We start from the raw sequence: 72,089 nt of genomic DNA on the forward strand, positions 1-72,089 counted from the left end.
CAGGATGAGGGTGAAGGTTCGTTCTCCGACCTCGTGGTTGGTTTCCAAATGTTTTGTTACCAGGCTAGGTAACATCTTCAGCTGAGATGAGCACTGACACTGACATCCCCTAAACTCTGCTGAAGATGTTACCCAGCCTGGCAACAAAACGTTCAGAAACCAACCCACAAGCTCAGAGAACGAACCTTCACCCTCATAAATAAGTTTGTTAATGATAGTCTGGAGAAAATCGAATGTGTCTTTCATTAAAAAAAAATGGGGGATACAACTAACCACATTTGGTTATTTTGTGGAACAAAACCAATTAAATGAGAGATTATATTATATGTAACTGTTGAGAAAAGGAAGTGGATTTCTCTTTACTGTATAGACTTCACTGCCCATGTGGAGAAGTGCAGGGAATCTTCGGTCTGCAACCCCAACTGGAACCAGAATTTCTGTTGATAAGCGAGGCAGTTGTTAACTAAGCTGTACCTGATTCTGTGGCCTTTTTTATGATTTTATAGTTGAGCAGGTCGCTGCAGTCGTTAAGTGAATCACATGATTGTTAAGCAAATCTAGCTTTCCCCGTTGGTTTTGCTTATCTGAGGTGGGAAGATCACAAACAGCGATCACGCATGACCCCAGGATACTGCAGCCATTGTAAATACCTGCTGGTTGCCAAGTGCCCGGATTTTGATCCCACGGCCGTGGGGATGGTGCGACAGTCTTAAGTGTGAGGACGATCGTCAGTCACTTGTTTTTCAGTGCTATCGTAAAGTCAGATGTTCACTAAATGAATGGTTTTACAGGACTACCTGTAAAATGAAGAAACAGCCCAGATTTTTTTTTGCCCAGCCGCCAAGTTTTGCCCTAAATAAATTTGCTTCCCCTCTCTGATTTCCATTTTCAGCTTCTGACAGTGAATCCTGAGCATCGTTTTTCTAGTCTAGCCAACATTCAGACATCCTCCTTCTTATCTAGCGTGGACTGGGATGAAATTTGCGAAAAGAAAGTAGAGCCTGGCTTCGTTCCTAATGTGAGTCAAAGTGATGAGTACGTTTGCTTCTCTTGTTGGCCTCTGCTACTCGTGAAGGAGGTAGTAATATGAAGCCAAGGGTTGTATTTCCCCCCTCCCTCCCCATGGGCAACAAATTTGGGCTCAGAATATTGCTCGCATTATCCGTTTGCTATTCACATGACCGTCTCTCTTTCTGATTTTTCACAGAAAGGTCGTCTGCATTGCGACCCCACTTTCGAGCTGGAAGAGATGATTTTGGAGTCAAGGCCCCTGCACAAGAAAAAGAAGAGGCTTGCAAAGAACAAATCCAGGGACAACAGCAAGGATAGCTCACAGTCTGTAAGTGCTCACTTGCAGTCGCCAAAGTAAAATGAAATAGTTGAGTGTCCTCTGATTGTAGGAGCTGGCATTTTGCTTTCAAATGCCTCCGGTGGGGCTCTGCAAACTCCGCTCTGCTCTTGTCCAAGCTGCAACTTGAAGGAGGGTTCTGCTTTGCTCCACAAAGCAACAGGGATCCTTCTGAGAGTGAAAATAAGTGAGCCCCGTTGCTTCATTTTTATTTTCTGACGTCACTACAATACAGGCAGTCCTCGATTTACAATCATGATTGAGCCCCAAATTCATGTTGCTAAGTGAGACATTTGTTAAGTGAGTTTTGCCTCCTTTTACCACTTTTCTTGCCACAGTTGTAAAGTGAATCATTGCAGTTGTTAAGTGAATCTGGCTTCCCCATGGACTTTGCTTGTCAGAAGGTCACCAAAGGTGTTCACATGCTCTTGGGGACACCACAACCATCATAAATATGAAGCCGTTGCCAAGCCTCCAAATCTTGGTCACACAACCATGAGGATGCTGCAATGGTCCTAAGTATGAAAAACGGTCATAAGTCACTTTTTTCAGTGACGTTAACTACGAAGGTCACTAAATGAATTGTAAGTCGAGGACTACCTGTACCAGCACAGAAACCTCTTCTTGCTTTGGTCTTCTCCAGTACTGCTTAACCGGCAGGGAAAACAGACACGGGGAAGCTTCAAAACAGTGAGGTGTGCTTCATTAAAGCAAACTGTGTTGTTTCTTTGCTTTGATGAAGAGATGCCCGTTGCCCTTGCAGCACCAATCTAAATCACCTCGTACTTTCTTACATTATGTCCCTCCAATTAGGTGAGACTAAAGTTGCTAGAATTTCAACTTCTGTTATTATACTGGGATGTGGGAATAATCCTGGAAGACAGGAGGAAGAGCCACAGACCTGACAACCATCATGCAAAAGAGATCTCGGTCCTCAGAAGTGGGATGTGGGTTGGGGAATGGCAAGTGTTTCAGAAGAGGCCTCCTTAGTTTTTCGGAGACTATTGGAAAGGAGGGGACAAAAGCTTTCAAACTAGCAAGGCTCTGTTAACGTAACCTTGCGATAAAGACAGAGCTAGTACTCACTGTTGTCCTTATCTGGGCTACTTTGAAAGCCTATTATTTTATTCTGTCATATTGGTCTATCAAGCAAACACTGGTTCTTATGGCAAAGGACCAACCTCTTGCCAACTACTGCTTATAAGTGACACCATTGTTGCTCTTGTTGTTGTTTTCCTTGAATACCAACAGTATGCAAGGCATTTAATGCAAGAACTCAGAGCAATGTATTTAGACAACCATTATGAAAAAAATATTTGAAGAATGAGTGCAAATTTTATCTGCATTTCTTAACAATGAAAACAGATTAAAAGCAGAAATGAGGGCAACTAAGCAGCCCAACAAATGCTAGAAACTGACTGATCTGTTCATTATGGTTAATCTGTCTGATTAACTGACTGATCTGTCCATGATGGTTAATTAGAGGAACAATTGTTGGGAGTCAGTACATTACTTAAACTTATTATATATATATATAGATAGATAGATAGATAGATAGATAGATAGATAGATAGATAGATAGATAGATAGAGATAGAGATAGATAGATAGATAGATAGATAGATAGAAAAAGAAAGAAAGAAAAAGAAAGAAAGAAAGAAAGAAAGAGAAAGAAAGAAAGAAAGAAAGAAGTTATTTCTTTGAAGTCAGAGGTAAGCAAAATCTAGCAGAAGTTGGTAAGAAGAAAGTGTGTATATAAGCAGTGGCATATGGATTTCTAATGACCAGGTTTGCCAAGCAACATATTCTAATTGGAATTAGGTCAAAACTAGTTAGAATTCTCACTTTTAATGCCTTTCAAAAAACACCTGTTCTTAGTATTAAGAGGTGTAAAAAAGCCTTCCATAGATGTTGTTGAGAGTGTATTCAGTCCCAGTAAATTCATTACAGGCTGAAAGCTAGCAAAAAAATGATGTTATATTGTCAGTTATCTAGCTTCAGTTAAGTCTGACACGCTTTTGAGAATGTAGGGCTTTTTCTTTTTCCACAGCAATTCACTTTTTGAAAGTAAATAACCCCAACTGCTATATTCCTAAATAAGTTAGCAAATTTATGTCCGGCTGTTTCATTAAAAAGAAATGAAGCCTCAATCCGCTAAATTGGAAATCGATTTTGTGAAGCAAAAAATAAAGCAGATGAGAGTTGTACCAGTCCTGATGTCCCTGTTGAGTGCTAGAGCTGTGCAGCGCATTGAATTTGATTTCAAAAAATGCTTCATAGCGTGCAGTAGCACAATTGTAGCCTCTGCTTGCAACCTCATAAAGCAGCTGCAATATATCCTGGGATTGGCTGGTTGATTACAGTGCTTATGTTCAATCACAGTTAGACAACATCGGGCAATTCACAATAAACATCCATAAAACATTCACATCGGCCTCCCCCACAATCAGTCCCATAAAACAACCAGTAAATATCCCGTAAAACCAACGGTACAACTAGAACAACCCCCCTTAACAGGGAAAATCAGTGTACAATCAAAAGCACTTAAGCTCCAGCAGCCCAGAAGAATAATGCTATTTTAGGCACCTTGTTGAAACAATACAACATGTGGATTGCCTAAAGTTGTTTGTAAGAAGGCCTGACCCTGACCCTACTTTCTAACTTCTCTACTTCTTGGAGTGAAGTTCCTGAAGTATCCTCTCTATGATGGAGCTTACAAGATGGCCAAACTCCTTTTGAAGGAGTTGGTGCCTAAGAGGTCACCTCTCTGTAGGTCATCTGCATCTCCATCTCTTTTATGTGTGACATATAAACTGCCATTTAAGGGTAAGCAGACAATTTGGTGAGATTCTTATGAACTGGAGATCAACAATAAAGCTATTTGACCAGATCTTGGAGCTGTTCTGGTTGCCTACACCCGACAAAAAGATAGGGTAGGTGGATCGGTGATTGGTTTACTTTTATTTAATGAACTATGACTGACCATGGATTTTAACTCATCGCCTAATTTCTCACCTGATATGTTTATAATTATATCATATTGGACCATTAATTAAGCAAAATAAGGTTCCAGAATAGCTAACAGGAAACAAATAAAAGCATACAGTGATCAATTCTGGGTGACTGAAAGATGATGATGTTGCTATTGTTTTTAGGTGCAAAACTTACTTCTGCTTTTAATTCATGGCAGTTTAGACAGGAAAGTACAAATAATATTTCTCTTTTTATAGGAAAATGACTACTTGCAGGAATGTCTTGAAGCAATTCAGCAAGATTTTGTCATTTTTAACAGAGAAAAGTGAGTCTGAAACTTGTTTTAAAAAGGGAGGTGGGGTGGAAAGACGTTTGGGTTGGCTGGATATTAATTACAATTACAATTCATGGAGAAAAATTCTCATATTTTCAGTTCTTTTATGTATCACCAAAAACCTACCATATATCTAATGTTGGAGAGAGCCTTCTGATCATTGAGTGATAAGAGAATGTAGGTTATAATCTGGGACATCTGAGAATGTGTGAACTTCAAGCTGCCAAGGTTGAGAAATATTGCATATAAGATATACATTCATTAGAAGATAACAATAAATCTCAGTTGGCAACAAAAGAGTAATAAAGTTGGCACCAGATAAACTTCTTAGACATTTTTGCACAATAACAGGAAGGTTATTTAGATGTTCCGTCTCTTAACATTCACTTGTCCTATTTCATTTGAACGTATGGGGAATGAAGGGAGAAGGCACCTTCGATGCAGTTCTACAAGCCTACCTGAACCCTAATCTCCATTAAATGTCTCACTTCAGAACAATGCTTTCATGACTACTTACTTTCACCACATACATAACTGCTTGGTCTTTGCAGGTTGAAGAAGAGCCAGGATCAGATGAATGAGTCCCTTTCTCCTCCTGAAACCACCGATGAAACAGAGACTGAAACAGAATCTGAACATTCCAACCTAAACATGTGTAGCTCAGTATGCTCATCTACAGGCAGCAGCTAGGACAAGAGGGCAAAGGGGCTAGAAGCTTGTGTGCCTCTTAAATAAAACATTCTCAGGTTGCAATGACAAGCAGATGACAGTACAGCAGGTACTTTTGTGGATGGGGGGGAAAAAAGAAGAAGAATCACACAAACCAACACTGTAGAGCCACAGAAAAAGCAAATAGTCCTTACAGAACTCATGGATTCAAAAAGATCTCCTGTTACCAGAGACTTTGCTACTATGCAACACCTCAACACCACTGTTCGATTTCTTTCTTTGTCCTTTTCTTTTGATAGGCGACAGATAGCATCTGAAGTGTATTTCAGGGACAAGAATGTAACATAGATCCAAGAATATGCAGAATGAAAGTGTGCAAGGTGGGAGGGCTAGAAAAGATTGCCAAGGCAATTGAAAATGCCCCATCACTATTGTCCTTACAGTCAGACAAAAGTTAACGGCATGCAAAATTGTCTCTTGATATTTCAAGAGCATCTGGGGATTCTTACAGAGCATGGCACTTACAGAGTTACCTGTTGGGACAGGGTTCAACTGATACCTTTGACTTCATGTGGTTTTTAATAAGTTTAATCTCTGATTTAACAGGTGCTTTGGAATCCACCCATCTAGGACCAAATGCTCTGACTTTTACAGCTAGTTTTTTAAAATGGTGTAGTGCAAGGTAATTTTATTTTTGTCAAACCACTGCATCTTTTTCACAAAGCTGTCCTTGACTTCCAAGGAATGTTGTATGCTTACAAGCACCTGAACTGAGGTTAGCATTTTCTTCACTCCTGTAAAGGAGCAGGATATTAGCGTGGCTTGATTGAGATGCCCTAACGATCCAGGAAGTAACACTTCTTTATGCTGTTCAAAGTGTGATTTAAATATATCAATCATTGGCACCTGTTTTAACTTCTTACAAAAACTGGAAATTTTTGATGCTGTTTCCTGCTGTGGATACTGCCTGTTTCTTTGTTTCAGAAGTCACTTCTCCCTCTTTCTTATACCAAGGCTGCTATCCTACACATATTTACCACGGAATAACGTCCACTGAATGTAGTGGATTTACCCCAGGTAAAAATAGTTAGGATTGCCTTGAGGCTTTTTCTTACTATATTGTGGCTTTATTCTTAAAACTCCAGGAATCCTTGACATTAGGGTATATGTTGTACATAAATCTTGTAACTCTTTTCACTCCAGTTTTGTTAAAACCTGGAAAAGATTGTCCTGTTTGTATCTTAGTTGTGTTTCCTTGAAAGAACGTGAACTTTGCATGCTTTTAATGTCGATACATTTCCCACCCACCTGCCTTGTCTTATTGAAACCAATTTGCTAGCATTGGACTAGAGTCTTTTGGAAACAGGAATCCTTACAGCCTTACTTCTGAAGCTACAATTTTCTCTGCAACAAGTTTTTTTTTTGTAAATTTCTCTGCCATTAAGATGGAATTCTGACCAACTCATTATCCAGTCAGTTCAACTAATGACGCAACAGAGGTATAATCCCTTTTATATGGACTACAGTGAACACATGGTTAACTTTCCACAGTTTTATGTGGCAGTTAGTAAGAAACAAAGATTGTACCCAACTGATATTTTGTAAGAATCATTAGAAAGGAAAGAAGAATCAAGTTTGCTTGTGCAGATATACAAAGAAACCAAAGCTTTATTCTCAGTGCCACTATTTGTAGATTATAGCCAGGTAAATGACACGTCCAATTTACAGTTGAATGGTAAATGTTATTAAGTTGTGTTAGTACTATGATTAAAACTTCACTTGATTTCAAGGGAGAAACTCTCAAAGATATTTAGATTATGCTATTCCACCAGCTGTTTTATCATAGTGTCGTAACCTCTGATGTTACAAGCAGAGCTGCAAGTATGCCAATAGGAATATTCAAAGTCAAAAGCCTTTTACGTGTTGGGAAAAAGAACACCACCACTTCTCTGCATTCATCAGTAAGGTCTGGTAGTGAGTACAGAACCACATTCAGCCCAATGTAGTTATTGTCCCCATGGGATACAGAATCCTAACACTAAGGATTCATAGTTTCATATAGGATTATAACCATGTTAAGACAAGCCTGGATCCAGTCTTTTTTCAGATCATCCACACGTTTTTCCTAATGTCTAAAGAAAGCTAAAGTGCCAATAGGGTTTGCCACTGATCGCCGTTCAGTTGCATCATAGCACAATAGATTCTACAGAGTTAAAACTCCAAATTGAATTCAAGACCTCAGTGTGGGTGACATGTGCATGTTCTAGTAATCAATCATAGACTTAAAATGTTGCATTTTTAAAAAAAGAATACTTGCCTCTGACTACTTTGTTTAGGAAGTGTTTAGTCTAATTAGCCTTGTGTTGAATGTTCTATGTGAATCTAAGACAAAAATGGCTTTCTTGTTAAAATGTTTGCATTGATGTAAGCCAGTAAGTGTGGTTATTGGCTAATGAATTCATAGGAAGTCCATTGTTTTTTTAAAGGTACAAAATAAAAGATAATTTCTTTAAAAGGTTTACAATCATGATTTAATAAAACGCAGAGCCAGAAAAGCATGTTGTATTGATTTTTATGGGGAGTTGTGCTTCTGTTTAAGGAGATGGAACAATGGTTAAATTTGGTGGAGTTATCCTCAAAACGTTCCCCTTCTTATTTTTCTCTTTCTTTTTTTGTCTTCAGAAACCAACTGTGCCATGCAGACATATTTTCATTTACTTCTTTACTTTACTTTACTTTACTTTTTTACTTTACTTTACTTTACTTTACTTTACTTTACTTTACTTTACTTTACTTTACTTTACTTTTTTACTTTTTTACTTTTTTACTTTTTTACTTTACTTTACTTTACTTTACTTTACTTTACTTTTTACTTTACTTTACTTTACTTTACTTTACTTTTTACTTTACTTTACTTTACTTTACTCTTTACTTTACTTTACTCTTTACTTTACTTTACTTTACTTTACTTTACTTTACTACTTTACTTTACTTTACTTTACTTTACTTTACTTTACTTTACTTTACTTTACTTTTTACTTTACTTTTTACTTTACTTTACTTTACTTTACTTACAGAGTGGACCATGTCACAGCAGGCTTAGACAGAGTCCAACAAAATGCTTGAGGGAAGGGACCCAGAGCATGCCTCCCTGCTGGACCTAGTGGGGTGGACAGGAAAAAGAGGGGGCAGGCAGTTGGGCAGATAGCCTGGTTCTGTGCCATGAAGGGCTTCATAAGTAGTAACCAGCTACAGGTCACCTCTTATCTTCATTTTCTTTAGAGGGACTGCAGATGTGAAGAGGCTTTGCTTAACAATATTTACTTTTCCCTTCAGGATGGTTGTCTGCAAGCTCAGTCAGCCAAGGGATTCTATTCTTTCCTTTTCCAGAGGAAAGGAATGAACATGCTTCTGAACTGTTTTTGAGATGATAGGCTTGTAGACTGATAATCACAAGTCTCCTGGCACCTGCTTAAAAGCATATTTGAAAGTACTTAACAACCATGTGGGAAGCTAACGTCTACAGAACCTGTGTTTCTTAACTCAGTACTATCACTGCTGCAGTATCAGGAAAACAGTTAGATGGTGATAGTGAATGCAGCAATATCCTTCTGAAGTATAGGCTGGTTGTTTTTTTTTAACCTAAATACATTTATTGGAAGTCAGCCTTCAACATTTGAGGCCAACATGGCCATTGATCATACTGGATGTGTGTGTTGGGAATTGTAGCCCCCACATCTTGACATTTATTGGGATTAAGAAATCTTATTCAGTAGGGAGTATTAAGCTCGTTCAGGCTGAATTCAGTTTCCTTTAGCTTAGCTCAGTATTTCTCAATCTTGACAACTTGAAGGTGTGTGAACTTCAACTTCCAGAATTCTCTAGTCATCATGCTGGTCCGGGAATGTTGGGAGTTGAAGTCCACACACTTTCAAGTTGCCAAAATTGAAAAGCAGTGGCTTAGGTGGTAACTGGACAAGTGCCTGGAGCATTTCAGTTATGTGCAAAATGTTTCCTCCCCTTCATATATATTCATTTATTTTGCCAGGATTATACTGCTTGTGTTCAATAGCAAAGAAACATTGAGGAAAGGTTTAAAACACATGCTTTCAATAATTTGCTTATTTTTTAAAGCATGTTCCTTTATATTTTACATATATTAAACTCTGTGTTTTAGTTTCACTTAGTGTATTAAATTTGTGGGAAGTAATCTGAGACTTATGGTTTCTAGGCATAATTCTAGAATAAATACACTGAGCCCAAATTATACAACATCAGTTCTCTGCCGACTATTTTCTGCAATTACAATTGACTCTGCTTGCCTGCATACATCTCATTTCCACGTAATGTGCTTGTTTTTTTCACTGAAATGTCATGGAAGGAAAAGATATATTTTATATTTTTTACTAAATGCACTGCTAAGGACGATGGATCTGTAATTCAGCAATATCTGAAGGACTACAGCTTGTTGATCTCAGATTAGACTTCTCGTGTATAACCTCAGCCTGCTATCAGTGACTTCCTACCACAAAAATACTTTCCATTGGACCAGCACTCACACAAAAAAAATTAAATTACCCAACTTCACAAACATAATGCTGAGATACTATAGAATATCGGTGCATGGAGAAAGACTGCTATTTTCTAGTTACCTCAGCATAACTGCAGTTGGTAAAATATCCCTATCAAGGTTCATGTTTTTCTGAAAATTGTACTGCATGCTAATGAACATTATTTCCTACGGGGGAATTTCTATGATATTCATGTCACGCGGTACAAAAAGGTCATTGCATATGTACTGTGAAAGTAAATATGGTAGGTGGTTAGTGTGCAACAGTTCGGTCATAGCCATGGGGAAGCCATATTGGGAGACCATGGGCCTCATTTTCCTACTCAGGTGAGAATTGCAGGACAAAATAGAGGAAGAGTAACATTTAGCTCAGGAACATATCTATTAAATGGTAATCCTATTGAATTGGAAAATTGCCGAGAGCCATAGCAATGTGGAGGAGAATTCCCAAAGCCCCTTGCATTGTATTGCATGTAAAAAAACAAAAAGGCAGAGTTTCAGTCTTGTACTCTCTCCCCACTAGAGGGGGCTAAAGGCCATGTTTGGTACAGAGTTTGAAATGAAATCTGGAACATGTTTGAAAAGCATAACTGGTCATTATTGTATCGTGTGAATTATCAGCAATTGGGCTAGCCACAACAACTTGAAATAATACCACAAAATTTTCTAATAAGCAAGAAAAGAAGATAGGAAGTAAATAGCCAGTATGTAACCTTAAAATCAATTCAAGTGTGCCTGCTTCTAATAGGACCATCTGCTTTTTAACATTTTTCCAAGAAATCTGGAGATTTTGAAAATGTGCATACTTTTTTTGATTTCTGTGTTGATCTAATAAATACAATATTTCCTCCAATCAAGATTTTGAAGAAATGGTGATAGAATGGAAGATTAGCGTTATGGCACATATTAAGAAATTATTGTTTATTTAATTACAAACCTTTACTAAGCATTAATTTTATCCCCACTTATTCATCAATTCTTTTGAGTGCAAAAGAATTTTCACTTCAGCAAACCTAATTGGAGATCACTATAAAACTAGACCTGTGCTGTAATGAATCAGTTGTCTGCTACACACAATAAACACCCAAAAGATTGTGCACCACTGATTTGGAATATTTCTCTATTACCTTTACGAATTGTTTCAAAGTGTCTTTAAAAAAATTAAAGGCAGCACATAATCATAAAAGCTAACAAGTGGGACCAACTTGCATTAAAAACCTTGAGGTGTGGCAATGCACTATTAGAGCTTTCATTACATTTCATTCCTGTCTCCTTCCTAACCAAATCCTTCTCCTTGGCTGAAACAGTTGGAAGAAAACAGCCTTTGAGGCATAGCTGTCAAGGTCTGCTTTTAAAAAGAGGATGGAAGAACTGGATAACAATCCAGTTGGGAATATCAGGAGAGAGACATAGGTTTTCTCCTTTATTGGTAGATACAGGTTTAGTGGGGACTGGCAACTCGTTGTTAAGCAAAACCACAATTGTGTTTATGGTCTTACTTCAGCTTTCCTAATACAAGAAATAATCGTTTTCACTACTTTTTTATTACCTTCTAAACTGGATGGTCGCTAAACAACGCATTCATTAAACAAGGACTATATATAATTTGAAGGGAGAGAGACAGAGTCAGAATTTTTGCAGGGTAATGTATGAAAATGTAGAGATTTCATTTTGGCCACATTGTAAAACCTTACACGAGATTTCCAGGAGTATTAAATTATATAATATCCACCTGAGCCTATTAAGATAGACATTCCCTGCTATAAAGCTTCTTTAGTATCTATTCCTAAAGTTCAGCTTTTGTTTTTGAACACTCATCTGACTGGAAATGCCAAGACTTGACATTCATTTGTATAACAGTTGGGAACTACTGATTTGCCAAGATATAAATATCCCAATTGGATATTTATTTACCTGGACCAATTAAACAAATAGATGCTGAGCTTATTGATTTTTGTCTATCAGAAGTGGAGCCTCAGAGGTGCTACATCAATGGAAGAGACAGACATGTACAGTCAATAAACCATGGACTCTTTCAGAAGGTTGCCTGTGTGCATGCAGGTTCTTCATTATGGCTAAAGAGTATTTGCAGAGCACCTGACTATCATAATAAGTAAAAATGACTTTTTATTCCTTTGAACAAATGCAAAGGTGGCTTTTCACTTAAACATAGAATCAGTTCTGTCAGCTTTGTCTTAACTGTTTCAAATAAATCTCAACAAATGCCTGATTTTTTTTAAGCTGAAACTCTTTAGGGCTTTAAAGGCAATTTCATTGGCTTTGAGTAGAGTTATATAGAGTATTGTAAGCGCTTAACAGTCTTGAGTTATTTTATTTATTTTTTTGCCTGAATATGGACAAATCATTTTTGTTTCATTTGATCTAAGGTCCAAGTATGAAATACAGCAACCTCCTGGTCTGGAAGCTGTTTTTATTACTACTGTTCTTCAAACTTATTATTATGTGGTATTATGTGGGCTACTGTGTATTCTTGTGTCAGTGAATCCAATAGATTTTGAGCTTTAATGTGCATAAGGAGGAACACATTGCCATAAATAAGATAAAGAAATGTAGCTTTGTAGAGCACTGCAGCTGCTAACATTATTTCATTTGAGAACTACCCTTGGTGTATTAGGATGTATTGCAAGAAAAATTCTTTTCTTGCAATATTTTTAGATTTATATTTCATCATTTTGGTACTATCTTAAGGCATCACACAAAAGCCAATGAAATTAAAATCTATGACCAACAGCAAATAAAGCTAGCAGTGGTGGCAAGATAAAAAGCCGAGAGAAGAAGAATAACAAGCTGTTTTTTAAAAATCAATCTTTCAAGTAATTTAAATGTAAGACCTGATAAAGTTAAAAGCCAAAGTGAGGCTTAGTCTAATATCTGAAAGTTAGCAATAAAGGCATTAGAAAAAAAAATGATTATTTTACAAAGTCAGTTCCAGAGTTTGAATAATAATATCAAGATTTTCAGGTTAACATTAGAAAGCAAACAAACCATCTGATGAAGTCTTTCAGATCAGTAGATCAGTCGGCCGGCATGCTGACTTTCAGATTCCAAAGGCCCAGATCAAGAATTTAAAGACTAAACACTAATTTGAAGATTGGGCATCTGTGCAGGCCTAAGCAAATTCTTAAATCGGAGTAGAATACATTATCATAATAACTACTAGTTAATACTGCTGTTTCTGAGGACAAGGGTGTGTCAAACAGAGAAAAACTGGATCACCAAAGAAAAAATAGCTCACTTTTTTGTTTGCTTCCATCTGACTTGCCGGGTGGGGTGGGTGGGTGGGTGGGTGGGGGGAGTGATTTGAGAATTTGCAATATTTATCATGAAAAAGTAATCCCAGAAGTGTTCTTTACTTCCCACAGCAATTCCATCAGCAGCTCTTGCCCCAATTATCATTCACATCTTCTATTACATTTATATGCCTTGCGATGAATTATGTCTTGTATCACCTACTTGGTTTATGCTTCTTCTGCCCATTTGGTCTAGTCTTCAGGAGTTAAACTGAAGTGGTCCACTTGTTGTGTGAAGTTGTACCAGATGGGCTGAGTATGGCAAATTCATGCAAATGTATTTTAATTTCCTTTGCATGCGTTCTTCAGAGAGGCCTGTGTGATGACTCACAAAGGTTATGCATTTGGCCCAGCCCAATTTGGAATGTTCTAGAGTAGAGGTGTCCAATCCTGGCAAATTTAAGACCTGTGGACTTGAACTCTCAGAATTCCCAGAACTGTCCAGAGTCATGTATATGAGAGGGGCACAGGTGTAAAGCCAAGAAATCCTTAAAATTTGCTGCCAGTACTTCTGCCACTGTAGGCTCTCCAATTCATATGTCCTCTTCAGGCATTAGATCTGATCTTGGAAAGGAAGATTCAAAACAAATTACTTTAGAAATCTGGATTGCCCTCTTATCCACCGGCATGGTTGAAATCAAGATGTCATCAGACATTTCAGGATATCAGCAAGATCTGTGAATATGTATGCAGTATATTGTCGTCCTATCTTGTTGGATCTAACATGACTTCACTGTTTGTTCTGTCAGCCTTAGAAGTTACAAGAAATTAATGGGAGCTGCACTAATATGGGCAGAGCAGAGCTCCTACCAAATTATTTGGTAAGTTCTGGAATGTTCCAAATAGGGACCTATGCACCAGGGCATCTGCTGCAAACTGTGATTCTGTCAAAATGTGTTAGCCGTGAACAATGTGTCAAGCGTGAACAACCAGATCCACACATGAAAAATTCAATTAAGTACTTTATTGCTCATGCCTATTTCACAGGAATCTTCCCAGACTGGCAGTCTGCTCTTGGGCCAGATTAAATAAGGCATTCAAGGGGGTTGGATTTTGTCTTTTTTTTTTTGTAAAGATTCTGGATTAATTCCCTGCTTGACTACTCCCCCTGGCTACTGCCAGTCTCTCTCCAACTAAATGGACATCATAACAACATGTCACAGGCTCTTCTCCTTACTGATTTGCTTGCAATATTGTGACACAAATATAAACATGTTTGCATAATTACATCATGACTGTCTACCTGTCATTTGCCCTCCTTTGTCATGGCTGCTGGGAAATTCTGGGACTTAAAGCTAAGGCTGAAAGTTACCGAGGTTGTAAAACCTTGGACTAGGCCAGGGGTTGGCAACCTCGGCTCTTTTATGACTCGTGGACTTCAACTCCCAGAATTCCTGAGCCAGCCAAGCTGGCTCAGGAATTCTGGGAGTTGAAGTCCACGAGTCATAAAAGAGCCGAGGTTGCCTACCCCTGGACTAGGCATTTACCCAATACACTGTGGCAGGGCTTTTTTTCTCATAGAACGCCCAGAACGGAGTTCCGGCACCTTTTTTGGATAGAACCTTGTAGGGTAGGCAAGGCGGGTTGTATGACATGTGTGAGTTCCGGCACCTTTTTTTTTTTTTTTTTTTTACAAAAAAAGCACTGCACTGTGGAGCTGAAACCTCACCAACAGCATGTTTTCTCACTGCGACATCATTACGTATGTTTTATTCTCTCAACAGCTATCCCCAGTGTTCTTGCCTAAACATAAGGATCTCTGGGACTGGTAGTTTTTGAGATGACTTTTTTTCCAATATTACCACCACACTGCCATCCTCATGATGATATATACAACTTGCCTGCAACAATGATATATTATTACAGCAATGGCTTCAGCATGCTATAAATTGTTAGTGCAGGAAAGCCTCGGTCTGTCGCCTAGAAAAGACAAATGTTTCTGGCTCTTAAGCTACTGCAGTCAGCAACCATACAGCCTGATGTAATGGTTTGCCTCAAATTATCAAAGGTGATAAGACTCCAGCAATTCATCCCAGAGCTTTGGCAGGCTTTGGAGATTTAGATCATTTTAAAAGTTAAAAATGATTTATTTTACAATCTATTTGTGACACACTTTAAGTGCAAAAAGGAAGGAGAGGTTTAGCAGGCATTGAAGCTGGCTGTTTGGAAAATTGGCTGGGCTACTAGGGATGCTGAAGGCTATGGGGGATCCCTTTGTGGAGAGGGAGAAAAGGACAGGAGGGGGAACTGGCATGGGAGCCAAACACAAGGCAGGTGCACATCAGAAAATAAAGATATGGTTGAGAAATGAGGGCAAAAAGTAAAAAACGAGGACCTCTGTTAGATGGTTTCAAAGAAAAAAAGCACAAACCCTCTTTAGTGAGAACAACCTTGGCAAGGATTCCAAAAGCTTCATAGCGTTATCTTAGTTACTAACACAGGAACAATAAATTTTGTATTGCAACAAACACTAAGTCAGGTAGTAAAAAAAAAAACCACATTAATTTTGTGAATGCTTTCTTCTTCCCAGTACCAGCGGTGAATAATATATTACTTTTCCAATATTCTACTTTGGTGCTTGGCTTCAAAGTTAGCTATGAGCAATTCTATTAGTGAGAGGTAAGGAGATCCAAATCTCTGCTGAATTCATGCTGCTATTGTGGAAGGGAAGGAGGGAAATGTTCTTCTCAAACTTTGATGAGAATTTGAGGTAGAAAAAAAACCCTACAAGGCATTAAGAACACTATGGGATGTTTACGTTCATTTTCTGAATTAAGAAATGAATCTGAATGTAGGAGTCCAATAAAGAAAGCAACAGAATTATTATTTTGGGATGTATAGTATAGCATACATTATAGTATAGTATACATTATTTTGGGATTTATAGTATAGTATAAATCATTATGTCAAGCAAAATGTCTGGATATTGCCCTTTGGGGCCATAATAGTTTCAGGAAGGAAAGACACTGTAATACCCATCTAGACATCTATTGAAAAACCATTTCACTCTGCACAGACCCCAAAATTCCTCAGTAGCTTTGCTGATTTTAATTTTCTAGAAGGTTGACAGGGTCTTCCTGATTGGACCCTAACCAATAGGGAAGATTTGAATGAAGACATAAAAACACTGGGAGGGACTGCCCATGCCATTTTGCAGTTCAAGATACTATCAGTAGACAATCTGGAGTGCAGTTATGCATGCACACTTGATTACAGGATTGCCAGATTCAACAAATTTAGAAATATATCTGGGAGGTGGGGATGGCATGGATAAGTTTAAAGCGAAAGAGCAGACATGTCAAATTCATGACGTCACGTGATGTCGCGCAACGTATCGGGACGGTTTTGCCATTGCCGGCAATGGGGTGGGCGCAGCTTCCGGATGTTGCATCCGGCCCGTGGGCTGGCAGTTTGACACCCCTGCTAAAGAAGGTTAGGAATTTTTCAAAAATAGGATACTAGAAATACAAATGCATTCCTAAATGGTAGATGTCAGAAGAGATTCTCAGTCATCCAGGTCATGGTTGTCCCAAAGGTGCTGTTCAGGGTTTTTTTCCTTGAAAATGTTTCACTTCTCATCCAAGAAGCTTCTTCAGTTCTGGCTGAATGATGGGGAAGTGAAACGTTTTCAAGGAAAAATAAAACACAAAGTCCAGTTGCCTTTTGAACAGCATCTTTGAGTCCTAAATGGTAGCCACAGAACTACAATAGCAAGAAGTCATTGTTTCTCCATATTGCATCCAGTTTTGGATACCACTTTGTAGGAAGGCCATTGATAAAGGGCTTGGAAAGAAAAATGTGTAAGGAATGGTTGGAAGGTTTCAGTATGTTTAGCCTGGAGAAAAGTAGACTGAAGGTGGATTGTCTTCCAAGTATTCTGAAGGGTTGTCCTGAACAAGGAGACAGAAGTATTGAGTTATTCCAGAGACCAGGACAAGAAAGAATGGGTTTAAATTGCAAGAAATCAGGTTTCAATTGGACCCCAAGAAAAGTTTCCTAATGGTAAAAATGGTTCGACAAAGAGATATCCTTGGAAAGTAGGACTCTGCTGGATATTTTCAACCAGAGGCTGGATAGCATTTGTCGGGAATGCTGTAGCAATGGATTCCAGCACTGGGTGGAAGGTTGAACTAGATGAATCTCAAGATCCTTTCCAGCCCTTACATTCTATGATTCTCTATAAAAACAAATACCAGCCCAAGTATTCATTTAGCAGCAAATGGTATTCAAAGGTATTGAAAAAAGAAATCCATGACTGGTCCTTCCATTTATGACTATTGCAGCATCCCTGTGGTCACCCTATCACCATTTGCAACTATTGAAAGAAAAATCTTCATCAGGGTCCAGTCCAAGCCGGGAATAAACAAAATGGAGACTGCTTTAGAAAGAAGGTTGTATTGAAGAGGAGAGCCAGACAGAAAGATGGCTCTGGGAAAACTGACCACATGTAGCAGGGAGTGGTGGGTTTTTATACCTTCTGGGGCTCTTGAGGTTGTTTCCTGTTCTTGTTTGAGGCTTTGTATTTCCTGTGTCATGTGCTTTGATCGGAGTCTGAGGGTGTCCTATTGGTATTGGTGGTGGTGGGTTAATCCTATTATGTTCCAAAGGTCAGATTCTGCTTCCCTGTCGCTGTGGCTGATGACTGTTGGATTTTTTTTGGTGTGAGAGATTATTGATTCTAGGGATCTTTCTTTCTAATCCAAGCTTCCTGGCTCCAATATTTTTGACAAGATTATCACATCTGCACTTTTTCACATCTGCACTGGTTTCTGTTTGGGGCAGAGAGACTTGGGTTGGTGGTGGTTGGTTTTTGCCTTTAAAATGCTTTGGGGAAATATATTCTGCCTTTTTAATATTTCTCAAAATATTTCTTTCTCTGGATTCTTCCCACACAACCTTGCCAGCTGATTTCTGATGAGTGAAGTTAATGGAGAAGCCAGACAGAGGTCCCAAGTCAGTCACACGATATCTCACTTACTGCAACAACCTTGGGCGATTTAATTGACAAATGCAACAAAAATGTCACGAAATTGGGTGCTTAACTCTTAACAATGAATTTTTCCACCCCTTGTTGCTGTGGTCATAAGTTGAGGACATAGTATTCTGACTGGTGTTTTTCTTTCAAGATTCCCTTCTCTACTCAAAGGTTTTCTGTCCCTATTTCTTTCTCCTTTAGAACTCTGATACAATAGGGAATCACAGACACTAAGTAAGAGCTGCACTAAAATATTAAAAATGGAAGAAAATTATTATGTTTTCCTTCCAGTGTCATGTTATTGAGCATCAAGAAAAAAAATGGGGAAAGGATTTTTTTAAATTTCCCCTAGGGCTAACAAAATATCTTGAGTTGGGCTTGTTTTGAAATGGGAACAATGAACCTCATTCTCAAGGGATATGCAAATACTGAAATGAAAAGCAGTATTTCTGCTTGTGAAGTCCACGTATGCCGTATAGTCTACAAGTCAAATTATGGATTACCATAAACCTTCAAAATTGTCTGCCAAAACCAATCAGCGCCTCTTTCTTGCATATATGACATGCAAGCCCAGCGCAGGAGCCTTATTTCTAGATGTAGTAAAGTCACCTGTTATTATGAGACTGAGTATTTTATGAGACTAAGAAATTGTAGAAAAATTAACAAGCTAAATAGGTGAATGCCACACAAAAAGCAGAATCAGAATGTTTCTTTGAGTACCAGGATGAGTGATGCTCATTCTTGATTGCCGTCAAGGTGCTCATCATTAAAAATGATACCATTTCTAAAATTAACATTTATTCTACAACTAGGGGAGTATCTCTTTATTCTTTGAAACAATACAGTGAAATACAACAGGGTTCACCCATCCAGAGCCTGCAATATTTTAGTCACTGAGGACTTAGCTTCCTCCCTCTGTAAATTTAATTATTAGCCTTCAAAAACATATTTTGTAAGAGCAGGTCGAGACTGGTTGCCGCTGCTGGAAATCTCTTTTGAATCAGACTGTGCAAACTGGAAACACCCATGCATGCATCTTTTGACCTATTTTTAGACTTCAATTCTAGATGCCATTTCAAATCAGAAAATTAATGTTTTGAGAGAATCCCTGCAAGCAACATTTCTGTCTCATTTAAGTAGCAACTTGCGCTGAGCTGTAGCAATGGTGAGCTAGATGAATGTGCAAATAATTGGCAGCATGTCCTTTGCAAAGTCCCATCTTATATTATTTATTAATTTGATACTATCTTTATGTTACTAATTCATGCTCTACTATTATGCTACGGTACTTGCAAGATTCGATGATACAGGTGGTAAGAATAAAAAAACATTTTCCCACTTTTTCAAACACAAAGAATTACTTCATATTATTTGGCACTGAGGCCATTTGCAGGCTAAATATATAGCTAGTGCAGGAAATCTAAATCATATGGACTATTAACCTGCCAAGCTTATTGTGTAAAGAATCAAGTTTGAAATATGTATCAAAACAGAAATACTTGAAGGGAGAAGTGGAAAGGAAGTAGTCTTGTCTTTGAAAATTAATGTTAGAGGTGTATGATTTCTTTTAATGTACAGTAATTTATCTGAATAATTTTTGGGATCCAGAATAGCAACCTACATACTGTGTAAGTCAATCTTACAAGTAAAATTGATTCTCCCTATCAGCTTCCTCAGATGGTAAAGATGACCTAAATTCCATTTTATTATTTCCTAGCTTTTCAGTGTTCTTTTTCTATGTGATGAGATGGTTGGATTAATAAATTTCCAATTTACTTAAATTCTACAGTTAATTGGGCCAATTCATTTAAACGTGATTGCTTCAGGCAGTATTTATAGATACAGAACATCCATATATATGATGGAAATAAAGCTCTGTGATATGTACAGAATATTTAGGGCCAAAGAGTGTTATCTTCACAAATTAAGCTATTCGTAGGATTTTACAGTTAAGAAGAAAAGACAAAGGACTGCATAGAACCAAATCAAGATGGAGACTTTTTTAAAAAATAGTTTGATCTAGTATCACATAGATATACTACTATTCACAGATCTTCCACTTAGGCCCTCCCCGTGTTTCCCAAAAGTGAACCCGAAATCTACTCTAGGTCTCACAATTCTCCAATTGGAGGATGTACAGTAAGGGAGTCTTCATTAGGAGATGAAAAATGGATTCCACCAGCTGCATTAATTTTTGTTAGGGAAAACCTTTAATTGCCTATGGACATCTCAACCATCCAGGTCATGTTTGCCCCAAAGGTGCTTTTTCCAAAAGGATAAATTGAAGAAGCTTCTTGGATGAGAAGCAAAATGTTTTCAAAGCAAAAAAACAAAAAACAAACAAAAACCCACAAGGAAGTCCATCTGGGTTTTGAAAAGGCACTTGTGGTATAACTTTTTGTTATATTGATTGTTCTGAAAGAGCTATATATGGCTTCTTTTTTTAATGTAGGTGCTACCTGACTCCAAATTGATTCTGGGCAGTTCACAATAAAAATACAATTCAGAATAAAACAAAAACAAAATTTATTTCTAGCTGGCATTTCTTAATAACATGATTAGCAAACAACATTCAAGGACCCAAGGTTGAAGATTGTTTTTCCTTCCAATATTTGTTATACACTAGTTTATTTTTGACAATATGGTTTTTGTGGGTTCTCTTGTGCTGAAGTCAAATTTGACTCATGCAATTGCCTGGATAGTCCCTGCAGTTTTCTTGGCAAGACTTTCAGAAGTGGTTTGCCATTGCATCCTTCCTAGGGCTGAGAAAGCAACAGGCACAGGTCACCCAGCTGACTTTGTGCTTCAGGAAAGATTAGAAGGCAAATTTGTTTGCTCTCTTGGCACAATTATATTGTATTTGCATAAATATTTAGGTCGTTCCCGAGCAATGGGATTTAGTTCCTCAGAAGTTACGCTCAATGCTCTTTTTACATTTTAAAAATCTGTACAGCACAGCCCTTCTTTTACTTAATTAATTCTAGTAGCATTTTTAATTTCATTCTTTAACTGTTTATAGTTCATTTGAACTCTTTCTGGTATTTGCATTCTTGCTAGCCACACCGGGCACCTTTGAGTAAAAGAATGGGAAACAATTCAATTACATACATATTTAATGTACCCTTAAGTCAATAAAAAGCTTAACATCTAAATTATGCTATTTTGCTGGAATATGGTATCTCACCATTAGATGGAAGAAAATCTGAGAAAATGACCTATAAACTCCCACTGAGAAAAGAAGAGAGGAATGGGACTTGGGTTTCCAAACTTGTATTGTTTTATTTCCCTTTATAAAGAGCAGAAATGCACCCCATTTAACATGAAGAAAATCCCTCCCCAAAACCAGTCAGGAGAGGAAGGTCGTAAATCACTTTTTTCAGTGCCGTTGTAACTTCGGCCACTAAATGAATTGTTGTAGTTTCTCTGAATGGGGCCAAATTCTGCTATGCTGTATGTAAGATTAGGCAAACTTTAACTGCCCACTGTTAATCCACAACCAATCACAATATATTACTATCTCTTATTTTTTTTTACTATTATTGTTGTTTTAATGCTTTTATTTGCTGGTCTGTTACTGTAATAAAATTGACAATACTTTTTACAACACCACTCCATGCCATAAGCTATGTTCATATTATCAACACTACTTATGCCACTGCAGGGTTCCTGCGGTCGGGAATAACAGCATCAAAATAGCAGGAATGAATGCCTCTTTTTAATAAGTCTTGCAAGCACTGCACATGAGAAAAAAGGATTGGGGCTACCTCTGGCCGATAACATCCATCAGATTCATGCTGTTGACACCTCATGGACATTTCTGCTTCATTGTCTACTGAAACACATATTGTGTTTGGGGTGGCTTAGACAGCCATGGGGTGGCTTAGCTCGCTGCTTTTGGTGTTAAATAAATAAATACATTTCAGAGAATATAGTATTGCCAAAGTTTTTGTAAGCAGTAACCATCAAATTGGTATCATGCATATGTTAAAACAGAGATCAGGAACTGACTTTGAAATTTTGCTAATTTTCAAGAATTTTATTGAATGTAAATAACAAAGGCAAAATGAGTCACAGCCATCATTTTATGGGATAATATGGAATATATAAGATCATATTTGCTGTACAGTGTTTTAAATATAATAAACCTGTCTTTAAGTCTTATAAAAAGTTAACTGTATGTAGCTGACCTCCATAAACATGTTTTTTTTATTTATAAGGTCTACACTTGATACTTGGAAAAAAGTATATAAATAATTTGCTTTAAAAATTCAAAGACTAACCAAAGACTAAAAACACACTGGCACCTCCACAATTGTGTTAAAAAATTCTGCTATCTTTAAAGACTAGATGCATTTATATACCAGCTCTAAAGAGACACTATGACACCTACTTCCATCAATATTCAGATCACATTTGTATTTAATATATCCATGCTGCCACAATACTGAGTGACAATGTTTCCTAACAATATGTTCAAGAATCTCCTACTGATTTATAGATATACTAAATCATAAGCCCTTTCTGGCTTGATAAATGCTTACTGGTAAATTGGAACAATCAACTTCAGGGCAATAATTTTGATACACTCTATTTGGTGAAGTAGCTCTTCATCATCTGGCAGGATCAAAAAAATATTGGGAACGACTTTGAGACCTTACATGTAACCATGATTGGTTCCAGCCATAGTTCATAGCCTTAACCTTGATGAAGATTCCAAATATACAACAAAACCATAGCTGTCCTAAGCACACTCAAGGCAAAAGCAGAAATATAACTGAATGAAATCTACCTGTCACATTATAAGCAAGACTGGTAGAAGAGGAAGAATGTTTTATTCATGGTTTGTTTGGGATTAAATTATTACCTGTTTATGGTAAATTTAAACTAACCTTGTAAACCTATTGTAATTATGCTCTCCTCATTTTGATATCAATCATTAGCCATGATCTAGGTCAGAAGTATACCTTGTTAGGCCCACATGTACTTTCCACACCCACATACAATGTCAATGACAATATGTGCAGCACACGGTCTGCACTTTTGCAATTGCACTGCAACATTGGATGCATGTTTCATCTCTTGTCTTTTTCCCTAGCAAATGTCTATGGCTTCCATCGATACAAAACTCCATAAAAGTTTTTAGGGCAGCTATCGGAGAATTTCTCAGTTACCAGCAATCATAATATTTATGATTATAATCAATTAAATGAAAGTGCAAATGAAATGAAATCAGTTGTAGTTTTTGCCATGGCTTCACAATTTTGGGGGACTGTGGCACCTGACATGCTGTTCTGAAAAAAAAAAAAAACCCAAACTATTCCACTTCTTTAGGTATTCAAATGTAATACTTCACCATGGTAAAAAACAATTTAAGGCTTACCATTATGCATACAGAGGAACAAGATAGGTAAGCATTTGGCCTTATGTGTGTAGGTTGTTTTCAGTAAAAAAAAGGGCGGGGGAATAGAAATAAGTTGTATTAAAATAGTACAGGAGTCATTCCCAGACAAAAGGCATAAATTATTGGCAGAAAATCAAAAACACGTATTCAGGTATTTTTTTTGGATATAACCTAATCTCCAGCTAGCATTTCACAAAGTTTTTCATTAGAAATCTGTACAATTGCAGGCATATTTATGAAGATTTAGGGGAAAACAGGGAATGCATTTACTATATGTAATTAAATCTATACATTGGGAAAGGGTATATTTATTGTTTTGACTTAGAAAAGAAAAAGTGGGAAATTTTATCCTGAGTTAGAAGGTAAATCATTTTCATATTTCTTTTGTTATAGACTCCCATTCAAGCCCTTTAATTTGGCAGTGTAAAATAATCTATTTTCCAAATACTTCCAGTAAAAAGAGCTGCTTGGGGAGTGTAGACAAGGCAGATTCTTTTCATAATTGTAAGTAACTTAAAAAGAATGTTAAATGCACCTGCATAATTCATCTACCCTAATGGAAATCAAGGCCATAGAGAAGTTGTTTTAAGATCCATTGATACCAGTGGGAAATTTAGGCCATGGGTTTTAATAGCGGCTGGGCATGGGCAGTTATAATTAAGGTTATATGCAGGTATTTTCAGTTGGAAATTATTAAGACAGAGATGTAATATTGGAGCGTCCACCTGGGGGTGCGATAATTTTCTGTGCAGTACGTCTTGCAATATGGTCATCTGCTTGAGATCCTAGAAGAGATATAAAATATACTTTCTATATATAAGTAAATGAAAACATGTATTTGATCATACAGTATATATAGTTGCATGGGTGATAATTAAAAGTCAATTGGGTCTGCAATTTTATTCTCTCTCTCTCTCTCTCTCTCTCTCTCTCTCTCTCTCTCTCTCTCTGTGTGTGTGTGTGTGTGTGTGTGTGTGTGTAAAACTATATCTACTATAACTATATGATATATAATTTCCCCAAAAGTAAGCCCTATTTAGCCAGATGTAATTTTTTTCTGATTAGACTTCGTAGAATTATTCTACCAAACGTATTTATGCTGACAAAGGAAACTGAATAAATTAAGGCTGAAATTTGCCAAATTCATGTGAAAAGATATTTTGGAAACTAGGTCTTCATATTCACATGTAAAGGAATGCTAAAAAAAAAGAGCCTTCAACTTCCAGTCTTTTAATCAAATATGAGGAACTAAAATGGAGGAATTTTCTATTCATTAATTTCATAGAAGGGATTTATGATTGTGCTTAACTTCCATAATTGAAATTAATAAAAAATTAAAATGAAAAATGCTTAGCTAGCTGGAATAGACCCTAAGGGATTCTCAAATGCTTAGCAGCTAAACATTTAAGTATTTAGTATCAAAAAATGAAACTACTGGCATATTACATGTGACTTGACAGTAAAGTAACTATAGCCTATCATCATCTTTATCATCACTACATTCTTGGCTGTCCATGGTATTCTCATGAGTCTTCTCCAGCACCATTGTTCAAAAGCATCAATACTCTTTGTATCTAGGCTCTTTAAAGTCCAACTTTAACTTCTATAACATAGAGAATATTATGGCTTGCACTATTTGTAGATATAGACTCATCATGGCATTTGAATAACTCACCAAGGCTTTCATGGCTGCTCTACTAGGTGTTATAGTCTGTAGTATTTTTCTCAACTGCTTGTTCCTTGCAATAATGTTGATGGTTGTTACTAAAAGGCAGAAGCTATCTTTTTTTTTCTTTTAATGACCCTATAATCCATTGCATCGGAGTGGAGTTGGGGCAACTGAATGGAGCCGAGTATTTACTGGCTGGATGCCCTTCCTGATGTCTCTGTGAAGCTCACAGCAGATATTTTTCCTTTGTGTCCAGAGAGAAAAATATCTGCCGCTACGTAGGATCGAACTCACAGCCTCCTGATTATGAGGCAAAAACTCCACCTCTGTGCCACCACACTGCTCAAAAGGTGGAAGCTATCTACCGCTTTGGTATTTTTATTTCAATTTTTTTGCACCTGTTGTGATTAGTTTGGTCCTCTTTATATTTAATTTCACTCCTCCAATTTTAAAACCATGCTCATCTTCCAATCCAGCTTCCCTTAATATATATTCAGCATATATTATCACCACATATAAAGTGCTGAAAAGTTCCTAAGAGCTGTATAATGGTTAAGTCAGGCACTGCTTACCAATTGATGATCTAAAAGGTAATAGTAAGCTTTCATTTTGATAATTCTGTTATCACCTCAATTTTTTTTTCTTTACAACTTGACTTACCAGACAGACTGAAGCCTGACTGATGAAGGTTGCGGATTGATGGAACCTGTATTTTGCCTGAGCAAGTAGCTATCCTTGAGGTAGGAGCTGGAGCAACAGCTTTAGCGGTTACTATGACATCATGAACAGGTCCATCATAAAGTCCACGAGGTACCCCATGGATTTCAGCCAGCTATAAACATACAATAAAAGGGAGAATTATTATAGAAGAGGGTTTTGCCAGAATTCCATGGACAACTTTATGAGTAAACAATTTAGGATTAAAAATCAAGCTTGATTTAATTTTCCTGGCTACAATATAGAAGTGATCTGTCACTATCTTCTGGGATGCTGTGCAAATGCATAAACACTCTCACATACTATTAATCAAGTATATTGTACATATGCACAGGTCATATTCTGCAGATTCAGATTTCTACTTAATACAAAATTAAAAACTGAATATATAATTGTGAGGATGCATGAGCTCAAGACTGGTAATGACAAACATGGAAAGAGAACCCTACATTCAAATATTTGCTTAACTGTGAAGCTCAATGACCTTTAACCAGCTGTCAGCTTGGTTCTCTTAGCTTTCATTATATACTAAATGATAATGTACCTGCTTCATTTTGTCTTAATGTGTTGCAGAGTGATGGCAAATTACAGAATGTCTTAGGTTCATACTGTATGAACCTGGCCACAATTTCTTTGCCTAACCTACTTCACAATGTAAACATGACTTCTTTTTCAAAAAATAGAAAATCTAGACGTATGTGAAGGAAAGCCAATTATTCTTAAAACCTTAATTGAACACCATGTTTCTGATTTTCCATTTTGTTCTCAGCCGTTGTCCTGCACTTTTGATGTTGCAACAATGAAGTAGATTTCACATACAGAAAAAAAATCTCACCCTATTCCGGGCTTTTATTCTTTTGTAAACAAAATCAGGAAATGTCTTTCGAGGAACGAAACGGCCAACACCTGGAGTGACACAGAGGTTTCCATCTTCCAATACAACCTTCCCTTGACTTATAACCACTGTAGGGACACCATGACACTCGGTTCCTTCAAATATGTTGTATTCCACATTCTGGCAAAACAAAATATTACAGACTCAGCTTAATATTCAAGCAAAATCCCAGGACTCAATGAACCAATGTCCATGCACATCGTTCAAACAAAAGTAGGAAAACTATACACTCAGGGATGGAAAGGTACATATAACCTTGTAATATGATATTCGCCAAGTAATATTATGAATATGTGTCATTTTAAGCTGTATGTAGAACTTACACATTAGCCAGTCTTTTATATCTGTCGGCCGTGACCAGGGGGGCGTTTTATCAGGTTCGCCTGATTTACCAGTTGCGACCTTTTCTGGACCGGGACGCCTTGCGCACAGTCACTCATGCTCTCGTCACCTCTCGCCTGGACTACTGTAATGCTCTCTACATGGGGCTCCCTTTGAGGAGCACCCGGAGACTTCAACTGGTCCAGAATGCGGCCGCGCGNGTTTTTTAAAAAGTAATTTTAATGGGAACACAGCAATCAATATTTGGCTTTTAATTAGGTTTTAGTGGGGTTATTTTGTGTATTTTTGTATGATTTTCTTTGTATCCTGTATATTGTATTTGTGTTTTTAATATGCTGTGAACCGCCCTGAGTCCTACGGGAGAAGGGCGGTATACAAATTAAATTAACCTTAACCTTATGCATGATGCTGGACCAATATGAGAGAATTAGTCTGTAGATATATGATGCAACAAAATTCATGTATCATTCATATAATTCAAGGATGATGTATATTAATTGCTCAGTTTATGCATTTCCCAACAAAGTATTTGTTTGTAAAAGCTCTTTTATATAGCTTTTGAAAACATGAGAAACTTGATAGAACAAAGAAAATGACTGAAAGCCCCAATTCAGATACAGAATTTATAACCACAGATGAATGTAAACATCTCAACATCAAATATTATCTCCCTTGACAAGGCAGGGTTCCCAATCACAGAAAAGGGGACTCAGATGAATTAATATATATTATAATCCAGATGAAGATCCTTTTAAGCCATCAAATATATGAGAAATCACATTCAATGCCACATTCCCTTCAAATAATGGCAATCTGACTCATGAACAGGCCACAGCTTGGTTTATTTATCTTTACTTTCTAACCTATTAGAACTGAATTTATATTAATATCCTCACAGAGATAGAATTTTTAATAAATGTTGAATCAAGTCTCCCAGTAGCCTAAAGTTGCCCTCCCAGAATGTCCTGCTGCAGCTTTGTACTTCTTTTGATGATAATGATAAAGTTGGAAGGGACCTTGGAGGTCATCTAGTCCAACCCCCTGCTCAGGCAGGAAACCCTATACCATTTTGGACAAATGGCTGTCCAGTCTCTTCTTAAAAACATCCAGTGTTGGAGCATTCACCGCTTCTGGAAGCAGGTTGTTCCACTGGTTAATTGTTCTAACTGTCAGGAAGTTTCTCCTTAGTCCTAGGTTGCTTCTCTCCTTCATTAGTTTCCATCCGTTGCTTCTTGTCCTGCCTTCAGGTGCTTTGGAAAATAGCCTGACTCCCTCTTCTTTGTGGTAGCCCCTGAGATATTGGAACACTGCTATCATGTCCCCCCTCGTCCTTCTCTTTGTTAAACTAGACATACCCAATTCCAGCAGCCATTCTTTATATGTTTTAGCCTCCAGTCCCCTAATCATCTTTTGGCCAAACCCTAGTCAGATGCTCCTTTGAGAAGCCTGATGCTCAGTGGAAGAGCAGTGGGGAAGGGTTGTGACTGTGTAAAAGGACCAGGTTCTGACACACAAAGATTAAATCCTTGCACTACAAAGGAAATCCCGAGAACTTCCAGTTAATTGAGACAGGACTGAGCTAGATGGATCATTGTGCTATATCTGGATTATGTACCTTCTGAAATTCAACAATGAGATTGAAACTATAATTTCTACCATTTCTACCCAACCTTTCCCAAACTGAAATACTCAAGTAACAAAATATTAAGAAGCGGGCACACAGCTATGAATAAAAAAAAAACCCTCTCTCATGAACAGGTATAATGCAATTAAAGTTAAAGATGCTCATTTCAACTGTAGATTAAGATTGTAATTCATACCCTGTAATTTGTACATAGTATCAACACTGTCAAAGCTAACGGATGCAGAAAATGTTAGGAAAACTAACAAGCTCAGTTAGATCACAATAATGACTAATATAAGGTATGGAACGTCTAATTCAGGGGTAGGCAACGTTGGCTCTTTTATGACTCATGGACTTCAACTCCCAGAATTCCTGAGCCAGCTATGCTGGCTCAGGAATTCTGGGAGTTGAAGTCCATGAGTCATAAAAGAGCCAACGTTGCCTACCCCTGGCTAATTCAATGAAAAATAAAACTTATTGTTTGCTTTTACCGAGTTGTGAGTTTTTGCAGAAATGATCTTTGTAGCTTTAGGATTCCAAATAACCAGATCAGCGTCTGACGCCACAGCAATCCGCCCCTTCCTGGGATAGAAGTTGAAAATCTTGGCTGAATTAGTACTGGTCACTGCTACAAATTCATTTTCATCCATCTTCCCTGCTGCCTAGAAATGAGGGTGTGTGTGTGTGTGCGTTTGAAGGGAGGGAGGGAGAGAGAGGTTGGAGAAAAAATATGAGGTGGGAAAAATAATAATTTGAAATTACCGTAAAAATAATATATATTTCTTATGAATTCATGAAATAAAATTTACATATTCCATGATTTCCCTTTCAAATTTATCCCAAATAAATTTGGCATCTTTTTAAAAAAATTTGACTACATGTTCATAGAGTAAATAAATTATTTCAGAATGCCACATACTACTGTAAGTAACAAGGAAGAGGAGAGCTGCTAGTAATACATTTAATGGGAAACCTTTCAGAAACATCTAAGATAAACAGGCCAGGATGAAAGACTAGTTCTAGAGACTCTATTGTAGATCTCGGCTATCCAATTTTTTGGCTTGCCTAAGCTGCACTGAGTAAAGAGGAACTGTCTTGGGCCACATATAAAAGTTATAATATAGTTAATGTATATGAATCACATAATTATGTTAAAACCTTACAATCTTGGGCGGCTGCATGCAGCCTGCAGCCGATGGGTTGGAACACACCTGCTCCACGTAGAGCCTCTGGATACACTGATCTACCACGCTGCTAATTCCAAGTCATGGGAAGTTTGATTTGAGCCAAGTGAATCCTTCTGATGAGCTAAGATAGAAGGTTAGGATAGGGGAATTTGGAGATGGCATTATTTTCTGGCCTCTTTTAAAGACATGGGACTTTAGAGCTTGTCTCATAACAACAAACTTCCTTCCACCATCAATTCAAAATGTACACATTTTGACTGATGCTTTTATTTTTTTAAAAAAAGGTATAAAAGAGCTCCCGCGGATTTTATTTGGCTGGTTGTTGCCGACTATAGGGGCTGGTGCTCATCTCCATTTCAAGGCTATTGAGCCAACCCTGTACCAAAACATTTCTGGGTTCACGTGGCCAGCATGAAGTCACGAAGCGCTGTTAACTTCCCACCGAATTGGTACCTAGTTATCTACTCGCATCTGCATGTTTTCAAAGTGCTAGGCTGGCAGGAGCTGGGCATGGAGCTCAGGTCTCAAGGCTGGGCTTCTGGTTTCCCAGCCAACAAGCCCAGCACCTTAACCATTGAGCCACCATGCAGCCCTTGATGCCTTTGTTAGGAATCAGCATAATTGCTAGACCAGGGAATGCAGAGGCTGCAGCAGAGAGGCAGAAGATCAAGAGAAAAATCATATCAATTTCACAGCCTACATTGGAGGCTGGGAGCATAACATCTCAGCCCCATGCATAACATCAGCATGATGTTAAGGCTGTGAGACAAGTCATAAAAGAGCCAAGGTTGCCTACCCCTATCCTATATGGTCAACAGCAAATGATGAAGTTATAACCAAAAACTTCACTATTTTGTAACAAACGTCTTCCGCTGAACTTACCACACATTTTTCCCAAATTACTGACATCCGTTCTTCAATGCCATTTGTTCCTTCTGGAATCAGAGCGAAGTTATCCTTTCCAACAGCCTTCTGTGCCGTGGTGAAGACACAGTGAGCGCTGCCCACCACTTGCAGATCCCCACTAGTTAAAACAAATGTCAAATCAGTAAACAAAAGCAGAGGCCCCATGGCACTCAATATCTATGGCACTTCTGAGGTCTCATTGGTAAAAAGCAAAGAAAGATAAGTTTTCTTGTTTAATTCTTAAGAGTGCAATATAATTTATTCTGTTGGTACATTTGAACTTCATAGTTGAAAGGTGGTAAAATCCATATCTTTTTACTGCTCTATAGCTTTCTTAGCTCTCTGCAATTCCTGGTCCAAATAAGTAGAGTGGAAAACTTCCCTTCTGTTATCTTCTCTTGGATTTAATTAAGGGAAGGAAGCCAGGGAAGTTACAGAGAGGACTGTACAATGAAAACAGGCTTTGATGAGTGGTTCTTATTGATAACCTTATACTTTCATAATTGTTCCTCTTTGCAATAATACAATATACCAGATTTCAAAGCTATGGACACACCAAAGAATAGCATGTCTCTTGAGGACTATGGTAAAAGCCTGCCAATTGGTTGCTAATAGCTAGATCCCAAGAGTGATTCTTGAGATCCTATTACACTATTTTCCTGTTCTCCATTGTGCTCATTGAGATATCTCTTGGGAGAGGCTTCCTGATCCATCTGATATTTTTCAAAATAATTTTTCTTAGTTAAAAAAAAGTGAGAAGTTGATATTCTGCCAATAAGCACCAGCTTTGAACATCATTTATTTATTTCCAAGAATGTTTGAGGCCCTCAAATTATTTTTTTAAGTAAAATGAAAAGTAGATGAAGTTCAATACTTTTGATATTTTCAAAACTACCCAGAAAAAAAATGAAGCTGGGGTAGAAGAATCTAGGTAAGTGGTACAGAGCAATCTCACTAGATCACAATTAGTAAATGGCATTGAACTGGCAGGATTTCAAATGTTTCCTCCATCTTAGAAAAGGTTTGAAACCCCTATATTACTTCTTCCCATTAAAATTGCCTTTTGTTTGGCAGATTGAGAAAACGACTTACCAGGCTAAGAGTGAAGTGAGATAATCAGGTGTTGTGGGGTCTGGACTGATAGGTGGAGATGTGACAAATGCTGCCGCTTTTGCCCAATTCTTACTCCAGTAATGTGAGCCATCAGTGCCAAGACTTGCTGTAATGGGCTCTCCATATACAATGGTGCCTAAAGACATAATTGTGTGTTGGTCATTCCTGGGGACAAACGGGATGAAGTCTCTCCCAGCTAGATATTCTTCAACTAGTGCTGGACATTTGACAGAAAGAGAGACTGCTCCTGTTCTTTTTTAATTTACACAACTCTTGCCCTCTTTGCATACCTCATGGAAAAAAGAAGCATATTTATAGAAGAAACCCGCTGAGTCTGTATATATATACATATATATATTCAGTCTAAAGCCTTGAAAACATGTGCCAGGGAAAAAGAACACACACTAACAAAAATCCTGTGAGAGTCAAGTCCGATTGTAAGTGAACGACAACTTCTCGAATGGACAGTAACCAAATTAGCAAATCACTAGAGGCAAATCTATTCATAAAAGTGTAGAGCTTTTGAGGTAGAGAATGTATGCCTGTGTTTTAAAAAAATAGCTGACATTTCTGGACCTTAGGGCTTCTGGAATAGGAATGAGACTAAAGACAAAGTGACAATTTGACAGTATCTTGCCTACAACATCTTAGCATGTAAAAGGCCTGCCACTGCTAAAGATGCACGCATGAAAGAATTTCAACTTCAGTTCTAAAAGGATTCAGTTCTAAAAGGATTCAGTTCAAAATGCACTACTAGCAATTTTGCTTAATCTCCCAAAAAATTACGCCTATTATAAATGTGGAAGAAGTCTGGATCTTCTCTTTTTCCATTCAAAAACTCTTAACATAATAGGAAACTACCCATGGTTTTCAAACATCTGGAAAGTAATTAGTTCTAATTAAGATAGACTCAGGAAGGAGGCAGTGGCAAACTCCCAAAGAGGCTTTTTCATCAGGCAACTGGACTTTCTTGTTTTTCTTTGAAGACGTTTCGCTTCTCATCTAAGAAGCTTCTTCAGCTCTGAGTGGATTGACTGGCCCAAAGTCACCCAGCTGGGTTTCATGCTTAAGATGAGACTAGAACTCACAGTCTCCTGGTTTCCAGCTTGGAGCCTTAACCCAGAAGACCAAACTGGCTCTCAATATCCAGCACAAAGATATATAGGAATAAGGTTCAAATCCTCATCAAAAAGGAAATATGAAATGGTACTTACCTCTCCTCTTAGCTTGTGCTATGACATCTGCAGCGCCTTTGCTCATAACCTTTGTGACATATAAGGGGCAATTGGCTTGTTTCGCTATAGTAATAGCACGATACACTGCCTCTGTTTCAACCTTGGAAAACATGAATAGTCAGATACTTTCTTCAAAGTGACTCTTTCATCTAGACCTGCATGTCTGAAGAATCGCTCGAACCCCATCTTTTTCTTCTAATTTGTACTCATGGGAAAATGGCAGTTTCAGAAAAAAATAGGAAAGTTAGTGTTATGATTTCCGATTTTAGAAATTGTGAATAATTCAGTTACACATTAATGATTTCAGGCTGAAGCTCAGTATTAAACAAATGGGAAGTGCAAATTTGCATATACAAGATACAAGTACTATTTAAAAAAAAAACAGGCTTAGGATCACTGCCACTCAAAAAAGTTTAAATCAGATTTCTTTTCATTATAAGTCATCCTCAATTTCTAACCATAATTGTGGCCAGAATTACAGTTGTAAGATATGCTGGTTGTTAAGCAGGTTACATACCTGATTTTATGACCTATTTTGCAGCAGTCCTTAAGTGAATCACTGCAGTCCTTAAGTGAATCCATTGTCCACAATGGGCATATTTTGCAGAAAAACTGGAAGTAAATGCCAATTTCTGACAAAAAATATATATCATAAATTGCAGTCATGTGACTGAGGGAAGCTACTATTGGCTGCAAATGCGGGCTGGTTGCCATGTTCTTAAAATGCAACCAGGTGGCCCTGGGGGGGGGGGGAAGGGGCAGTTGTAACTTTGAACCCGAGTCTTAAGTAGCCTTGGGGAGGTTTGTGCTAACTTTGAATGGTCACTAAGAGACCGGTCATAAACTGAGGACTGTCTGTATTTCTCTTAAGTGTCATTTGGGACATTTCCTTTTTAACAACTTGTGAACTAATAAAGGAGAATATTTGTAGCTCAGGGTTGAACTGAGAGGTCCTTGGTGCTCTCTGGGCTTGCTTGTTTTGTTGCAGGCGTCTCATTACTCAAACTAGGTAACATCCTGAGTGCGAGTAAGGAGTCTGTTTGCTGCCAGTTTATATTCTGGTGTCTTGCCCTGTCAGTGTTGGTGGGGGTGGTCTTAGAGATAATTTGGCTGGGCTGATTAATGTTGGCTTCTTTGGCAGTTTCTTCATAGGTTATTGGTTACTTGATTGTTGTCTGATGTTAATCCTGGAGTTCACCTATGCTGATCTGGTTGCTGATTGCTGGTGGAGAGAAGTGCTTCGGTCTTTTTGTTCTCTTTTTGACTGGTTGATTGTCTCTTTTGCATAGTTCTATAGATGTTAATGTCTATTGGTGGTTAATCTGTTAAGAGTCCCAGGCTTTTAGAAATTCCCTGTCGTTTTTGGACTTGGCTTGGTCTAGGATTGTCCCATTTTCTCAATTGAAACTATGGTTAAATCTGTCTATATGTTGTGAAATTAAATGATTTTCATGTCTTCTGACTGCTAGTTGGTGTTCATGGATGCGTTCTGCTAGTCTACTGCCTGTTTGTCCTACATAGTGGTTTTTGGCAGTCCTTACATTGTATGTGTCGATGACTCCTGTTTATTCTTCTGGGGTTGTTGGGTCTTTTGGTCTGCTTAGGATGTTTTGAAGGTCTTTAATTGGCTTGTGTGCTATGCTGATTCCATGTGGTTGGAATATGTTGTATAGATTATTTCCTTTTTCTGTTGTTCTGGGTTGCTGCGGTGTGTTAGATCTTGTCTAAATAACGTCCTCATACAGATATCCAACAAAATGGATATCCACGCAACTTTATCAAAAAGTCCCTGACCACCCAACCCAATACAGCACAACCAACACAAACTCTACAAAGACATTGCCATACATCAAGAATATGTAGCCTTCTTGGAAACTTGAAAACTTATGAAATTTGCAAATGAACCTACAGTATGTAAATTTGTGGGTGAGCATTTGCTAATTAAGCAAATTTTGTGGAATGGTAAGTATTTCTATAAGACAAGTTCATATTACCTCTTCTGGGTGACTGAGGACATGACCCTCTGGACCAGTAATCCCCAATTCCAAGAGTCTTTTTTGCTCCTAAATCAATCAATAAATACAGGAGGAATAATAAGTAAGATGTGCAGATATTGCATCTCAAGTAAAAAGTAAACTTTTAAAAACATCTCCTCATCCAGCTGGATGCTTTATAGATAAGTAGACTACAACTGCTATAACTCCCAGCCAGAAGTCTGAATATGCCTAATCTACAAAAACAAAATAATTTATATTCTGCTTTTAAATATATGCAACAAAGTATTTTGAGAAATTTTCATGAAGACTTACAAAGGAAATGGATACATCTGAGATTTTATTGGCTGGAGAATTCTGGGAGTTGAAATCTACCCATCTTAAACTTGCCAAGGTTGAGAAACACTAGTCAGTTTGGAAAACAGATTATTTGGACATCTCCTTCTTAAATAATAACCCAAATATACTCAAACTGATTAATTATAGATAATTTACTGATTTTCTAATATCTTTGTTTAATATTGATCTCATTTATGAAAGAATACTAATATAAGCCAAAAACATTCTGCCATGCAAATTGCCCTATTATTATTAAGCACCAAATCATACTATTTTAAAAAATGTTGATGTAATTAGGGGATATATTAGTTGAACATTCCCATGATTTATGAAATCTCTTAAGATTCAAAGTTGGTTATCTCCATCTAGAACAAAGAGTGATGGGTGCAACTTTTGAATTCCTTATCTTTAGTTTATCTAACACTGTCCTGAAATTCAGGAAGCAGCTGAAGAATAGGGATGCAAACGTGTCACAAATGATTCAAAAGAAATGCTTTGGACCTTGCACAGGGGTGACACTTCTGTCGTTCATTAAAATAGGCTACCATTTTTCTTGCTTCTGCACAAGCTGGATAAGAAACACTGCTGCTTTAAGGCATCCCTTCAGTGACTCTTAAACTGTGGAGCGGCTTTAATGAATAGCAGAGACATGTGGTGCTTGGTGAAGCCTGAAACCTCCATCCAAATCATTGTCAAACTGTAAATAGCCCTAGAGAAAAAATGGGCATTGCACTTACCCATGAGGGATGCCATGCCTTAAAGAATAGATGGACTATTAGCATGTAAAATTTGGCAATAATTTTTAAGATTATCTAGTCCACCCCTCTGTCTTCAGTCTAATGCACTGTTTCTCAACCTTGGCATCTTGGAAGATGTGTGGACTTCAAATTTCAGAATTCTGGGAGCTGAAGTCCACACATCTTCAAGTTGCCAAGGTTGAGAAACACTGGTCTAAGTGACTCCCCAGTTGCTCTGGGGAAGATACTGACTTTTGTTTTCTTAGGAAAATGGCATTGTCTAAAGGCAATAAATGGGTGAACACCAAGTTGCAGATCTTGGGAAATTGTACCCTCAAAAGCAGCACAGCGTATGGTATTTGGAGGGCTGGTAGTAAACAATGTCAAAACTGAAAATCAAATTATAAGCCTACAGATTGGATTTTATTTCCTTACTTTCCCTTTTATAGTGCAAGGATGGGGTCTTCAGAGGAAAAGGCATAGCAGAGGGAGGCAACTTCAGGCTACTCTTCAAGTGACATGAATACAGACTCCAGGCACATATAAAAATGTAGGAATGACAATCAATCAGAATATGGGGCAAAATGTGCATTCAGAGAATAGTTGATATAAGCAAAGGCTCTGCAAACAGTTGTAGTCAATCAGCAAAGAACTGAGATCTGTGCGCAAGGCCTGGCACAGAAGTATGTCAGCAATACCTTACGGCCATTATCTTCTCCCTGTGACTGATGACAAGGAGAGCTCATGCTATAACTTCAGATCTGAACCAAACTATCAACTGCCATAAAGCTGTTAAGGGAATTCCACTGAAACCTCTGTGCTTTTGTCTGCCACCATGTGCAAATAGGAGACATCAGGCTTAGAAGGGAATAGGAACAAAAGAGGAATGTAAAAGGAGAAAGTCAAATGTCAGAAACTGTTACTGACTTCTGAAAGACACTGAATCCTAGTTTTCTTATAAAGTGTCTATAAATGCTATTATTGGCGTTCTTGTAGGTAACTGGAAAGTTACTCTTCTGATTTTAAGGAATGGACCTAGGATATGTATTTGTTACCTGGTTTGGAAAAGTCTTTGTCCTTTATAGATGAGAATATGACATGTCAGGTTGCTATATGGAACAGATTTAATGATAAGCCCAACAACTGAATCAATTCCATATAGGTATTTACAGATAGTCCTCAACATATGATCACAAGAGGGATTGGAATTTCTATCGTAAGTCATTGTAATCGTAAGTGGAGTCAGACCTGATTTTACAACAATTTTTACAGTGGCTGTCAAGTGAATCAACCAGCCATTAAGTAAATTACAGAACTGTTAAGCAAAGCCAGTGTCCCCAATGGGCTTTTTTTTTGTTGGAAATCAGCAAAAATCATCACAGATGATGATCACGTGACTATAGGGCATGGCAAGCAGTCGTAAATGCAAGCTAGTGGCCAAGTGCTCAAACTACGATCACATGACCGTGGGGTGATGTAATGGTTGTAAGTGCAAGTAAAAGTCGTAAGTCACCTTTTCTGAGGCTGTTGTAACTTTGAACAGTTGTTGAACCAATGGTCTTAAGTCCAGGACTACCTGGTATACCTATATGGAACTTTTGTTTTTCTTAATTGGGGAGAGTTATGCTTAGTTAATCAGTATAATTTAGGGTTCTTTTCCTTTACTGTATTGTCATTATTCATGATAGACTTTTTCTATTTCATGACAATAAGCAAATAAGCAATACAAATGATATCATCTGCAATATTAAAATGGGACTCCCTATCACATCCCAAAGTACAATAAGGATAACTGAAATAATTACAGAGTTAATATATGCTAATGAGTGTTGACCTTGGTGATGCGTGTATTTATCAGACAAATGTTAATATCTAAAGCAACAGAGTTTCTTAGGGATTCAGCTGAATGTGTGGGAAGCTTTCAATTAAAAGCTCAAAAGGGTGCACTCATTAGCCAGGTCTCACCAACTGCAGGGAACACTAGAATTAAGGGGGAATGTACCTGCACTGTCTTGTTTCCTTTTTAAACTAAAAAGGTCTAACATGGAGTACAACTTTTTCTACCTCATCAATGATGTCTCCATTTTCCGCATGGACTTGAGCAATGGCACCCATTTCACGAATAAGACTGAATATTTCATACATCTGCCAAGAAAGAGAGAAAAACAAGTCCTAAAATGAAATAGTTTCCATTTCTATACTATAACATCATTAAAAATGGTGTGCTTCTATTATCTTTAATTACCTGAGCATCAGTGCACTGGAGTTTGTCTTTATAGGACATGAAAACAAGAAAAGAGTTCACACCTTAACAAAAACAAAAGTGAGTTACTGGTTGCAATTGAAATAAGAACAACAGTTTTTAAGTTACAAAGTTGGGCTATTTATATTCAGAGATGATAAAAACATAAGACTTTATTTAAAAAACAATGAAACAGAATCAATGCTCATGACTATGTTTCTAATTATGAAATTGTTTACTTAGAAGAAAATTCACATTGGCAATTTAACTATTATTGGTACTGCTACAATAGAATGGTTTTTATATAAGGGTGTATATGTATGTAAATAATTTCAGCTTTCTTACAGCAATCATTCCACCAGTAATAACAAGGAAAACGGTGTATTTGGGTTTTCCCTAGAAGGTGCTCATCAGAAAAGCTTCTAAGGAAATCTGTTATTTTTTTTAGTCCTTTGGATAATCTGTGTTAAATGATAGCCAAAGTTGTCCTCCGAATTCCGTAATCAAATCAGCCAAAGCAGATACCCTCACCCCTCTTCAGAACTGGCCTTGAGCATTCCAGCAGCAACATAACCACTTATGCATCAAGTCATGTTTTCTGAAATTTTACTTAGAAAAATGGCTTTTTTAAAAAAAAAAAATATCGACCAATGTTATAATAAATAAGCATTTAGGTTGCAATCTGGTGGTACTCTGATAAAGTTTAAAACACCCCAAAATATATCAGATGCCTTTCTTCAATCTCAGAGGGGAAAATCTGATACAAACTACCCACTTCTTTCTGAGATCAGGAATTCCAAGCTTGCAGGGCCCTCAAACTACGGTAGAGCAGGGGGCAGTGAACAAAATGAAGAGAAGGATGAGGGGTGACATGATAGCAGTGTTCCAATATCTCAGGGGTTGCCACAAAGAAGAGGGAGTCAAGCTATTCTCCAAAGCACCTGAAGGCAGGATAAGAAGCAACGGATGGAAACTAATCAAAGAGAGAAGCAACCTAGAACTAAGGAGAAATTTCCTGACAGTTAGAACAATTAACCAGTGGAACAACCTGCCTCCAGAAGCTGTGAATGCTCCAACACTGGAAGTTTTTAAGAAGAGATTGGACAGCCATTTGTCCGAAATGGTATAGGGTTTCCTGCAGCAGCAGCAGCAGCAGCATTAATGTGTGCGGTGTTGGATCCTTTTCCTCCATGAACATTGACGAAATAAATACACGTCAACACCTATGGATCCTGCTGCATTTTATTTCTGTCTGGACATTTCACAACCAGCAAGGCTTTAGAACTCAGGGGAAGTAAATCCCATACAACTTACTTGGAAGTAAGCTCCAACGATTCAGGAACGTAAATGTAGAATTATACCATAACAGAATAAAATTATTTTGAGATATTTACAATCCTGTATTATTAGAATCAAATCCAACACATAGGAAGGAAATTGAGCAACAGAAGCACCACTTGTCTGGAGAGCATTCCTCAATTTGATGTTCTCCAGATGTGGCTTAAGAGGACAACTCCCCTTACCACATATCACAGTGAGCATATCCTGTCTATTTTGCTTGAGATAATATTTGCAGGTAGAAAGTTACAAGGGCCATAGTTACTGTTCACTTAGTTGTTCATGCAAAACTTAGTTTTCTTTCTTACCTTTGTCTTTGACAAGAGCTTCCAGCTCTTCTTTTATACTCTCATGCCAACGTGTGATGTCAATGTGCAGAGAATAGTCACAGCAGGCTTTACTATCAGCACTTTCCTTCCACTGATCATAGGCAGTCAGGAGGTTTGTTCCAGATTCAGGGAATACGTGATCAACTTGAGAAACAAATAATTTTTGTTAATTGACATTAAAAGGACTTAACTGCCCAGAATCTAATGAATGCTTTTCATTTTAAAGAATAAAGCATTGTCAAAACTTTGAAATATGTATAACTATATTCAGAATAATCTAAATATGTTGATTATATGTGGGTGTCAGAAATTGTTTGTAACTTTTAGCAAAAACAAAACTGCAGAATTACAGTGACATGAGAACATGAGTATTTAATTGTACTGTACAGAATTCTTACAACAGTTCATTTAGTGACCATTCGAGGTTACAATGGGTTTGAAAAAAGTGACATGACCGTTTTTCACATTTATGACCGTTGTACCATCCCCATGGTCATGTGATCAAAATTCAGATGCTTGGCAACTGACTCATATTTATAATGGTTGCAGTGTCCCGGGGTCATGTGATCATCTTCTAAGAAGCAAAGTCAATGGGGGGAGCCCGTTTCACTTAACAACTGTGTTACTATCTTAACAACTTCAGTGATTAGGGGACTGGAGGCTAAAACATATGAGGAACGGTTGCTGGAATTGAGTATGTCTAGTTTAACGAAGAGAAGGATGAGAGGGGACATGATAGCAGTGTTCCAATATCTCAGGGGCTGCCACAAAGAAGAGGGAGTCAAGCTATTCTCCAAAGCACCTGAAGGCAGGACAAGAAGCAGTGGGTGGAAACTAATCAAGGAGAGAAGCAACCTAGAACTAAGGAGAAACTTCCTGACAGTTAGAACAATTAACCAGTGGAACAACCTGCCTCCAAAAGCGGTGAATGCTCCAACACTGGAAGTTTTTAAGAAGAGACTGGACAGCCATCTGTCTGAAATGGTGTAGGGTTTCCTGCCTGAGCAGGGGGTTGGACTCGATGACCTCCAAGGTCCCTTCCAACTTTATTATTATTATTATTATTATTATTATTATTATTATTATTATTATTATTATTATTATCATATTATTATTATTATTATTATTAAACTGTGCCAAAGAAAAATTCATAAAATGGGGCAAAACTCACTTTAACAAATGTTTTCACTTGACAAATGTTGGGCTCAATTTTAGTCGTAAGTCGAGGACTACCTGTATAGGTACTCTATAGGTATGTGGTGATATAAATGCTTCAGTGTGCAGTGTAAGGGCATTATACCCCTTTATTATTGAGTGTTGAACTTTATCTGAATTTGCTCAACTTAGAAGAGAAGGAAAATCTTTACTGGGATCAGAAACCGAAACATATAAAACTCACTAGTGTAAAACAGGTTACAGAGATATGGATAAAAGAAAATCATAAAATTACCTGAGCCTATCATCTGACTATGCATTTTGCATATAACAAAATTTAGTTATACTTTGAATAACAGGGTCAATATTATTTGCAAGTTAGAAGTATAAGTAAAGCTGGTCAGAATGACTGGGAAATTTATTTAAAAGTGAGCTTATCAATTCTGAACATATACCAGCATAAAATGGGCAATATAATGAAATGTGTTTCATGGTTTTAGTAGCCACTTTGCTGCATGGGCAAAACCTTTACCCCAGTGATTGCTGTAGGAAGGTCAAAAAGTTACTCTGTTGTGGTTTTCCCTCAGATCACACAACATGTTTTAGGTTATTCAACATATCTGAATAACCTAAAACATGTTAAGTTGCAGCTTCCTAATTTGACATGAAGGGGAAACAGCTCTTTGGTTTCCAAGTTTTCTTTCATTATTTTTTTTTAAAAACAAAGGGTTGTATACAATTCTATTATGCTCTGCTCTGAATGGATGAATGGCCAGCCTTAAGGGCTAGGGCTGATCAATGAGCAAGAGCAGGTGAGGACAGATGCAGAACTTGGCAGGTTGCCTAGTCTTAGAACACATTGGTAGTTTTGAAGGACAGAATGAAACTGATCTGCTCTGCTACTTAGGAACCAAGGAGTTTCCCCCTGAGATGCTGCTGGGGCTACTTCGGAATAGCTTGGTTGCTTTTTGCCAGAAGCAGCCTTCCAACAACAGACTTGTATTCCCGACTCCTTGCTTTGTTCTCAGATTCCAGGATTGATGACTTGAACCAATCTGTGGTGTCTGAATTCTGGGATTGACAGGGACAAATTTTGTTTTATGTCATTGCCGTACGCAATTTTTCCCAAACCTGCATGTTGTTGGCTTCTTCCTTTCTAAACCTGCCCTCTATCTTTTATGGCTACAACTCTGGACTAGACACTGTGAACCTCTAGCTGTAGACTTCTAAAATATGCTTCAATCCATTGGCACCACCAACGTTGCACCGTAATTCTGAGACAATAACAATTTATTAAACTTGTATGCTGCCCAACTTTGAGTCACTCTACCTCACCTTTTCCTACATTTCTTGTGCAAGTTTTATATGACTGCTCAGTCTAGTACTGTAGCGGTCTTGTTGGTTGTATGAATTACAGCCCCATCACTAAACCAGTTGCAAATTTGCTATTGTGTAATTGTTCCATCTGGAGCAGGACAAGTACATGACAAAATGACTACATACGTATCATGGTGGTTCCTCCTGCAAGAGCTGCTTTTGTGCCCTGGTAAAAGTCATCAGCAGAGGTCATTCCCATCAAAGGCATCTGTAATCTAGTGTGGACATCTATTCCACCTGGAATAACTAACTGGCCATAAGCATCAATTGTTTTCACACCTCCAGGAACTATCAGGTTTTCTCCAATTTGCCTGAAAATGACATTAAAACCTACACTTTAATAATTTCATTCAAGGGAAGCAAGACTTCAAAGATATTCAGTTGTGATATTCAGCATAACTGAAATGCGCTGAAATTGATGGAACAAGCTAATAATGACTTGTTCCACTAAATGCAATGAAAAAATGAGGTTTAATTCAGTAAATTATACTTCTGATATTCAGTGTTGCGTTTAGTTTTTTTTATGATTAAGAGACACTTTTAACATAGAAACGACTCACATTCACAATTATACAGCTCTACATAGAAAAAGAGAAAAAGGGCCACCTTGAAAATGCATTTCCATCAAAGGTATAGATATATTTCTTTTGAGGTCAATATGTTGTTTTTCTAAACTTTAGTTTACATATAGATATGGTAGAAAATAGTGGGGAATGTGGAACATCAGGTCAAATCACTCTATACAGATAAAATGTAAACGTACTGTTTCATGTTCAAGTGAAACATAGTTGTAATCTAAACTATAAACTAATTTATTCAAAATAAAATACCTTAAAATTAATTTTGATCTAGAGTTCCCCATATGCAAATATCTACTAGCTTTCTTCAACCTGATGACTTCCAAATGTATCTGGACTATTAACTCTTAGTATTCCTGCCAGTCAGACCAATGGGAGTAATGGTTTGGGAAGGCTGTTATAGGCAATAGTTCTGCATGTATTATTTTCATATAAAAATATCAACACAGACTTAAAGCATGCAACTGTTTGCTATGTATTATACAACTTTTTAAAGCAAAAATATGTAATCAAATCACCAACTTACTTAATCAAACCATCTTCCACAAAGATATCTGCATAAAATGACTGATCATCATTGACAATCTTTCCTCCTTTGATGAGCAACTGGTCAGTCTAATTTAAGTAAACAAACAAAAACATTTCTAAGATAACTACAGATGCTTCATTCAAAGGCCACCTTGGGTATACGATCAGAAACCCGATGCATGTAGAGCATATATTGCAATACAGACACAATCTTCAAATGTTGAAACATGCGTTTAAATAAAACATACATTAACGAAACCAGTTTGTGCACCCTTGTCATTGTGATTTGGCCAGTTATAATTTGAAAAAAATCTTCATTTATGAATTTTAAGGATTGTCCCATCAATCTGGTCAATAACATTTTTATTTTACGGTATGATGGAAGACAGGCAACTCTTAATAAAAATGGAAAGCCTTGGAAATAAGGAGGGTTGATTGTTTTCTCATAGAAAGCCTTTGTTTCTTCTCTCTCCAGGCCTCCCTACCACTTCAAATGCTGTGTCCAACACAATGAGACTCAGACCAATGCAGGCTGTGACATAGCTACAAAAAGGGGCCAAAAGGGGGTACTTTTTTTCTTTCCCTTTCCTCACTAAAATGACTACTTTTTTTCCCTTTCATCTGATGTTCTTTCTTAGATAAAAAAATGTTAAAATGCCATACTTTCGGTGTTCTCTGTTCAATGAGCACATGGAAATTCCAGGATCTTTTCAGTAATGACAGCTTGGGACAGAAGACTGCTGACAATTTGTGAAGCTTCTGTAACCTTTACTTATCAACCAAGATATGAATTTATAAACAGATAGACACAGGCAGTCCTAATCTCTAAAAGAACATCACTTCCATCAAAGAAATAGAATATTGTTAAGTAAAACAAAACAATACTAATCATTAAGCAAGGAAGAAAGCAATACAAAAAACATTTTATTTTAACAAAACTCCATTTTTATCACACCCAGAAATGTATGGCTAAAATTGTTTTGTGACTGATATTTTATTGTAAAGATACTTCTAAAGATTCATGTATGTTTGCCTTTGTCTCAGAAAAAAAACTATGATCACTAAGAGTTGACACTGACTTAATTGGACATAATCAGTCAATGCTGGCTTCTTTATTAAACTGAGATGATATAAGCTGAGATGATATAAGATGATATTCAGTCTCATAGTCATATGGGGCTTAGGTCCCTAAATGCAGGCTCACCCAAAAATGTAAGTGTGGAAGGTAAATAATAAGTACTTGCATTTTCTTCAAGGTATAATAGTCTTAAAGCTTCCTTTGTCTCTAACCCAGGGGGTAGGCAACCTTGGCTCTTTTACGAGTCATAAAAGAGCCAAGGTTGCCTACCCCTGAGAGTCTAACCTAATCATAGAAGATGAGGTCTAACACAGGTGCATCAATCCTGTGGTCCATGGGCCGCATGTGGCCCTGGACAACCAGTAATGCAACACAAGAATGTAATAAAAATATAAAAACTAAAATTAACTGCATTATATATTTTATATGAGGCTCAAAATAATTTCTCTTCACTCATCGCTGCCCAGGACACCCATGGTCTAACACAGGGATGTCAAGCCCGATTGCGTCGCGGTCCAGATTGTGAAGTATTGTGATGTTTTTTGCCCGTGTGGAGCCGGGGTGGGCGCGGCCTGCATGGGCTGCATGTGTTTGACATGCCTGCTCTGACACATCTGAAATGCTAGATTTGGAAGACTTGGATGCTTTCCTTTCATCCTGGTTAAAATGAGGCCTACAGGAGTTCAGTTGCACTGTAAGAATTACACTGAGCTCCTTCCCTCTATTCAGAGTTTTCATACAGACCCTTGCGATTGTGATAGGAGTGAAAAATTGCTTTACATGTATATTTTGAAACCATAATTTGAGAGTTACAAACACAATATTTAGTGATTACTTTTCATTACTCTCCCCTTTTGATTCCATGAGCAGTGAGCCTCTTACCTGAGCAATTATTCTGTTTGAATTATAACCAGGGAAAAACAGATGCCCTGAGCCAACCTGTATTTACCTAGCTTCTTTTCAAATCAGTTTTCCAGAGTTGGTTTGATCTGGCTCATACAGTGCTAAACAAAGAACCCCTACATCAGTTGGGATCAAGAGACCCTTTAGTCCGGGGTGTCAAACCGCACCCACCCCATTGCTGGCAATGGGGGAAAAGCTCCAATACATCACGTGAGGTCACAAGTTTGACATGTCTGCTTTAGTCAAATGTTTACTCATGAAAAATCTCTTATACCCGTAAAGCAGTATTTTTGCTGAAGAGGAACAGTGGAATATTATCAAAGAAAAGAATCAATGCAGAGAGATTTAGCCATGTTATTTAACATCAGATGGAGAGCTGCAATGGAAAGGGCATGCAGAACGTGTAACCTCTTTCTTCCATTTAGGCATTTTAAGAGTTTATAAAGTTATAAGGCCATTAGAAGAACAATTGTTCATCAGCCAAGAATAAATTGATAATGCATAAATAAATTATGATAATGCATGCTTAAATCTCATCTCTATAAACCTTAAGTGGCATTAGAATACAATCAAATATATTGGCCAGGATCCAAAATGATGGTTAGGTTCATCCAGAAAAGATGAGACCAATGAATGTAATGAGGCTGAGGTGTTGGGAGCTGATTATCCCTTACCAAACCCTCTTTGGCTTCCAAAGGAATAAACCAAGAAGCTTTGAGAACTGTTCTAACATTGACATGGATTCACTGTTTTCCATTCAGAATCCTGTAAACCCTGATTGGTAGATTACATGTTACTCCAGGAGGAGGTCTATTAATAACTCTGCATTTTCATTCAATTCAAACATAATTTAGTGTATGTGAATTTGGGCACATCCTTTCCCAAACATCTTTAAAAAGCCAGCAGTGGCCCACAAATTAGCAGCTTTTAGTAAAATATAGGGAAAGAATTGAAAGTATATTGAATAGTACTATTAATATCAGGTTCTTTTATACGTGGCCTCAGAAGTAACTACACCAAGTTTAATTAAGATCACTCCTAAACTTGGAAGATGACTTCAGCCTGATGGGGAAAATGTATACAAACTATTAATATTAAGGTAACCATAAGCATTATATAACTGTGTTCCATAAATATAAGTATGCAGATGATTCCTTCTGACACAATACCCTAATGTTACACCTGGACTCTTTTGTGCTAAAGGAGCATGACAACTCAGTGCATATCTACTTATAAACCTACACTCAACTCAATTACAGATATGATTACACTACCCTGTATTATAGAAAATCCAGTACAATAGATTGCATAAATACAGGTATCTAGACAAATAAAAAGAGTCTGAAATAACTGATTCAACCCAGAGAATCATCTTATAATCAGCAGAACTGATTTTGAAGACTCTCCAACTGAAGCTCATAACACGATTTGAGTCCTTCTAAAGTTCAGGATTACAGTGGGAATTACACCCAACAAAACAGCAAATTAAGACTCCAAATGTGGTAGTTTCATTAGACAAGCATAACTCATATCCCCCCCCATAAAAAGCATTTTGTCACACCTTCCCATTGTTTCCATATTCTCAGGTTAGATAGGGTGACTTCAACACTCAACTCTACCCATCCTGTTCAGTGAAGAAATTTGAGAGTTTTAAAGGAGATGCATCAACACACTGTAACACTTATCCGTTCTGAATGTCAACTTAATAACTTGCATTGATTTGCATATCTTAAAAATTCTTCTTTATCTTCCCTTTGTAACCTTGGCTTAAAGCTTTCAGAATTCTGTAATGGTTCTAAAAGTGTGTGTGTGTGTGTGTGTGTGTGTGTCAGCTGCAGCAGGGTTTAAAAGGCTGTCAAGGAAACCCCCCCCCTCAAAGACTGGGAAACAGTGACAAGAATTTCTAGCGGGGGGGGGGAGGGGAGACGTTTTGAAAGAATACCACCCCTCCTTCCTTCGAGTTTTGCCTACCCAACAATCTGAAGATCTTTCACCCGCAGCATCCAATCTGGGTCGCTTACCAGGACCAGAGGATTTCTCTTCCGAGCTTTCCGACTCACGCGGAAGCCCTGGGCGACCACCTTTTATTGTCTTAAAAAGATACATTTCTAGACAGTTGGGCAAATACATCTCCTGAAATAAAGCGGGAGGCCGCTTTCCATAAACGGACGTTTAAGCAATAGAAATCCGACCAAATTAAGGGGGTACAGCTTCCAAGGAAAAAGGTCGACTTTCAGGACGAGGTCTGAAATTCAGACCTGAAAGAGGGCGAGGGCGAGGGCGGCGGCGGGAGGGGAGGAGGAACATCCCGTCCCAAACACCGTGCTCTTCCATGCCTGAGCAAGCCGGGGACCCCCAAGGTCCCGTGGCACCCAGGGCCTTCCCGCCTCCTCCACCGCCAGCCCAGCACCTACAGCGGGGGCTCCAGGCCGAAAGCTCGGAAGACAGAACCTCTGGTTTTGCAAAGTGATCCTGGGACTCGCCTCCACTCCTCTTTTACTGGCCCTACAGCCCGCTGGGCTCCTCCGAGGAATCCGCCAGGCGATTCTGCCGTCTGATCCAGTCGCGGCTCTCCAGCAAGCTCCGCCGACCCGCTCCCAAGAGTTTTCGGTAGCGCTCGCCGCGAAACGACCAAAGGCGGACCCCGGGACCCCAGGTGGGTGGCCGGGCAAGCGCTCCCCACTCGCCCCTGGGCGGGATCCTCGCTCTCCCCTCCGCTCTCTTCCACTTCCCGCTCCCCCGGCGCGAGCGATCCTCTGCTCTGCGCCACGAAACCAAACCACCCGCGCCGTCCCCTCCCGGGCCCTCGGGCGGCAGACCGAGCGAGGCCTGGTCCCCGGAGCCCCCTCCCCGCCTGGCGCCCTCGGGGGGAGGGTCTCCCGGAAGCCGGAGAAGCCCCTCTCCGACTTCGGGAGCTTTTCTCCCATCCCCGCCAGGGACGGCCGCCCAAGGTCGGCGGCACCGATCGACGCCGACCTCCTCCCCCCTCCCCGCCCAGCAGAGACGAGCGGCGAGGAAATGCCCGAGGCGCCCTCACCGTGATCCGAGGGGTGTTCTTCTTGCCTTGGTAGGACATCTTCCCCGCAGGCCGCGCCTACAGCGTGGGAAAGAGGGCAACGAACGCAAAGCGGCCTTTCGCTGGGGCGAGAGGAGGCGAAGCGGCGGCGGCGGCGGGCGCGGGGAGCGGGGCGTTTGCGCGCGCGCCTCCCTGGCTGGCGGATTGTTCTGGCAAGCGGGGGAGGGGGGAAGAGGGGGAGGGCGAGCGCGCGAGCGGCGGCGCGGTGTCTCCCCCTGTTCTGCCGGCCCTCAGCCTCTCGGAGCAGCTGCCTGATTAGCATTCCGCCTTCGCGCCTTCGCTAAACTGCAGACAGCCCCCCCCCTCCTCCCCAGTCCCAGACGGGCAGGCAGCTCCGCTTGGGGCCTCCCTCCCGGGCAGGCTGCGCGCAGACGCGGCCCCTTCCCTGCCCAACAAAGGTTCTGGGCCGCCCTGGCTTCACAACAAAGAACACGTGGCCGAGCCGCTGCAGGTGCTGGGCTGGCGGCGGGAAGGCCCTGGGGGGGGGAATGGGGTCCCCGGCTTGTTTAGGCTTGGAAGAGCACCGCTTTTGGGACGGGATGCTCCCTTCCCCGCCGCCCTATTTCAGACCTTGTCCTGAAAGTCGACCTTTTCCTTGGAAGCTGTATCTCTTTGATCTCATTTTATTGCCCACGCAAGCTTATGGAAAGCGATCTCCCGCTTTATTTCATGAGATGTGTTTGCCTAACTGACTAGGAATGCATATTTTAAGACAATATTTATTTAAAACCGAGTTGCAAGGGGCAATTAATTAGCCGAGTCCCCATTTTCTCTTCCTGAGCATTAGCAACAACCCCCAGCGAAAATCTGGGAAGGTCGTCTTTTTTCCGGACACGTGTTCTTTGTTGTCAAGCCAGGCTGGCCTCTTTTCAGTTATTCCCCAGATACTATTCCAGTATCGATCTGATTGGTGATTAGGTTTACCCAGGAGAGCCTATTCTAGCTAGGGAGAAGATTCCACTCATATAGGGGAATGCATTCATTTCAATTTCGGTGGAATAAAGGCCATCTAGTTTTGGGGAATGTCATTTTCCCTAATTCCCCCTCCACCGATGGACAACACTCATCCTCTCCCAAATGTCCGCGTATACACGCAGAGATAGGACACCTATTTATGTTTCTGATCGAGTGGATCTCTGTCCCTGAATACTGATCCCATAATGAATATATGCAACTTCGTAGAATTTGTATTTCTATAAACGAATCTTGGTTGGTTTTAAATCCCTTGTTCTCGAAATCCTAAGTGACAATGCTCTACTCCCTCCTCCTCCTCCTCTTCACCGTATCATGTGGCCCGTCCTTTATTAACTGCCATAAATCAGGATGGCAGAAAGGTTTCTTTGCTCCCCTTACGCAGCCCCCTTCCTCCTTCGGCCGAGTTTTCTTTGCATTCAAGTAGCCATTGAAAAGCGAAAAAAATGTCATTTTTGTTTCTCGTCACAGTTTATCTTTATAGAATGCTTCAGATAAAATAGGTGTTCTTGCCTGGCCTATTTCGCTTGGGTAGTGTTAAGCTTGGTTACTTGTGCTGGTGACGGCTTAGGGACTTTGATAAACGTAACCGGTTTGATTAATTGAAGGCTGGGCGGACTGCACAAAGCCAGACGTGCTAATTCAGAAGGCCAGTTAAACGCATTGCTAAAGTCGAAGGGGTGCGCGTATTGCGCCTAGTCTCTTCCCGTTTAAAACTATCAGCTATCAGTAACTGGTGGTGTTACCTAGTTTGGGTAATGAAACGTCTGCAAGAAAACAAACTCAAGAGAGCGCCAGTATCGGCTTTAGTGGGAATAAATGCGACGACTCAATCTGCAACTTTATAAACGCCACCTTACGCTGCAGTCGCATGCTTATCGGCTAGAAATAAATCTCTAGGTTTAGTACGATTTACTATTCCCCATCCATCCCTGAGCAGCCTCGGATTCACGGTAAAATCAACCAATCGGCCGCCAGCGCCCATTGAGTTTCAAACACCGAAACCACAGTGATTGGATGTCTGAGCGGAGAGAGGTGGGGGAGGGGATAAGAGCATACCCGTTGATTCAGATGCAAGTTCTGCTTTAGAAAGGTTGAGGTCAAAATTCGCTCCTCTCCTATTTGCCTTGCAAAACTAGCACGTGACTGAATCTTATTTCTGCTTTTTCTGCGTAGCTGTGTAGGTGAAAGCCCCAAAGTCCCACCACCAGGGGCGAGAGGGTTGCGAGAGAAAAGCCACACGCGCAGTGAACCCTGGTGAAACCTACCCCAGCCGTTTAAAGAGGTAATAGTGGCTGCAAAATCAACCGCCGCCTCGCCTCTGCCCTATTTTTTTTTTAAGGCTGCTCCCCCCCCTGCAATGGTAGAGTAAAAGGAAAAGGTAGGGCTTTTAATTTAAAACCGAACTCTGATTTAAGAAGTGGAGCTGACCTATTGTGGCTGTTCAATAGGGGAAAGACCTGCTTTCTCTGTAGCCCCTGGCGGCGCTCTACTTCGCGGACAGACGCACACCTGACGCAAATTGCAACCTTGGTTTAAACCAGGGGTAGTCAACCTTGGCTCTTTTATGACTCGTGGACTTCAATTCCCAGAATTCCTGAGCCAGCTTAGCAGGTTTAAACAATGGGACCGTAGTTTTTTTCTACATTTACAGACACGTTTCACATGTTCTGCCATTAAATACATTTGTGAAAAAGGGGGGCATGGGGAGTGGCATATGAAGTTAATGGGAAATCCAAAAAGATCACTTCTTCCCGTGACGACTATCCTTCCCCCCCCCCCCGCGTCTTCTCCCTTACCTGATGGCCACCGGTAGGCAGCTGCTCCCTAATCCCAGGTGAAGGCGGACACGGTTCTGGCACGGAAGTTGTCCCGTTGCTGGTTTCAATCTGCTCTTCCGATTCGCTGGACTGCTGGCTGGAGTCTTCTCGGTGAAGCTTCCGACTCTCGTTTCTTTTCTCACAACTGAAAGAAGCAAAGTTCAGGGTTTTGTTTTCAAAGGCGCCCTCTACGTTGCAAAACATGCCTCCGTATTTCTGCCTGGGCTTGGGGCTCCCGGCGCCGAGTGCCGCGAAGTAATCGGGGAGGTCTTCCTCTTTCTTCTCCGGTTGCTGCTCTCTTCGCTCTGCCATGGCTGCCTGGGAAGCAGGCCACCCTCTTGAGGCTACTGGTGCCGGGGAATGAACTGAAGCTAAAGGTTTAGGGAAGGGAGGGTCACAGAAAAGCAGGGGTTCAGCTTGACTTTTCCTAACGAATCAGTCCGGCGATTTCTTAGGCTGATAATATAAAGCCTCCAGCTGGAGCCGGGCTGGCAGGGAGCTGTCCAAGATATATGGTGCTGAAACAGACGCGTCAGAGAAGTTCATTAGAAGGACATCTCGGCGGAAGCCCACCTACGGGGGAATTTCCATTGCTGTCAGTTATCCCGCTTTTCCTCTTGGGTGGGGTTGATTCAACTCCACTTTGCTGTTGCTGGATCTCGGATGATCTCAAGAGAAAAGAAAAGGCTACTAAAATGTAGTGACAGCTATTAAACTATTATCACTAGAATAGAGTAACTGTTAAACAGAGATAATAAAATAGATTCAGTTGATTTTGTCCTAAAAATGTTACCCAAGGATGTGTAATAAAAACGAAATATTCTTTTGTCAAAACATTCTGACTACATTGGCTTGCTAAACACTGCATATTCTTAAGTCTGTAGACTTTGATAAACCTCAATTTTATTGTTCTAAAATCTCCAAATTTGAAATAAATACCTATATTAGTAAATATGGGCTTCTTTGCTAAGTCCTCTTTTTCTGTTCTATTTTCCCTTAATTTTTATCCAAATTTTCTACAGAAAAAACTAGTAAAACAGAAATTGTAATTATACTTTCAACATTTTTGTAATTTAGCGCTTAGGGGTAATCCCTCACCTATTTAACATCTACATGAGACTGCTGGGTGAACTCACCTGTCACCATGGGGTGAGGTATCATCTGCCCTGGTGAATTAAATGATGTTGTGGACATCCTAGCTTGGTGTCTGGAGGCTGTGAGGGTCTAGATGGGAAACAACAACCTTCAACAGAATCCTAGGATGAATTTATAGCTTTGGGTTTTGGAGCTCTCTGATTCTAGGATGACACTGTTTCTGGTACTGGGTGGGGTTGCACTGCCCCAAACAGACCCTTTGTACAATCTGGGGATTCTCCTGGACACTGGGTTCATGCTAAATGAGCAGGTGGCAGTTATGGTCAGGGGGAGCTTTGCACAACTCTGTTTTGTGTACCAATTGTGCCTATTCCTGGATGAAGGGGCCCTACTCATGATCATTCATGCCCTGGTCACCTTTTAATTGGACTATTGTAATGTGGTGTACATTGCAATGGGGCTGCCATTGAAGACACTTCAGCTGGTGCAAAAGGCGGAGGCACAAGTGGTAACAACTGATTCTGATAGCAGAAGCTTAATTTGGAGATATCCAAAGCTTTTTCATATGTGCAAAAATGTCCAGCTATTCCCATGTGCATACTTAAAAAAATAAAGAATTGCCACTCAGCATGTGATAGCATTGCTTTAGATTTTTTCCTATTCTGTGTAGAGAAAAAAATACTAAAGTAGTTATAGGTTTTAAAAGACTTTTTAATTAAAAGTTTACAATAATTTATGTACTTTACAAATGAATAGAAAGTCTTTGATATATAGCATATGAATCACAGTTCAAAAATATGTATACATTTTGTACATACGAGCTTACTTTAGGCTTATCGATATCTTTTTAGCACAGAACTTAAGTATTGAGGATATGATTATTGTGAGATTACCTTAAAAATAACACAAGTAGAACATGGCATATTTACCATGGGAGAAAAAGTCTTTCCAGATGCATTTACTTTATACAAATATTTACAGTAAATGTACAATTAATATGTAGCTATACTATACATACAGTACGATTTCCTGAGTCTAAACTAAATCCATTACTGCTGAGAAACACATTTTGAACTGTAAGCTTCATAATGATTTTACTAATGCATGATGATTTGGCACCTGTCCACAAAAAATAACTTTCAGATAACATTTTCTGCACAACAGGTATGCAATGTTAACAAGCTGTGTAAGACACACAGGGAAACAAAAAGGTATTTAGTGAGCTGAATATTCCTAAATAACATCTACAGTCCTTCAACAGCTTGAAAAACAGGCATAAGTTTAAAATACACAATGCACAGTCACTAACAAATTAGGCAACAATTCACATGGATTTTATATTTAGACTTGATGTAAAAATGACCCAGAAATATGCTCCTGCTGGATCTAGTAAAAGACAAGCTATGTACGACAATGCTGTCAGTGTGATATATTTGTTAAGGCTTTTCTGAAACTCTGATATTACAATTAAAGGTACTTATATGAAATCATTTTCTCCATTTCTCCATCAACTACTTTCTTATATCAGTCATTAAAAGGTTATATCTGCAAAAAAAAAGTTCAGACATAGTCTCAGCTCATGGGATATACAGTAGATGTGCTGAGACAGAAAATGAATTCTAGATCATTCTTTATCACAGTTGGAAATTTTAATATGAATTGGATTTTTTATACTTAAATTCCTCTTCAGATAGACTCAGCACATGTGAGGCCTTCCTATTTACTGAGATGACAAGACAGCTCCATTAAGATTGCACAAAATTTGAGTAGACAAATTGGCATGTTCCAATCAATGAAGTCAGTAATTTGTCCTTTCGCTTCCCAAATACTGGTTGTGCATCATCAGTGAAGTACAGTTAGTGCTAGACTTTTATAGATGATGCACAAATAAGGTGCATCTGACATCAGAAGCAAAGTATATTAAAACAGCACAGGATGTTTTATGTTGTTGTCTGAAATACTCAGAACTATTAAGGCTACAAACTAATGCACACACATAAAAAGCATAGGAGTAAGCCTTACTGAGTACAGTGGGATTTATTTTAGGGGAAACATGCATAGGATTGTATCCAAATTAGACAAATTTTAGAAATTTGCACCAAGAATTGTGTACAGACAAAGTGTCGATGTCCGCATTAAACCATAGAAAAGGCAGTTACAAATGTACACCTATATGTCTGGACACGCAAGAGTCCTCTGTATCCCTTAAAAACAACCTGAGAGCTCTAAATTGTGGTAAAACTGATACATAACACACACACACACACACACACACACACACACAAGTTTCTGAGACCTTTTTTTTGCTCTGCTTGCTTATCGTATAAATGTTAAGAGGCGTGTTTGTGTGTGTATCAGTTTTACCACAATTTAGAGCTCTCAGGTTGTTTTTAAGGAATACAGAGGGCTCGTGCGTGTCCAGATATATAGGTGTGTGTGTGTGTGTGTGTATGTTTCTGAAACTTTTTGCTCTGCTTGCTTATTGTATAAATGTTAAAGAGGCGTGTGTGTGTGTGTAGCTTCTTAAAGTTTATATAATAAACAGAGCAAAAAAAAATTCTCAGAAATTATTGCAATACATATGGCAGACTAATGTAAAAACTAAATTGTGTCTGGGTTGCAGAGACAATCAAGAAAGCAATTCTGAAAAAGAAAAATAACATTGGTTTGTGTGAAACTCTTTGGAGGAAAGAAATGTTTTTCTTATGTTTTCTTTAGGATAATAGTTAGAAGCAATCTGGACCAATCTTTGTAAAGGTGAGATGAACCTCAGAATGTCCTCTATCTGGGTTCAGGTACAGTTTAATATAGCAAAAGGCAGTGTTTTGCATCCTGTGACTAGTTCAAGTGAGGAGAAAGTGTCGTTCTTCAATTAGTACTGGAAAATGCTGCATATGCTGCATATGCGTGCTACTTTGCCATGATGGAGTCCAACTTTGGAGTCCAAAGTTACGTTAGTATAATCTAGGGTTGAATATCTACTTGTTTCATCAGAGACATATTTCTCTAGAATTAAATTGTGATTATTTCATGGGATTTTTTTGGTTAATTTGTGGATGACTTCAGAGTTGACAAGCAATCAGCTATCCCCAATTTGGTAGTCTCCAGATGTATACAAATTCTGAGAATACAATTTTGAGAATTCCTAGCCAATTTTGGACAAGGATTTGGAATTCAAGGAGGTGAAGCACCAGCAATTCCAAAGGAGATTAGAAAAGACTTAGATATAAGCTTTGTAGCTCTAGTCAAGTGTTTGTTGAAAAATGATCATTTTAGCCTCACAGAAGTAACTCTACATTTTTTTTTCTATATGGGGTGTGGATCAGGGGTCCTCAACCTTGGCAACTTTAAGACTTGTAGACTTCAACTCCCAGAATTCTGGGACTTGAAGTCCACAAGTTTTAAAGTTACCATGGTTGAGGACCTCTGGTGTGGATGGATGTGCGTGTGCATAATACGTATATGTGAATGTAATGTAAGACTTCTGAGTTGCAGAAAACAAAAATACATTCACTGAGTCATTCTTATATGTACAATGCATATTTCCATGTAAACATTAGCATATTTATATACACCTTCACTTATTTTTTTACATTTCCCTGTCCTATATAGACAAACCTGTTTCTATAAAAGTTTTAAAAAAGAGATATTAATTGGCAATTATAGGACAACTGAATGAAGCATATGTACAGCATGCAAAATTGTCTGCAGAAGAAATTTATACAAGACCAGTTTTCAGTTCTGTGAGCCGTTCAGTGCATCGCATATTGCTCAACATTACCAGGCCAATAGCAGCATTTGAAATCCTCAGCGCATCAATTCACTCAGTATTTATGGCAGTCTTTCTCAGTCTCAGGAAGTTTCAATTCCCAGAAATGCCCAGCCAGCATACTGAAGTTGAAGTCCACACATCATAAACTTCCTCAGATTGAGACACACCAATTTAAGGCATTTAAATGGACGCCTACATACAGTATTGTTTTTTGCTTTTAATTAGATCAGGGGTCTTCAAACTTGGCAACTTTAAGACTTGTGGACTTCAACTCCCAGAATTCCTCAGACCCCTGAATAAGATTAATGATATTTACTAATCTAAATAAATGCAATGCCTATGGCACTTGCACGTGAGTTGAGTAGGGCCAAGGTATTAGATCAGGGAGACTTGGGTTCAAGTGCGTCTTTAGGTATGGAAGCTCTCTGGGTGACTTTGGGGCCAGTGATCTTCCCACAGCCCAACCTACCTGACAGGGTTTTTCTGGGGACTAAATAAAGGGATATCTCTTCATATACTGTAAGCAACCCAGAGCTCCTGGAGAAAAGGTGGGTTATAACTAGCAACAGCAAAAGCAAAAATGTAAGTACACATCTCATGCTGATATCAATCTAAGTGGGTTTCAGGTAAGGATGCACACACAGATTAATGTTGTTTATGAAAGAAGTGAAAAACGTGTTGTGTGCAGGAACTAAATATATCCTGGAAGTATTCCTTGTTCAAAGACTAGTTGGATCAGATGGGGGCAACTGCATACAGAGGAATTTCACTGCATGCATATTTCTCTAATCTGACATGCTTTAGGGGATGAGTAAGGTGGATCTTGATGAGATGTAAACCACCACAATATATTTATTCTTTAGGGAGAAAAAATAAGGATTCAGGAATAACAGTAAATATGTGCATTATTAATGAACAAGATGCATAGTCCAACTTTACACATATCATTAAAGTGTCTGGAGGGTTAAGCCTGAACTTAAAACACAGACTTAAGACATACCTGCCCATTTCCTGTAGGTAAATGAAGGATTGCAGTCTTAACTTTTCTCACTGAAACATTCTCTGAGTGTTAATGCAGCAGCTATAAACACTCTCACCAGGATAGAAGCCTCTCTGTGCTACAGTTTACACATGTGTAAAACAATGAAAATTACATCCTAGTGAGCATGCTGAAGTCTAAATATAATTTCTGAGCAAAATTTGCTTTGGCTCATTCAGACGTTGAATTTCAAAGGGCTTATTCTCTATGATTAAAGTACATTGAATATGAAAACATAGGATTGCTTTATTATTGTTTAAACTAAGATGATTCAAATACAATATTATCTTTTAGATTTCTTCTATTTGGTCATAGTAAAAATCACTTTAAATGGCAGACAGGAATGCTAATATAATATTTGGGCTGACTACATATTTTCCCCACGATGTCCACTTATTTTCATCTTCAGGTACATAAAATTATTATAAATAATAATAATATTGACTGAACAAATGGATAAAAATGCCAAATTCAATCTAAACATTTTACTGACTGTGTAACAAACCAATAATAATGAGTGCCTGTTTAGATACAGAATATTTTCAAACATGGAATTTATTTTATCAATGGTTGGAAAAAAGGGGTAGAAACTAAGACTATAACTTGTATTGTTAAGCAAACAAATTAACCCAGACAACATGATGTTTATCAAGCACTAATCAAATGTAATAATAGAAAATTAATTTAAAAAATTGAAAAAAATAATGATAAGTGCCTGTTTCTGGAGCAGATTTTAAAATAAAAATAATTCTGTATATATTGTAAAACACTGAACTTATAAGCATTTGAGCAGAATGAAGTTAGAAAAAAGATCCTCAGGGGGAAAAAAAAATCTCGTGTGGCTTTCTATCTAATTGGTCTTCCGGTTTCCTCAAATTTGGAATACTATAATAAATGAATTTCCTTTAAGTTCATGTTTAACTAGAAGATGCAGTATCCATTTTGCAAACTGTATCTGAAAGACAATAGAAAAATAAAACTAAGTACAATGTGTTTATTAAATGATTTAAGGTTTCAAGAGTCATAGTCCACCAAAACTATACAGCAAGATTGTGAAAGGTTTTAAACAAGATGCTTCACAAATTGTAATTTTCAATAACAAAGTTGTATTTTTTGCAAGTCACTGCACATGAGTGTACAATATACATCTTTGTGCTGAGAAGCACTGCACTTGGATATTTTGCACAGCCCTAAAAGGTAGTCCTCTACTTACAACCACAATTGAGCCCCAATTTTTTGTTGCTAAGTAAGAGCAGTTGTTAAGTGAGTTTTGCCCCATTTGATGACCTTTCTTGCCACAGTTGTTAAGTGAATCACTGCAGTTGTAATATGTTTGTTAAGTGAATCTGGCTTCCCCATTGACTTTGCTTGTCAGAAGATTGCAAAAGGGGATCACATGATGCTGGGACATCAGAGTCAGTTGCCAAGCATCTGAATTTTGATCATGTGATCACAAGGATGCTGCAATGGTCATAAGTCACTTTTTTCAGTGTTGTTGTAACTTTGAATGGTCACTAAGTGAATAGTTGTAAATTGAGGACTACCTGTATATTCATTTTAGAATTTTGGACAATGGTACTATAAGAGTCTTGTCATTATTTTTTCAAATTAAACAATTTTGTCCGTGAAGAACTCCTGCCCCAAGTAGTTGGCTTAATAGCATCTCTAAAATATCTGTCTAATATGCTTAATCCAGACTCTGAAAAATAGAGGCTTTGGGCTATTTGTCTGCTCAGCAAGAGCCGCCTGGTGAGGCAGCATGTGTGACTGGTGTGCACAATCTTGTTGAAACATCAACTGCATGCTGAGTCACAGCAGGCAACAATATCTAACCATCCTTGGCTGATTTTGAAAAACCTAAGCAGAATTATTGCCGGTTAATGCTTGGAGGATGAATGATAGGTAAGTCACTGGGGAAATCACAGGTTAGTAAGCTAGACTGGGAAGGGAAAAAAAAATCCCAGAAGAAGACAATGGTGAACTATTGTTATCAAGAAAATTTATGGACATGAGTCAAACTCAAATTGAGAGAAATCTTTATAACTATGTGTAAATTACTCAGTAAATGGCTCATAGAGTTTTGGGAATGAAATAATTAAAAATCAACTGAGATGTGGTGAAAATTTAATCATGTCCTGGTATACCACTAAATATATTTCTGCACCAATTAAGCACATTGTAACTCTAAATACAGTAATTATCAACTTACAACGGCTTGTTTAGCAACTGTTCAAAGTTATAATGACACTGAAAAAAAAATGACTTATGACTGGCCTCACATCTATAGTTGTTATAGCATCCCTATGATCATGTGATCAAAATTTGGGAGTTTGACAACCAACATGTATATATGATGGCTGCAGTGTCTTGGGTCATAGGATCCCAATTTGTGACCTTCCCAGCCAACCTCTGAGAAGCAAAGTCAATTGAAGAAGTCAGATTTGCTTCCTGATTGCATGATTTACTTAGCAGTTTCAGTGATTTGCTTAAATGTGGCAAAAAGATCATAAAATAGGACACACCTCATTTAACAATTGCCATAATGCTTAGCAATGGAAAATCTGGTGCCAATTGCAGTCGTAAGTCGAGAACTATCTTGCGAAGCCACAATGGTTGATTACCTGTAAAGAAGGCCTGACAGTAATTTGGAATACAAAGAAATCATGCTATGATATGCATAAAACAGCTGCAGAGAATACAGTAGTCCTAGACTTTAAAACAGTTCATTTAGCGACCAGTCAAAGTTACAACGGAATTGAAAAAAGTGACCTATGACTGTTTTTCAGATTTATGACCATTGCAGGATCCCCATAGTTACATGATCAAAATTCAGACGCTTGGCAACTGGTTCATATTTATGATGGTTGCAGTGTCCTGGGATCATGTGATTCCCTTTTGCGACCTTCTGACAATCAAAGTCAAAGGGGAAACAAGATTCACTTAATAATCGTGCTACTAACTTAGCAAATGCAAGGGATTCACTTAACAACTGTGGCTAGAAAGGTTGTAAAATGGGGCAAACTGTCTCACTTAGCAACAGAAATTTTGGACTACCTGTAATATAATTTTAGCTAAGGTACTTTAATTAGCTAAATTAGGTGTCTACAATGATGGGCTATATCTTGATGGATACTTAAGCAATGCAGAAGGCAGAGATCCTCATGCAAAGAGATATTAAGGATGCTTAATACACATACAGCTGTCCCCCACTTACTATTCTAACCTATTCTGGAGGTTGCAGAAAACAAATCTCAAGAGCTTTAATCTGTGAAATACCAATGATACAGTGGAATTGAGGAGGCAGGAAAGTAACGTTCTTAGGATTTTTATAACCCATTAATTTTTAAAAAGTTATGACCCAAGTCAAGAAAGAAAAATAGAGTGGAGACCTTATTTCACTTTGGTTTGGCTTTTATTCTCAAGTCCTTCAAGACTCCTCTAAGGGATAGCATATCTTAACAGACGCTATCAGATGGTCCCCAAAAGCATTCTTTACAAAGGAATCTCCAATATGGTTCTTATCAACCCTTACTACCTATGATATTGGTAGCATAATAATAACAATGACTTCTACAAGTATGTTGAATGAGTAGTGATATGCTACCACTTTTCCTCCAGAAGGGAAAAAAATCAATGAATTGTCTGCAGCTGGTCTAATGGACCCTAAGACATGTAACTACAGATATTTCTTCTCTCTCTCTCTCTCTCTCTCTCTCTCTCTCTCTCTCTCTCTCTCTCTCTCTCTCTCTCTCTCTCTCTCTCTCTCTCTCTCTCTCTCTCGTAACCGCTTCCACTCATACTGTCTTTTCATTGGAAAGAGCAAATGGGAAAATCTAAAGAGAAAAGTACAAGGAGAGAGATTTGGGGGGGGGATTTTTGAGGCCTTCTGCAATAACCTGAGTACTTCAATGTATAGCTGGGATTCCTTTAAAGCTTTTCCATCCTAGTTCTCTGAAATGAGTGGACACTTTATGCCCATATTTGTATCTGAGAATGGATTATAAAGCTAAATTTGAATCACAGTACAGATATTCTAATAAATGAAGAACTTTACAAAAATATGTTGGAGTAATGTTAATAATTTAATACTAACATTTCTGTCATCAGCCAACAACATTTAGCATCTCAAGAAAAGAGACATTCAATATTATCTGGATTTCTAAAAGCACTAATACTCAAATGACCATTAAAAATCTTAAATAGTGGTTGTTGAGATTTAGCTGTTTTGGATGTTGTAGAAAATATTCCAAGTATCAGCAGTGAAACTGTTCATCAAATTAATCAGTGATATGTTTATCATTGATATAGTAAACATAGTTTTAATAAAAACATTATTAAAATTCATGGTTTGAAGAATAGGGTTTCCCCAATCTTGCTTTTTTTTCTAAAAAGATCTGAGGATAATCATGAATAAATAAGAAAATTCCCATTTGACTCTCAGCAGATGGTCCATTTGACCTTGCAGTCAGTTCTCAACTGGGCATTAGACATAAAAGTCTCCATATGGCTGAGAAAAACAGAGACTGTGACCGGTAGAAGAGGGTTATTTTTATCTATTTATTTTGGAAGAACAGTATAAGAAAGGGTCAAACTTGCTCAAATCCGTTGCCAACTATATTATTTACGAGACACGGCATAATTTGAATATTTTTTTTTTCATATTTAAGATATATTGCTTGAAAGAAATGTATTTTCTTCCAACAGTTCCTTGTGATGGATTTTTTTTCCTTTTGTAAATGACAAACAAGCAAAAGCAATATGATGGGATCAATATTATATTGCAGGATTATTTTCAAAGTCACTGATGTGGAATAAAACAGCAGTTTATTGATAGAATAATAATACAAAAACAAGTTTTCCTAAATAACAGCTACATGGCTGACCAAACTGAGCGTCACATTTCCTGTAAAAAAAAAATGAAACTGAATTGAAAGGTTTATCACCTAAGCAATTTTTTTTTAAGCGAAGCTTCAAGGATTATCTGTGGACATTCTGCATGAGGTAAGTAGGTTAATGCTAGATTTGTTCTTAGGAAGACTAAAATCATTTTCCAGCTTTGGAAGAAATTTATTATATTTATATCAATGATAATGAAAAAGTCAACTATTAGTCAAAATCTTTAATTGGGATTTCTTTAAACTTTATTTCCAGTTTTGTCCCATAATATTTGTGACTTCTACAAAAGTGAGGAAAACCGCAATAAACCTAATTACTTAGCAAGTGTAGGAGCACCCCTATTTATTTTAAAATTTGTTTCTTTATATATTTTACTCTTATTAAATTTAACTTCAATTCGTTCTGGTTTCTCTTTGTATTGGAAAAAAACTTGCTAATATAGAAATGTAATCAAAGATGATCAGCTGCCTAGTCAGTTCTGATTAATTTCACCATTATTCACAGGGAACAAACATGGTGCAAGAGATTTGCAGACAGTTTATATTAGACAAGATCTCTTAATTTCTGCAGCAGCCTTTCTTCTCAATAAAAAATAAGATAATATAAATATAGTCTTATTAGTTAATGTTAATGTTTAAATATTAAAAACCAGCCAAAATAATCCACTAAGGTTTTTCTTCAAATGACAGTCAATAGATTCTTTGCTATCAGTAAAGAAAATATAATAAATATATAATAAAAATAATAGACCTAGAAGTTGTAATCAGGGTCTAGAGGTTAACAGCCATATTCACATGAGACTCAAATACCATTAGAGTTGATAAATGTAACCCAAGCTTTTAATATGGGATGGAAATGGCTTTTTTCCAGAATTAGTTTCTTGTGTTATCAAAATATCTGGCAGTTAAATTATATCTTATTTCAATTTATTCTTATAAGGTTGAATGTATTGTAAATTTCTTAGTTGGAAACATGGAATAGTCCTTAAGATTATGACCTGGTGTATCTATTTCTCTCACTGATTCATTGGACCAAATCCATTCATGCACAGAAGGCAATGGATATTCTCCTCTAGGAGAAGCCATATTGAGCATCAAAACATAATTATCTTTCTGCTCTTATTCACAGAGAGCTAGCTAGTAGTCCTGTTAAGGATGATCTGGGCCTTCCTGGGGAGGGAGGGTCCAAAGGACCATCTGAAAAGCCACTGTGAGGGGCATTCTAGACAGCTGGTAGATAAAGTAGCTCTGAAATGGACTCCAACTGCAGAGTTGACTGGGGCATAGTCACTATATTATCTGGGAGGAATTTGAACCTGTTGGTTCCAAGGAAATGGACAGAGACTATGAGCTTGGCCACCAGATCTTTCTGGTTGGTCAGGGCTGCCTAGGAAATGGTACATGGTTGGGTCCAAGTAGTGATTAATTCATTCTTCAATGAGGGAATGATTCTGTCATTGCGTAAAAAGGTGGTGGTTCAGACACTTCTCAGAAAACCATCACTCACCTCAGCAATATTGAGCTATTTGATCTAGTTTCCAGTCTCCCCTTTTATGGAATGTTGTTGATAAGATAGTTAGGCTGCAGCCTTAGAAGGCTCTGGAAAATATGGATTAGTCAGAAAACAGCCATGGTCATGTATGGAATTGATTGCACTTGTGAATGACCTCTGTAGGGTTTGGAATGGTAGTGGTGTAGCCTTCTTGGCCTTTTTTAAATTACTCAGCAATTTTCAATTTTATCGATCATGATATCCTTATGCACCAATTTAGCAGGATGCGGGGGTGGAGAGTTATATGGTGTTACAGTGATTCTCCCTTTTCTTGTGAGGTCAGTTCTAATTGGTGTTGATGGGGGGGGGGAGAAGACCAAGCCCTGGATTGCTGCTCTGAGTGATTCCTGAGGATTGTATAATCTCCCTGGTCCTACTTAACATCTACATAAAACTGCTGGGTGAGGCCATCTGCTGACATAGGGTGAGGTATTATCAGTACACTAATAATACTCATTTATGCACCTCCATCCCGATAACAAAAGATGTCATCAAGGTTCTTTCTCTCACTTTCCTAGATAGGACAAGTTCTCAGTTTGGCAAAAATGATGCTCCTCAGCTTCCAGAAAAGCACTTGGAAGATCCTTTGTGTGCCAATTTACCCATTCCTGGAATGGAAGCCCTTGCTCACATTCATTCATGCCTTAGTTACTACCCCTTTGATTGCTGAAATGTGGTATAGATTGGGCTGCCCTTGAAGACCACTTGGACTATGCTATTAGGGCTTCAGACTGGCTGTTCTAAGTCAAGAAGAAATGTTGTCTTTATGATTCATTAAAAAAATAATTAAGAGTGTATGATCTAGCTCAGCGGCCCCAACATTGTGGGCTCCAGGGACTGGTTCCATGGAGAGAGGTTTTTCCACAGACTGGGGTGTGTGTGGTTTCACATGGTGCCTGCATCCTGCACATGGGCAGATGGGACCCTTTTTGAGGAAGTCTTACTAGATACAGTATATTTTCCTAATAGGTGGGACCTGCAACATACCTTGCTTTCCCATTCTAGTAGTCTGGATAGTTGTAATTGGAGAGAGATGGTCCTTCAAATAACTTGTTGGTTGGGTCTGTAGGCACATCCAATTTTTTGATCTCCCATACCTTTCAGGAAATCAGCACATGAAAATAAATGAAATAATAAAATTGATTCTACCACGCCATACCTTCAGGAGATTGACCGATAGTCATTTTTTCTCTCAATAGTTGATCCCATCCTTAGATGGGAGAAGAAAGGATGGCAGGCCATGATTGTCCCAAATAATTATTAATGGAGAGAATATTTTGGTTCGGAAAAGCAACATATAAAAAAAAACTGTTTAATAGTGTTGTGTAGTAGAATTTACTGAGATAACTGTTCTGTGTTTTTATGCATCCAGTTGCTCCATTCGTAGAAAAGCTAGAGGAGTTGATAGAAAACAGATCTCACTTTTGGCTGTTATCCATTAACATCTTGATAGGCTTGTATAGGAAAATAACACAGATACTGGCAACACATGACAGATTGAAAGTCCGTAGGGATTCCTAAATGAACAATACACTATTAAACCTCTAGATACAAAATGATGTCAGAGTCTGCATTATCATTAGGTATTACGGAAATAAGTTACAATCAAGTAATAATACTATGGCTCACAAAACAGAATAGGTTTTTGATTAACTAATGTCCAAAGGAACTGACTGAGGGTATTTGTTCATCCAGAAAGTAAACCTAATAATGTTTATCTCTATATTCCATCTGTCCTAAAAATAAATATAATAAGTGAAAGACATACTGATCCTTTGAAGAATAGAAGAATGTGCTTACTGGAAGATAAACTCTGAATTGACTAATTGTTGATCTTTAATTTTTTCATTCTGAATTCATAATTTGTATAACTGCGTATGAAAATTGGTGTTCACATGAATGATTTTAATTCATATTTGCATACAAAAATGAATTATATTCTCACATGGCAAGGGAATCAAGCTATTCTCCAAAGCACCTAAAAGGCAGGACAAGAAGCAATGGATGGAAACTAATCAAGGAGAGAAGCAACCTAGAACTAAGGAGAAATTTCCTGACAGTGAGAACAATTAAATCAGTGGAACGACTCGCCTCCAGAAGTTGTGGGTGCTCCAACATCAGAGGTTTTTAAGAAGAGATTGGACAACCATTTGTCTGAAATGGTATAGAGTTTCCTGCCTGAGCAGAGAGTTGGACTAGAAGACCTCCAAGGTCCCTTCCAACTCTGTTATTCTGTTATTAAGTAAAGTTCATCAACTACTTTGAAAGTGGAAAAAAGTAACTGGTGCTTGAAATAAAAGAGAGATAGCTACAGAAAATGGTGGCTATCTTTAGACCAAATCCCTATAGAGATATACTTTATAAATTGTTTAAATTTAAAAAATGAAATAGTTAGATATTCAGTCATAGATTACTATTGATTAATGGAATACAATACCCAGAGTTTGTCAATTTACTGAAAGTAAATAAAATTATTTTTATTAGTTTTGTAAGTGTGAAATATTTTAAAAATATTACATGCTTTGGGGGCATTTAAGAGTCTTTAACGTTAGCCTAAGTGATCTCTCTATTTTTAAATTTATAATATTGTATAATATGTACAATAATATTAATCAGATGATGTCTTATCTCACTTGGAAGAAAATTAAATAGTTTACTGCAATTAAAATTTATGGAAACATATTTTCAGTGTCTTGTTTTAACAAACAATATAAAGTATAATCAAATGATGTACACAAAATTTATATTTAAAGTTGGTCCTAGAGGATTATGGATATTCAAATCCTGTAAATATGCAATTTCTATCACTTAAAATGGATTAGACAACTGTCAAGTGCTGGGGTTGAATGGTACATATTTGCCTTCATAATTAGAGTTGTATAAACACTGATTATATTGGAATATCTGAAGACAGACTGTTTGAGCTTAAAGTAATGAATACTTAAAAAGATCCACAATTTAATATACAACTTTGGGAAGATAAGTATTCATTGCATTTAAAAAAGAAAACCGTACACACAAGTGAGGGTCTAAAGGTTGAAAACCCTGTAACATATCCTAGAGCAGGGGTCCCCAATCCCTGGTCTGTGGATTGGTACCGGACTGCGGCATGCCAGCAACTGGTCCGCACAAACAAGCAAAGCCCCATCCGTGGGATGTAGGCAGCATACAAAACCATGCACTCTCTGGTCCGTAGAAAAACCTTTCTCCACGGAACCGGTCCCTGATGCCCAAAAGGTTGGGGACGTCTGTCCTAGAGAATCACAAAACTGGAAAAAAATAGTGGAGGACATTGCTTGACTGTGAGATCAGTGAAGCAAAGAGAAAGATCTTTCAATGGTACCTGTTCTGCAATGCAACTTCATAACGTCATCCAAGAATCCAAGTATATAATATCAAAAGGTTACAGTTATAGTCAAAATGCATTTATAATATTCTATATTATATATATATTATGCTTCCATTGTTAACATACATGTGCAAAATAATTGCAGTGTAACTAGTACAGTCTCTTTTATTCTGTTATTGCATTTGTGCTACCTTCTTGCCATATATAGTGGTTTAGAGTATATTAAAATGTATTATCCAGATTTATCCTTTAACAATTCAATAATTTATATTAGGGTTTGGCTGAAAAATGGTTAATTTCCAAATGCTATGTCATCAGACCTGGTCTATCTTTGCTGTAACTGATTTAATTTTGGCCAGCTTGACATTAATTACTTTTGGGGTCTGTGTGTGTAAGGGGAAGGACACTGTGGGACTTATCAGTCAAATGTAATCATCTGTCACTCAATAAAAGTCTCTATCCTCTTCCTATTCTTCCTTTTAATCACTATCCTTAAATTCCTATAAATATTTTGTAGACGAATTGTAGATCCCTTTGGAAAGATATTCCTTAAAACCTGTCCTGTTCCATCTTTTAAAAAATCCAGTTAGATTTCTTTATTTTGAAGAACTTGACCTACTGCACTGCATATGCAGAAGTCTCGGTAAAGACTTCTGTACTAGAAGCAAACATAGGCAACTTGTAGCCCTACAGAAATTGCTGAACTGACATAAACCTAAAAGGTGTTTTTTTTTAAAAAAAACTAATACATATACACATAACATCCTCCCTAGTTGAATGCTGATTAGTATAATAAGCAATGTTGGTTTCCTACCGATTGCAAAACAGGCGAAAAGAATTTAAATAATTAAGCTACTAAATTACAAATTGTTAGCCCTTCATCTATAAACTATATTAATAACAAAGTGGTTAACAGAAAAAAACAATAAAAGTAAAAATATAAAAGTAATAAAAATTGTGAACAGTAATAAGAGAAAGACAAAACTGAAATTCCAAAAGCTTCTGTTAACAAATTGACCTTGTAATCAATTCGTAAAAAAATTACCAGGGCTTCAATCCCCAATCAACCCAAATAACTCTAATTCAGTGGTTCTCAACCTTTTTAATGCCGCGACCCCCAACCGGTCGTAAGTCGAGGACTAAACCGGTCATAAGTCGAGGACTAAACTGGTCGTAAGTCGAGGACTACCCAACCGGTCGTAAGTCGAGGACTTTCCCTGCCCGGGAGTGCTGCGCATGCGTGGTTTCGCCCCCTGCACCGGCCGAGGCGTAGCTGGCAAGTGGCAGAGACGGAGCAGGCCGACCACCAGCTGGCCCAGCTCAAGGGAGGTAAGGCACCCGCCGGAAAAGGGGAAAAAAATGGCGGACAGCCTTGCTTGGCAACCCCTGTGAAATGGTCGATCAACCCCAAATGGGGTCACGACCCATAGGTTGAGAACTGCTGCTCTAATTGGTCCTGGTCAAATATCCAGGTTTGTTTCTTTATAGCATCTCTTATCAATTGCTTATCAATTTTGTTGTGTGTGTGGTTTTTAAATATTTTGGCGTTTTGTATTTTAATCCTCTTTGAATAAAGTAAAATTTTCAGCAAAAAGAAAAAAGAAAAGAAAAGGAACTACTGAACTACAGAGCCCAAGTTACAAAATATAGTCAAAGATGAAGGTATTTTTGCAACTTGAACCTCATAAAATCTGGAATGCCATAAGCTTCCTATCCTTAGTAAGAAAAACTGTTTCTCATTTCCTGCCCTGCAATCCCCTTTCAATCCATTGCTTTGGAGAACCCTTCACATTCCCATCTTTCCAGCCTTCAAGGATCCTATTTGGGATCATAGAGAGATGTCCTGAGAAAAAGAGGTCAAGAGATACTTCTGTTGGAACTTGATCTGCTTGAATGATGTCTAATGTTATTTCAAAATGACATTCAAATTCAGCAACCCTCTAAACCACTGCTGGTTATTCATATCAAATTCTTCATTCTATATTTTTATTTTTCTAACGTGTGATACAAAAACAATCAAAGCAATTTACATGAAAATGAAACTGGGATTGCCCAGAAGACAGATGGTTATGCAAGTATCATGGCCTGACCTTATGAAATGTGGATATCATTTCCACCGGTTACACTTCTTGGCCTGTGGCCAAGTAATTGAATTTAGTAATTACGATCTGCATCTGAATGCACAGATAGTACAATTTAGACAATTATCACTGAACTCAGAAAGACAAGAAATTCTCAAGGGTTCCTTCTCAAATAATTCCATTGTTTGAATGTTATTGAGGATAATGTAAGCATTTTTTTATATGTGTTTATGTATGATCAGTGCTCTCCTATTGTATATCAAATGCATATGTTTTAGGATTCCTACATCTCTTTATTAAATAAATCATAATTGCTTCATGCTAAAACTAATTCAGTAATAATAATATCGGCAATGGATAGTCATTTGAAAATTTAGTCTGGTTTTGAAATAATCTTATTTGTTACATGCTGTTATTATATATTCATTAACAATAAATATAATTAAAAAGAGCAACTGCCTAATTCCATTTTTATGTCCAGGACTACAAAGAAACAAAAATTAAACAGTAGCAATTGGATTATAAATGGCTTTTCAAGATTATTTTTGATCTGTGATGAGAATCAGGAGAAATAAATATTTGACTTATTTCAGTACAGTGGTACCTCAGTACGTATTGTTAATTGATTCTGGGAGGTGCGATGAGTACCAAAAACCAATTTTCCCATAAGAAATAATGTAGTGAGTCTCAAGGCACTGACATCGACAAGTTCCAGCTTGTGTGTTGAGTACCAAACAAATGATGAGTACCGGGACAAAATTTTCAGGTCAAAATGTATTGAGTTCCAAATTCAATAAGTTCCAAAGCAGTTGAATACCAAGGTACCACTGTAATGTACTTTTTTCCCATGTGGGTTTAACAAAAATTAAGTCTGGTGTATATATAGTGCATTTGTTCTAATAGGACAGCATTTGTTATTTATTTATTCATTTTTTATTCATTCATTCATTCATTCATTCATTCATTCATTCGATTCATATCTTATCTTTCCTACAAGAACTCAAGGCACAATACATAGCATGTTCTTTCTCCATTTTTTTCCCCCTTAACAACACTACGTTATGTTGGATGCAAAGTCACCCACTGAACTTTGAAGACTAAGGGTAGGTTTGAACCTGGGTTAACCACTTAACCATCCTAATCACTGTATTACATTGTGCTGTAATTAATGTATTCCAAATAGTTTTCAGCTGACCTAGAGAAATTCAAATTGCTATTATCACTTGTGAATCTGGAAGTAAGAAACTGAAAAATGGATATTAGGAGAGACTACAGAAATGTTAAATTTCCTACAGTAGCTTTACAAAGTAATCAAATCTTTATTCCAAGTCACTTCAGAGGTTGTTTTTTTTTGTTCTATGCACATTCAGTTTGTACAATGACAGTAATGAAATCTTAGAGCAAACTACATATCTACATATCTACATCTATATCCCCTTGGTCTGCCTTCTTCCCTTATGAAAAAGGCCAAAATATAAAGTGGGGAACATTTTAAAGTATAATTGAAATGTTCTAAAAATAGGGCCATGGAAGGCAAAACAATTAATTAAAGAAGATGTGCTACATTTACCTGACACTTAAGTCCATTTCTCTATTCTTTTGTAAGTACAACAGTACAATATTTACTGAAATAATGAGATTTCCTCACAGGCCTGCTAGAAAAGCAGTTCTATTTTCTTTGCCCAGTTTGCAAACCTCAAAGTGAGATGTTCTACGTGTGATAGAGAGGGAGAACCGAGCTATTTCAAGACTGAAACCCACCAGCCATATGGAGGCAGAGAAATCTGCAACAGTGAGCTAAGACAGTATTTATCAATGTTGACAATTTGAAGAGTGATGGACTAGTCAGCAAAGGTGGGTGGAAACTTCTGGGAATTGAAGTCTACCCCTCTTCAAGTTGTGGTGGTTGAGAAACACTGAGTTAGGGCATCAGTGGGCAACTTGACACCTCTAAGCAATATCATGCTTTTGGCAATGATGTAATGAAGTACTGTGGTGTCCTACTGTTTGGTTAGCTGTAAAAGAGCCCAATGCTGTGGAGAGGAGTGATATCACTCTACTGTCCTCATAGCATGTTTACAGAATAGGATGGAATGGGGAACTAGATATGGCTAAGCAGTAGACTGAGCTCATCAGCTGATTCAGTGGGATGCATGACATCAAGGGATGGAACTCAACTGAAGTTACTGTATGTTTTCAGTTAAACTTCCTCTGCTGACATCACCCAGTTGTCTCTGCACAAGGACATGAAATGACATTTTGCCCCATGTTTTCTTGCAAGGGAAGGTCTTGGACATCTACCAAGGAATACTATCATCCTAGGGAAGAAGATGCACTTGGACCTTCTTCCCCAGTGCAAGATAGAGAAAGGTGTCCATGGATGTATTCAAGCATGCATGTCTATGCACAAGCACATCTCCCCAGTCAAGGGAATTTGGACCAACATGTCCTCCATTATTCTACAGGGAGCACTAGTAAACTCCATGCTTCTACAGGGAGCATTAGTTAGCCTCCCCACAGATCTTTTCTCCCTGGTCCCTCAAATTCAAATAAAGGGAGACATACTGTACTC

General features: G+C 38.1%; 2 protein-coding genes across 4 annotated transcripts in view; one reads left to right on the forward strand and one right to left on the reverse strand.

Annotated features, from left to right (window-relative positions):
• Positions 1-5,349, forward strand: part of STK32C (serine/threonine kinase 32C) — a 20,833-nt gene extending 15,484 nt beyond the window's left edge. Inside the window, exons 7-10 of the mRNA XM_015812384.1 lie at positions 893-1,018; positions 1,208-1,339; positions 4,578-4,645; positions 5,206-5,349. Of these exons, the coding sequence (XP_015667870.1) occupies positions 893-1,018; positions 1,208-1,339; positions 4,578-4,645; positions 5,206-5,344 (465 nt within the window). The 3' untranslated portion in view covers positions 5,345-5,349. The remainder of the gene's footprint in view (positions 1-892; positions 1,019-1,207; positions 1,340-4,577; positions 4,646-5,205) is intronic.
• An 18,924-nt stretch (positions 5,350-24,273) lies between these two features.
• On the reverse strand, positions 24,274-52,046 carry DPYSL4 (dihydropyrimidinase like 4). Of its 3 annotated transcripts, none has more exons than XM_029283418.1 (14): positions 51,714-52,046; positions 43,884-43,972; positions 42,906-43,090; positions 40,227-40,391; positions 38,584-38,645; positions 38,403-38,483; positions 35,263-35,331; positions 33,248-33,368; positions 32,013-32,169; positions 30,893-31,038; positions 29,319-29,485; positions 26,802-26,981; positions 25,910-26,081; positions 24,274-24,365 (listed from the first exon to the last, which is right to left on the reverse strand). In XM_029283418.1, exons 1-14 carry the CDS (start codon positions 52,044-52,046, stop codon positions 24,274-24,276), a joined length of 2,019 nt encoding a protein of 672 aa, XP_029139251.1. The 3 variants fall into 3 exon arrangements, with proteins under 3 accessions (XP_029139251.1, XP_015667872.1, XP_015667871.1); XM_015812386.1 differs by lacking the exon at positions 51,714-52,046 and adding an exon at positions 48,904-48,942 and having other exon boundaries at positions 29,319-29,489; positions 30,897-31,038; XM_015812385.1 differs by lacking the exon at positions 51,714-52,046 and adding an exon at positions 48,904-48,942.
• Positions 52,047-72,089: the final 20,043 nt, after the last annotated feature.

The sequence above is a fragment of the Protobothrops mucrosquamatus genome, unplaced genomic scaffold, assembly GCF_001527695.2.
Source record: "Protobothrops mucrosquamatus isolate PMUCROS unplaced genomic scaffold, P.Mucros_1.0 scaffold80, whole genome shotgun sequence".
Classification (NCBI taxonomy): domain Eukaryota; kingdom Metazoa; phylum Chordata; class Lepidosauria; order Squamata; family Viperidae; genus Protobothrops; species Protobothrops mucrosquamatus.

What these genes read in the sequence shown, in the direction of transcription:
- DPYSL4 (XM_029283418.1), bottom strand. Translation starts at nt 52,046, where the DNA reads ATGGCAGAGCGAAGAGAGCAGCAACCGGAGAAGAAAGAGGAAGACCTC. An exon ending in GTGGAAGATGGTTTGATTAA is followed by an intron (nt 43,091 to 43,883) that starts GTAAGTTGGTGA and finishes TGTCATTTTCAG; the next exon opens with GCAAATTGGAGAAAACCTGA. An exon ending in AGGAGGAACCACCATGATAC is followed by an intron (nt 40,392 to 42,905) that starts GTATGTAGTCAT and finishes TTGTTTCTCAAG; the next exon opens with TTGATCACGTATTCCCTGAA.